Source organism: Ostrea edulis, chromosome 6 (genome assembly GCF_947568905.1).
Source record: "Ostrea edulis chromosome 6, xbOstEdul1.1, whole genome shotgun sequence".
NCBI lineage: Eukaryota > Metazoa > Mollusca > Bivalvia > Ostreida > Ostreidae > Ostrea > Ostrea edulis.
The window spans coordinates 67626455-67698543 of NC_079169.1; the positions used below are offsets into that span (position 1 = coordinate 67626455).

Sequence of the window (72089 nt, forward strand, 5' to 3'; positions counted from 1 at the left end):
AATCTTCTCGAGAACAATAGGACCATGATAAGTTTGTAATCATCCTTAGGTAGTGCAGATGGTTTGAATTACCGGTATGGTCTCTGGAGGTAAGATGGGATCAATAGGAGATCAAAATTTTACACGGGAATAGATATTTTAAAAAAGCCATTATCAATGAGCAAGCATTACGATGCAGCGTAGATTCATATCTGATTAAACCACGCCCCCTGGAGTTAGGATGGGGCTAAAACGGCCCCTGGGGTTAGGATGGGGCTAAAACGGCCCCTGGGGCTAGGATGGGGCTAAAATTATACACGATAACAACCTTAGTTATACATGTAAGTAAGCTTTTATTTACCACCCAAAAGGAAATTTACGAATTTTATTCGAAGCTATAACTCGATGGCAAATGAATAGATTCATTATATGGCAGCCGACACTCACGCGACGTAATTTGTGATCATGTGCCTCTTGGTTTAGGGCGGTTTACGCTTCACCTTATTAAAATGAGTAGAAATTGCTTTCATAAAATAACATTACAATCTTATAATTACATGTCCTAAACATTTAAATCATATCAATAGATCATGTTGTACAAAATATATCAGATTTAAAAAAAAAATGAATTTACCGATCTTTGGTCTTCATTCCAGATATTTTATTTGACCGACTGTGCTTAATCAAATCATCGAGTACAATGGAACATCCCGTAGGAATATCATTGACAGTCGGTTGATTTAGAAAGCATTGCGAACTACATGTATCTGTACCAAAGTTTACTCAAATCATAACTGTCTGAGGCTTCACCATTTATCTTTTGATACAATCGGAAAAAACGAACAAATACTTTTCTTTATTCAAGGGGTTGATTTTGTGACTCGGAGAAAAAAATGCCAATAACCTTATATAAATACTCTATAAAAAGACGTCCATCGCGAGCAGCGAATCATGTGCTTTTGTTTGAAATAAAATGTTTTGAACGCAAACTTTAAAGCATTACTTGAATTTACTTGTGGTAATGGAAAGCATACGTGTTATCCTCATTTCAATCAAATTTATATGTATCATGTGGAATGCCAAAATTATAGGTAAGCTTTATTGTTCGCTCATCGTATTACGACGGTCGTTTCAGTAAATGTCGAAAATGACGGAATTTCAACTCTTTCGTCGTCAAAAACGTTTGTAATTTCTATGCAGGTAAACAATTTTGACAACTATTGATTGAAATTACATTAGAAAACGTTGAATTAAAAGGGTTGTCGTTAATTTTTTTTTTGGTCTATACTGATGATACTGTATTATTTGCTGAAAGTAGAATCGCTTTACAGAACATGTTGGATAAAATATCCGAATATAACAACAAATAGAACATACATTAATTTCTAGTGTAGAAAAAACGAAAGTTGTAGTGTTTGGAAAGAATTTTAAATTAAGCACACATGATCAAGGTACCTATATTGATGTGTTGTTGATTAGGAGTTAATCTTTTTCATAATGGAAAATTCACTAGAACTCAAAACATCTTAACATTACAGGGAAGGAAAACCATGTTTCATATGATAAAAGCACATTAGATATAGAAAGTAAATAAATTATTACATGTATTTGATACATATGTAAATAACGTTTCGAATAACTGCTGTGAAGTCTGTGGTTTTTTGTACTGCCAAAGATATAGAAAAGGTACATTTAGAAGTTTGTAAAAGAATTACGCATATTAAAAAAAGTATACCCCAAATTTTATTGTATTATCAGAATTGGGAAGGCTACCTTTTAAGTATATATTGTCAGAAAAGAAAGCATTTTGAAATAATGAGTTAAACTTTTAGATACAGACAATCATTGTATAACCATAGGTTAGAAAATATTGATTTTACATCACCCCTGTTTAAGGTGGAATGATACACCTGGTGATTTTTCCTGAACCAATTCCTCATATATTTATAGAAACTTCTGTAATAATACCAGATCACAAATATTTGTCGTTTATTTTTCACAATTTTTTATTCATTTTTTTTTTTTAAAGAAAATTGAAATAAGTGTTGAAAAAGAACCTCAACTAAATTTACCTTCATGAAAAGAAGAGTTCTATTTGCGGCTTCCTACGCTATTTGTTACACGGGTAAATAAGTTTTTACTGGAAGACAATGGAGTTTCACCGGAATTACCGCCATTATGACGATGGCTAATTCCCCCTTAGCTGATATCAGGGACATGCTGCAGAATTTAGGACCTGGAATATTTGGAATAACTACTACGTTGAAAAAAAATCATCATTTCTTTATAGATGTAATCAATTGTTAAACGATTCATTTATACAAGAGATGCAATTTTTGACAGGTCGCTAAAATGAAAGATAATCCATAAAACCACCTACCGATAGTTTTCTATTTCAGTACTATGAAAAGATGGAATTTACAAACAGTGCTCAATCTCATAACTCTTCATACAAAAATTAAGAATAGGACAAACCCCTGGACATACCAGAGTTAGGATTAGGTGCCTAGGAGGAGGAAACATCCCATGTCGATCGGTCACACTTACCGTGAGCCTTATTTTCCTATTCCCGATCTGGTAAACTGAGTAATCTGCAGTCAAACTCAGTGTGTAATTGGTATGAAACATGCTAGACAGCATTTGATCCAATGACATGTTGTATTGGTAAACTACATCGTAATAACGACCATAAAAATTGTGAAAAGCTGACTTTAATCGAGGCCGCTGAAACTCTTGTAACGTCAACTTGTTTGTCAGCGTGCTTCGATTTAAAAACTGTCCATACGTAGAACAAACTCTTGTGTATCGAATCATTTGATTTGAGAGACGTTAACACCATATGCAGGTGATAATGGAATATTGCTACATAAATATGAGAAGTTAACGATGGAGAAGTCATCCCTTTTGTCAAAATATAGAGTTGATAGTTTTCCGTTAACACTTATGTTCAATACAATATTTAAGTATGAAGCAGAAGTGGACGACTCTGTGGTGTCTTATATTTCGAGTTCACTCGGATATATCGAATCGACATATGAATGAAAATGATAATTGTTAATCGTTAATGGATAAAACGTCGTCGATATATTTAAATGTTGAGTTGAAAGTCACAGCAAGAGATTTTTTCTTCTCATGTAGAAGCTACCTCGTAACAATATAAAACAGATCACCTAATAATGGAGTACAATTTGTGCCCGTGGGAATTCTAACAGACTATTGGAAGACCCGATCACCAAAGACTATGAAGATAATGCTAATGAGGAACTCCAGCATGTTTTTGAAATTAACTTAGAGTACTTGTGCGTAAAGCGGTGTTTAACAAAGTAATTTTTTGAACGACTGATCATAAGATATGAATATTTCCTTTTCCATTTTCATTGAAGAAGCAACTTTGTATGCTGTCAAAAAGTGTAGCCTGTAATCTATTGTTAGGAATTGTCTTGTACATGTGAATTGTTGAAAAGTCGTACGTTTTAATGTTGTTGATTTGAGAAAGGTTTTATTACCTCAAATTTACTAAAAGTTCTTTAGATTTTTTTAGAATCCACATTTGATTTACACCACTACCAAAATCATAATAAACAAAACACCAAATCATTTTCTTTTTCTATAAGAAAAAAGTGAGCAAGTTTACATACCACAAGTTCAAACATTGCTTGAAAATGCCTCACATAATGAATGGTAATGCTATCCATTACTGCAAAAAACAAAACGAGCATAACTCCCAGGAAAATTATTAAATCAGAATTTCCTGGGAACATGCACACCTGCACTGCGTGTCCTACACTGTGTGTCCTTATTAACTACGAAATTTCACGAAATTGTGTCGAGCGGTCACAGAGGAGTTGCACTGACAAGAACAGGACAGACGGGCTCGAAATTCTTAAGTTCAAAAGAGGCATACCTCCCTGCAAAATTATTGAATCAGCATTTCCTGAGGGTATGCACATCTACACAGTGTGTCCTTATTTTAAAACTACAAAGTGTCACAAAATTCTGTTGAGCGGTCTCAGAGGAGTTACGCTGACAAGAGAGGGACTGACGAACTGACAGACTGACGGGCGGGTCATAAACATTATACCCTCCCAACTTATCCTATTTTAGCTAAATATGGTTGATATACTTGAGTGTCAATCATGTAAACTTATAAGGTACCAATTTTGATGCACCAGATGCGCATTTCGACAAATAATGACTCTTCAGTGATGCTCAATCGAAATGTTTGAAATCCGAAATAACAATTAAGTTTTAGAGTTATCATAGGGGAAAACAGTGTGCCAAAAAAAAAAAAAAAAATGGAGTCAAATTCGTGTAAGGATAAGGGCTATGCGTGAGGAAGATAATCCTTAATTTTGAAATGAATCATTATTCACAGATTCACATCTAAAATTTTGAGGAAATACATTTTTAATTAATACCTATTATAATTCAACTGAACAGACAAGGAATCTTCTATCGTTTCGGCCTTGGGTGTTGACCTTGATATTTTGAATTGTGGTAAATCTAATTCACCGCACGACTTATCTTATCGGGCTCATGACAGGTGTGACCGGTCGACAGGTTATGCTAACTCCTCCTAGGCACCTGATCCCACCTCTGGGATATCCAGAGGCCCGTGTTTGCTCAACTTTTTATTTTGTATTCCTTAAAGGAGTCATGAGATTGATCATTGTTCGGTATCTTCACCTTTCATTAAAGAGACACTACAGCTCATTTTCCACATTTTAATAAAGTGCTTTTAAAAACATGTATTAATAAAATGATAAAAATCATATCGATACTGACAATTTTGAACAATTGAATGCATCAATTTGCTCTAAACTGCGCTTTGAAGATCATCCGGAATTCAAAGGTTTCTTCATGCTGACTCGGACTTTTGAATGGTTATTTACATCACGTGGTTTTGAATGACATCGAAGATGTTGTGTAAGAAATTATTTAAATTCCCCTTCAAAGGGGTCCACACTCACCTTTCAAGTATAAAATTATTCCCTCCTCATTATAACAAGTAAATAATTATATAAATCATTATCCTCCCATGTTCCTATTGACCGATGTTTTTACAACTAGTTAACACGTGTCGTGTTCAGATAAAAATAACACTTACTTTTAAAGCAGTGTCTTCGCGGCTAGTCCCAGTGGCAGATTTAGGGGGACCAGAATCCCCCTCCCTTTTTTCGCCACAAATTGTGAGTGAAACTCCAAATTTTGCACCCAAAATGGCCGATTATTTTGGCTGATATTGGACTTTCACATCCCCCTTCAGAAATCCTAGATCCGCCACTGAGTTACAATCGTTTCTCCTAACTCTTTGTTTTCCAACGGTCATACTGATCCCAAGGTCAATTTTATTTCACGTATGAGTTTTATCTCATTTTATTTTTACCTCTTTTCTCACAGAATCTTTCAAAATTCTGGATCTATCCACTACACTTTCTCTCACTGGACGACATGCTGCATTGTTTACTGTCTATGCGCATGCGTCTGAAGACCGAAGGAGGAGACTCGATATTTTTTGTATAGGCCATCAAAAAGTATTAATTTTTATGTTAAAACAAGAATTTTTAACTTTAGATAATGTTATTTTCGCAAAGTTCATACATTCAACAATGCAACAAAAATTGAGAAAGCCCTGAGAAAAATGTCATTTCATGATTTTGCGCAAAATGAGCTGTAGTGTCTCTTTAAAGAACTAGCTTCCTTTTCTAAAACAATTCTTGTTCAGATACGCCTCACAAACACGCGGGAGTAGCAGCCCTCATTGTAAAATTGTGAAAAATAGTTCATTTATTGTGTAAGAATTAAAAGTTGATATGCTAAAAATGATTCAGTACTTTCAAATTGTTGATTTCTAAATTTCTTGGAAAGGTAAAGTTGTTAACCAGATAAAGTAAGGTCTCTGGTAGTAGTTGTAGATGGTCATCACACACTCCTGCTTACTGAGATACATTGCTACATTTTTCTGTTGTAGATGGCCAGTGTGCAGTCTCCGATACTGTTGGCAAAAACCCGAATGTTGACAAAATAGAAAGCACATTAACTGGTAGGTCCAAATTAATGTGAATTCATAAACTAGATGGTATTTTATTCATACATTAAAATGTTCATGATTGTAATGTGCATTGTGATTTTTCGACAACTACATATCCATAAAATTTGTGGATATGTTCAAATACCTCTGGTTCAATGAATTCATATTTGATTAATTTGCTTCTGTTGTGCTCGAATGTGCGATCAATATTACTATTCTCTCTCTCTCTCTCTCTCTCTCTCTCTCTCTCTCTCTCTCTCTCTCTCTCTCTCTCTGTGTGTGTGTGTGTGTGTGTTAGAGATAACAAATAAATTTATGCTGCGTTTAAACAAACGCATATATAATATATGATTATATGATAAATCCAAAATGTGAAATACATTGACTCGGTGACCCTGATTCTTTATTTGATTCTTTATTTCCGTGAGCCCCAGGCTCATTGGATATCACATACATAAATACAATTATACAAACAAACACAAACGTGGAGAGTGAGTAAACAACAATGTTATAAAGATGTACAATTTAGATTAAACAAATGCTATCACACCATATGAAAGTTTCGTAGCTTAGTAGCATACTGTAAATTTTTTCCAAAATTAATAAGTTCTTTGGTATTTTTAACACTGAATAGTTTGATCGGTTTGAAAACACTGGGTTTTGTATAATATAATTTCTTGAACTATTTTTTTTTTATTCAAGTCATCATATAGAGTGCATTTTGAAATAAAGTGGAGCTCATCCTCTACATCATTTAACTCACAAACAGTACATAACCGTCGTTCTCTGACTATATTATTATGTCTTCAAACTTCAACATTCAGTTTCTGAGATGAATTTGTAAAGCGAGCAATAAAAGATTTGTGCACAGAGTTAATGGAATGTTGTTGTTTTTTTCAAGCTAAATTGTAAACAAAAGCTATCAATCAAATGCTGATATAAACAAGAGGCCCAACGGCCACATCGCTCACCTGAGTCACTTGGCTCATATCTAAAGATTTTCCCTATATATTTGTAAGCAAAACTTTGATCCCCTCCTTGTGACCCCATCCTACCCCCTGGGGGCCATGATTTTAACAAACTGAAATCCGAAATATGTCAGAAAGCTTTCATGTAAATATCAATTTTTCTGGCTCAGTGGTTCTTGAGAAGAAGATATTTATGGATTTTCCTTATATATTTGTATGTAAAACTTTGATCCCCTATTATGGCCCCATCCAACTCCCTGGGGCCATGATTTGAACAAACTTGAATCTGCATTATGTCAGGAAGCTTTCATGTAAATCTCATCTTTTCTGGCTTAGTGGTTCTTGAGAAGAAGATTTTTAAAGATTTATCATATATATTTGTATGTAAAACTTTGATCCCCTATTATGGCGCCATCCAACCCCCGGGGGCCATGATTTGATCGAACTTGAATCTGCATTATGTCAGGAAGTTTCATGTAAATTTCAGATTTTCTGGCCCAGAAGTTCTAAAGAAGAAGATTTTTAAATGACCCCACCCTATTTTTGCATTTTTGTGATTATCTCCTCTTTGAAAAGGACATGGCCCTTCACTTGAACAAACTTGAAAGCCCTTCACCCAAGGATGCTTTGTGGGAAGTGTGATTGGCATTGGCCCAGCGGTTCTTGAGAAGTCGAAAATGTGAAAAGTTTACGACGACGACAGACTGACAAGGGACACATTTTGATCAGAAAAGCTCACTTGAACCTTTGGCTAAAATGAGCTTAAAATCCTTTTGGTGAATTTGAAATGTCTTGTAAAATTGCTTTTTTGTAAACGTCAATCACAATGTCAGATCAATAAGTAAAAAAAATTAAATAAGATATGACAACATGTAAAACGTAAACGCTTTCATTTTTAAAGTCTTAATTACTTAATTTTTAAATCTTAATTATTAAGACTGTGTGTATCGTTGCAGGGGCGACATTCCTTCTTCAAACCACAGCCGAGGACTATAAAATCTCCTGCTGTGGTGTTGTGACACAGTGGGATATCGATATTGCTACCAATGGAACTCTATATGCAGAAGTATGGCGAAACGTGTCAGGAAATTGGACTTTGGTCGGTGTAAATACGATAACTATTCAAGGTAGGCCATATGATTCACGAAGCCATCTTACGACTAAGACGTGTCTTAGGTATGTCTTAAGACACTCTTAGTCTTAGGTCAGTTTCGCGAAGCTTTTTTCAACTTAGTTCTTCCTAACTTAGGGTAGCACAACCCTTTTCCTAAGACCATCCTATGTTTGTATAAACTGGAGTTAGTCATGGTATTGAAGCGAAGAGAAACTGAATAGATAATTAGAAACATTAACATCTCACTACATTACATAAAGTATTACTTGAATTATCGTAAAAAGAATTTCGCGGTTTTCATAGCTTTCGGTGCTATTGGGATGCCTTCTTCTTAATGTCACTAATACAGGAAGACCACCCAAAGCTGACATAAAATACAGTTTTATTTTATGAAGATATTCATATCTAGTGATTAGTAATTTTAAAAAAAAAACTTAGTTAACCACCACTGTGATTCCACGAACGAGTACTCTGAAGTTGAACTAAGAAATATGCTGCAGTTCCTCACTGACAATATCTTCGTAGTTTTGGTGATCAAGTCTTCAAATAGTCTGTTGAAATTTCCATTGGTACGAATTGTACTTCTTTGTTAGCTGACCTATTTTTATATTCCTATGAAGCAGAATTTATTCGAAAACTTCTACCTGAGAAGAAAAAATATCTTGTTGTGGCCTTCAATACGACAGTTCGTTATATACGGTTGAGCATCACTGAAGAGACATTATTTGTCGAAATGCGCATCTGGTGCATCAAAATTGGTACCGTATAAGTTTTACATTGACGACGTATTATATATTAAAAATAATAATTGTCATTCATATGTCGATTCGATATATCACAGTGAACTGGAAATAAAAGACACCACACAGTCGTCTACTTTTGCTTCATACTTAGATATTTTATTGAAAGTAGACATTAACGGCAAAAAACTCAACTTTAAGACAAACGGGATGATTTCAACCTCTCCATCGTCAACTTTCCATATTCATGTAGCAATATTCCATTATCACCAGCATATGGTGATTATATCTCGCAACTGATTAGATACGCGTATAGTCAGTTTTTAAATCGAGGCAAGCTACTGACGAACAAGTTGATGGTACAGGGGTTTCAACAGTCTCGATTGAAGTCAGCATTTCGCAAATTCTATGGTCGTTATAGCGATCTAGTTCGTCAATACAACCTATCATTGGGTCAAATGCTGTCTGATGTGTTTCATACCGATTGTTAGACCGTTCCTGGCAGACTGATTTTGACTACGAATAACTCCGTTTACCTGATCAGTATATAGGGTCACGGCGGATGTGACCGGTCGACAGGGGATGATTACTCCCTTTAGGCACCTAATCCCACCTCTGACGTGTCAAGGGCTTCATGTTTGCCCAACTATCTATTTTGTATTGCTTATAGGAGTTGTGAGATTGATCACTTCGTTATATTCGCCTTTCATTGAAAATTATCTTATGTATCACGGGAGACAGTGTGAAGATAACAACTGTGAAAATATCAAATTTTTTTCAATAGAAAAATTTCAATATTTAACTGTTGAAAACATAATATCTGTAGTGTTAACAACCAAGTACTTAAATGTCTTTATCTTTAAAGCCGGGGATGTGAACACTGTCAAAACAGAACCTATTGCAGTGGCACAACAAATAGCTGTACTAGACGGAGATTTTATAGGATTGTGAGTATATCATTGTATAAGATTATTATAGAGACACAACACATAGCTGTACAGGTCGGCGATTATATAGGATTGCGAGTATATCATGGTATCAGATTATTATAGAGACACAACAGAAAGCTGTACAGGATGGAAGTTATATAGGATATTGTACAGGGCGGAGGTTATCTAGGACTGTGAGTACGAAACAGTATTTCCTGTCAGATGTTTCTTGGCAGGTCATCATCTTCTCATACCTCGGAATAGACTGCCATTCATTACATTTACAATTTCAAAATATTTTTCTTTGCCTTCTTATGAGAGGTATATCTTTTTATGCAATACGTGTATGTTCATAGTGATACTGCAATAAATAAACACATTAAACACTGGGGATCTGATGACGAGTTCAGAGATGAATACAAATATTTCCTTGAGTGGTTGATGTATTTAGAAAATATTAGAATTTGCTTTCGTCAGTTTGTTGTCGTCTGCGTTTTTGTTGCCTGAAGAAGCCCGGATAAGATCCATTCAACCCGGAAATATTTCCGTTGTATAAGACAAAAACATCTTCAACATTTACACACACTGGAAATATCAATGAATTACCAGTATCTTCTGATAATTTTAAAGTCAACTGAGAATAAGAATATCATGGATAAACGAACACAGGTTAGTGTGAATATACCATTTGACAGGACTTTTCAATCTTAGTGCTTTTTTCTTATCCATTTTATAATTACATTCATCGAGAATGTATTTCAATGGATGAATGGGACATCAACCAGAGTCAGGGAAAAATGATAATAGTTTTTAGTTGTGTTCATATCATTTCTCAAAGTTTATCTATTTTCTTTTTACACATTGTCATCAAAATTCACTAGTTTGTTATCAGAATTGCAGATAAAGGGACGTAATTATGACAAGACATACAAGAAATGTTATGATTGAATTTGCAGTGCCTTGATGGAAGATTCCATTCTTTGAAGGCTTTTGTTAACAGCATTTAAAACATTTTTGTTACGCAATCCTTTGTCTTCTAAAGCTTATATATGGAAGGAAGTCCACTTGTAGTTATGAGGTTACCTGTGGGTGTCCAATAAATTGACAATTCCTGTCCATTATTTTTAATAAAGGGCAGATAATGTCCGTTCTTAAAAGTAATGGACAGTAATTGTCAACTTATTGAACAGTGCCAGGTAAACCCAATAACTTATTAAACTTCTACAGGTAGGTTGAAAATAAGAGAAAGACAATACATTTGTCAAAGAGATACAAATTTAATTTTAAATTCCCTAGAAGTAAAAATCAATACAGATATCGGAAAAACCAATGAAACACTTAAAACGATATTTCCCCTTAGTAGAATTCTCTGCTCCAACTTCACAATTTTAAAAAAAAATTCCATTGGCCATTATTATATCGAATCAAAACTTAAATTTGAAAGACATATTGCCATGCTGTATTTGAATTTCGCTGGATCCAGAGGCACATTCCGAAACTTCTTCACAACGCTTTTTTATGATTTCTTTATAAGCATATCTTTATTCTGAATTAATATTTTCGTTGTCATTAAATAATTTCATTTTATTTCACGAGATGGGCGTATTGGGTTCTTTTGGTTGGCGTTAATTAATTCCTCATCCAATATATTCGAAAACCCAATGCTTTTCAGATCAAAATTGGCTCCTTAACTTTATCACCCTCCATATCCAGAATATGACACTCACTAAATAGTATTCGTAGTACGTTCATTAAAATCCTTAAATTTTGATTGTGTAATGAAAATGCTCTCCCCAGCAGACGACGACATGTTGATAAGGCTTAGTACTATAGAGTGAGTGAATATAAAAGCTGCAGTACTAGATACCCCTTATTACTTGCATGACACTGTCCAATAAGTGAACAAAAGAAACATACTTCTACACAAGACTGGTTATATTGTCAGACTGTCTAAAATAGTTTTATTCATAGATATCATTGTCATTGTCAATGGGTTAACCTAAGTCTGACCATTCTTAGAACAAAAGATGTAATGTTTTAAGTAGGATATAAGCCTCAAACTGTTCATCTTGTGAGAGAAAAAATTGATCTCGGCCCTACGGGCCTCGATCAGTTCTTTCTCTCTCAGAATGGACAGTTTTTGGCTTATATCTTTACTTCTGACTAAATGCCTTGCCTATCTACCGCATACTGTTGCCTTGAAACTTAAGTCCTTAGATGGAGTTTGTGTCATCAACTTATCGCTTCACAGAACAATCAAAGCTACATTCTTAAATGTACAGATTACAGTGACATGGTTGTGTATATTCCATTATCCACAACAGCAAATTGCTAATACCTGGTACACTAATGGGTTAGGGATGAGAAAGGAATAAATATTTTGGTGCTTACTCCCACGTTTGTCAAATAGGACTTCTGCTCCATCTCTCCCTTTCCTTGGAGGTTCCCGACTCCACCGTTCCGCGAGAATATTGCATTTGTAAATACGTGTGCATTTACATTTAACACACAGTTTGCAAGACTAAATCTCCTGTACGGATTTTCTTTTGTAGCAAATCTTCCGAGAATACCATAGTTGCATATTATAAAACAAATAATGGAGGAGGGAGTAATGCAAAGCAAGTACAGTTTTCTACAACATCCGCGCATACGGTATCTACTACGTCAACGTTTGCTACCTACACCACAGAAAAGAAAATCGAATTTGGTCTCCAAGCGACTCTAGGCCCAGGTAGGTACTGAAATATATTGAGAACAAACACTTTGGGATTGGTATAATTCATAAATATGGTGACATAATCTTAATTTATTATTTATTTAGGAATAAGCATATATGCAAGAAAATATCACAGAAAGACTTTCATGTAAAACGAGAAATCTGGTAAAATACATAGGGTACAAAAGGAAAACTCTTTATTAACTATTTGATATAAAAATGTATTGGGTATAATGTATACGCCACATGGTTTATTTCCAATGGAGTCCTTCTAACCTTATAAAATGACATACATAATATATTATAATAACACCAACAACAAATTGATTATTGAGAAGACGAAAAAAAGGATGAAAGACAATGAAATTGAAACACCTAATAATATTTTGTATCCTACCTTGAATAAAAGAGTACTGATTAATGATAGTTTCTTCACTCCAGAATCAAACATAATAACTATAAACGTACACGGCAAAATACTGAAGAAATTGATACAAAACGTCTCCATCTGCCGTTTTCTTAATTTCATTGAGTAAATGTTTTTTAACTTCTGATTTGATTGCTGATACATTTGAATTGATCAGGAAGAGAGTTACAATCTTTGATGCCGTTATACTAGAAAGTTTTAGATTCCAGTTTCTTAACCTTTGGTACAAAGTAATTAACTTGATCTTATTGATGAAAGGCGAAGATAATACAAAATAGAGAGTTGGGCAAACACGGACCCCTGGACACACCAGGGGTGGGATCAGGCGCCTAGGAGGAGTAAGCATCGTCTGTCGACCGGTCACACCCGCCGTGAGCCCTATATTCTGATCAAGTAAACGAAGTTATTCGTAGTCAAAATCAGTCTGCCAAGAACGGCCTAACAATCGGTATGAAACACGTCAGACAGCATTTGACCCAATGATAGGTTGTTGTTGACGAACTAGATCGTTATATCGACCATATAATTTGCCAAATGCTGACTTCAATCGAGACTGTTGAAACCCCTTTACCATCAACTTGTTTGTCAATAGCTTGCCTCGATTTAAAAACTGACCATACGCAGAACAAGGTCTTGCGTATCGAATCAGTTGAGATATACAAACACCATATGCAGCTGATGATGGAACATTCCTACATATGGAATATATGTACCATTTGTCCTTCATGTATGTGTTTAATGCTATATAGTCGTTTTTTTTAAGCTCATGTTACTTGTTTATTGTAAATAGTTCCGACTTTAAATAAAATTACTTACTCTCAAGTATTTGACATATGATTTACATTCTATTTTGATATCCTTGCATTCTATGGAAAATGAACTGTTATCAAAAGATTTCCAAACAAAATATTTAGAAATACAAACATTTCAAACATTTCGGTTGAACATCACTGAAGAGACATTATTTGTCGAAATGTGCATCTGGTGCATCAAAATTGGTACCGTATACGATAGTATGAAGAAAACAATCCCTGTTTTAATAATGTACAAATAGTAAACAAAAATTATCAGATCGATTAATAATTTGACAATACTTTTTCATATTAATAATGATGTTTTGTAAAATATTCGTTTGATGACATTTTTATCCAATTTTTATAAATTACATAATATAAAAGTCGGAAATACTTAAGGTTTTATAACATTAAAATACCGCTTTACCCAGTCATTAAATAGATTTTAAATGGATTAAGATCTATCGACGACGTCTTATCCATTAACAATAATAATTTTCATTCATATGCCGATTCGATATATCCCAGTGTACTCGAAATAAAAGACGCCACAGAGTCGTCCACTTCTGCATCATACTTAGATATTTTATTGAAAGTAGATATTAACGGCAAGCTAACAACTCAACTTTATGATAAACGGGATGATTTCAGCTTCTCCATCGTCAACTTCACACATTTATGTAGCAATATTCCATTATCACCTCCATATGGTGTTTATATCTCGCAACTGATTCGATACGCAAGAGCTTGTTCAGCTTATAGTCAGTTTTTGAATCGAAGCAGGCTACTGACAAACAAGTTGATGGTGCAGGGGTTCCAACATTTTCGTTTAAAATCAGCATTTTGCAATGCTGTGGTCTTTATAACCATCTAATTTGCCAATACAACCTATCATTGGGTCAAATGCTGTCTGACGTGTTTCATACTGATTGTTAGGCTGTTCTTGGCATACTGATTTTGTCTACGGATGGCTCCGTTTACCTAATCAAGATATAGGGCTCACGGCGGGTGTGACCGGTCGACAGAGGATGCTTACTTTTCCTGGGCACCTGATCCCACCTCTGGTATAGCCAGGGGTCCGCGTTTGCCCAACTCTCTATTTTGTATTTTTATAGGAGTTATGAGATTGATCACTGTTCGTTATCTTCAGCTTTCATTTTGTTGACAAGTATCTTTTTATATCCTTTGAAATTTTAAATTAAATTTTGTCTGTTGTTTAAAGGATAAACTCAACCAAATGTGCGTCAGAAAGGTATTGCAAGAAACTACACAAAACTTGAGTTTGTCAGTTTAACACAAATAGCTTCAAGCCAATATTTTGACAACATTTTAAAATACCTCTTCATAATTGAAAAATATAACCCTTCTGGTGCTTTTGTCGACTGCCTGCATATACTAATGGAATATAAAGACTTCCTTCATGTTTCAACTTGCTAATATATCCAAATACAACACGCTAATTACTTCTTATGATTGTTCTTTTTTATGGTACAACATTCGTAATCGTTACAAAGTTACAACATGACATGGCATATTATGGGACATCGGTTTTATAAAGTATAACCCAAAACACTTGTGATTTTCACCTGTAATGCAGAGCGTGTATAAGGGAATAACCACTCTTACTTTAACAACTCAAATATGTAGCAACACTAAACATACTTCATAGTCACTGTTCAATTTACCAGCCTGATTTATTTTTTCATAATATTATCTTATGTTTATTTTTCTCGCCTTAAATAAAACAACTTTCGAAAACATTACAATGGATATATGGTAATGACTTTCAAGATAGTTCTGTATGTATTTTTTCTATGCCTAAAACAATTTGAATACTATAGTAAAATTCACATTGGGAAATTGTCTTAAAATTTCATGAAGGCTTTTTTTGAAAAATTATAAATTAATGTCGATCGGGATCGTTTTATCACATAAGATTTAAGGTTCGGCTCATTTGAACATTTTTATTAAACGCTTGAGTGTTTTTCTCAGTATAGATTTTGAGTAGATTATTAGCAATTTGGAATAATCGAAACCACAAAATATGATTTCAACAGTTTTAGGTACTCAATAAAATTAAATATATTTTAAGAGAACAGACTCTTCGTTATCTTCACCTTTCATTATTATTACCAGGATCCTTCAAATAAAAGAGAACACATGTAAATCAAACTAGGCAACTATAAAAGAACATTTTATTTTGGATTCAATAGACTAAAATGATCTCTAGAAATATATGTATTTTGATAAGGTATGGAATCATACTATCAAATCAACAATTAGACATGTTACAAATATTCATAGGGTCAATTCCAACTTTTGCTGCGGGCCTGGCCACCAACAGCACGATGACTGACGACACGGCTGTAGGAACCACGCTCCTCACAGTGGTGGCCACTGATCCGGGAGATACTCTGAATCTCACACTCCAGTCTACCACCCCTGCGTCTACCGCCATCAACTTTGATCCTGCAACAGGTTGTATGTCTGTCCGGCCGTATGTATTAGTATAAAAATGTAATGCAACATTGACAACTTGCTGGAGTAAATCAAGCTGCGTGGTATATAGGTCGTTCTCGACACACTGATTTTGATTTTGAATTACTCGATATATCCCTGTGCGCTCGAAATAAAAGACACCACAGAGTCGTCCACTTCTGCTTCATACTTAGATATTTTATTGAAAGTAAACATTAACGGCAAACTGACAACTCAACTTTATGATTTCAGCTTCTCCATCGTCAACTTCCCATATTTATGTAGCAATATTCCATTATCACGTGTTTATATGTGGCAACTGATTCAATACGCAAGAGCTTGTTCTGTGTATGGTCAGTTTTTAAATCGAGACAAGCTACTGACAAACAAGTTGATGGTAGAGGGGTTTCAACAGTCTGGATTGAAGACAGCATTTCGCAAATTCTATGGTCGTTATAACGATTTAGTTCGTCAATACAACTTATCATTGGGTCAAATGCTGTCTGACATGTATCATACCGATTGTTAAGCCGTTCTTGGCACACTGATTTTGACTACGGATAACTCCATTTACCTGATCAGGATACAGGGCTCACAGCGGGTGTGACCGGTCGAAAAGGGATGCTTACCCCTCCTAGGCACCTGATCCCACCTCTGGTGTGTCCAGGGGTCCGTGTTTGCCCAACTATCTATTTTGTATTGCTTGTAAGAGTTATGAGATTTATCACTGTTCGTTATCTTCACCTTTCATGATAGAGAAGATTGAAATCTTGTGCACTGTATAATCTAAAAACAAATCCATATTAGTAAGGTAAAACACGAACCATTTTTATTCAAAGTCAAAAATTTGTTGTGTCATAGTTTTCAAAGAGTACAATTTCCCACATCATGAATGTGGCATAGACACAATTTCATAATAAAAAGGCAAAGATAACGAACAGTGATCAATCTTGTAACTCCTATAAAGAATACAGAATTAAGAGTAAGTCAAACACGGAGTCCTGGACATACCAGAGGTGGGATCAAATTAATATGATGTGGGATGATAAAAAAGTATTTCATGATGCGAGGAAGTCAGGTACACACTGTGATGTGATCATTATTGCTACATTTTTTCTCGAAATAATGTTGATGCTCAGGATGAAAAAGAATTCAAATTTGATGGATCAGAGTGTTTAATAGGCATGTCGAGTATATTCAGAATACCATATAACGGGTATTTTCTGCGGTTGAAAAGTTTGCAAATTGAACCGTAAGTGATTGTTCTATTGTTCTGCATTTCCAATTTCTGATGTTGCATTATATATGTACCTATATGTACCCACATGCATGTATATATATATTGTGTTTGTAACATTTCCGGATTTCTCCTATCCGCAAATTTCTGCAAAAAATGGACAAACGCAGAAAATACCCGTTATACGGAATGTAAAAAGCAATATCAACCAAACTATTACTTTTTTGTTGTTGCCTAAGCATGATTTTTACTACGGATTACTCCATTTATCTGATCAATATAGGGTTCTCGGCAGGTGTTACCGCTCGACAGGGGAGGCTTACTCCTAGGCACCTGATCCCACCGTTGGTATATCCAAGGGTCCGTGTTCGCCTAGCCAACTCTTAATTTTGTATTGCTTATAGGAATTTTGAGATTGATCACTGTTCGTTATCTTCACCTTTTCAAGATGTAATTGGTAGCGGTTAAACTTATGGTTAGCAATACATTTGAATTGCAGAATACCCTCCAATTAAAGTTCGATGGACGTCAGTCGGGGGTCAAATTGATTTGTAGTAATGTTTGTGGATCGGTTTGCTTCATTTCCGTGTTTTTGTTACAGGTGTCCTTTCAACTGTATCCCAGATACCGATAGGAAACACAGTGTTTGTTTTTAGAGCTACAGATTTGTGTGGAAACTTTGTCGAACACACCTTTACTCTCACTGTCATCAATTACGTACGTATACATACGCATTTCTTGTGTATTATGCTAAATATGATTATTGTCCGGGATGAAAATAATTCTACTTTTGATCTTCCAATTATTTCTGACTCAGTAAGTGTTTCTAATCTATTCAATTACTATGACGTATGTTCTATAACTCGTTGACTTCATAATGATGGAGAAAAATGATGACATTTTGGTAGTCAGATACATGTGTCTGATGGAAATAATTTTTATTCAGTCTTAATACAGTAGAAATTTTAAAACAGATAGTTATTTGACACTGCATTACTGCACAAGCGTCATGTGAAAACCAATCCGTTTCTTTATCAATTACAACCAAATAATACACTCGCTAGTTTTGTGTTGAAAGTTTTTCACATCACTGAAATATTTGAATTATTCTTCAATTTCATTTATTTGTTTTATTTCATGATTTCGAAATTTGCTTAAAGATCGTTGACGGTCGAATGTTTTGAATGATAAATGAACTTACAAAGCACGCACGGTTGATTGTGGGTTGTTGATACTAAGTCTCAGCGAATATTTCATTTGAATTGCGAAATGACTTACTTCGCCATGTAATATAGACTATGATATATGAAGTTGTATACCTCGCTCATACCTGTATCTAACGTCACACGTGGTGTTGGATATCAACATCTTATCCGAAATACGCCACACATCTTTCAAGAGATAGCGATGCTTTACATATGTCTCTACGAAAACGTGAATGCAAGGTGAAGATAACGAACAGTGATCAATCTCATAGATCCTATAAAGATTATGTAATGAATAGCAGGGCATCCAGGGACACCTGGACACGTCAAAGGTTGGATCAGGTACCTAGAAGGCATATACATTCCCTGCTGACCGGTCACACCAGCCTTAAGTCCTGCATTTTGATCAGGTAAACGGAGCAATTCATACAAAATCAGCATGTAGAGATGACCTAAGAATTGGTTATGAAACACGTTAGACAACATTTGATCAATGACAGGATGTACATGTATATGCAAATTAGAGCATCACAAGAACCGTAGAATGTACAATATGCTGGCATTAAACGAGACTGTTGAAACCCTTGTAGCATCATCTTATTTGTCAGTTTCTGTACCCAAACTTTTAATAATTTGACTTGTAAATCTTCTAACGTTATCTATGCTATTGAGTGTAACCTATGTGGCTTAATTTATGTGGGAGAAACTAAGGGTTCACTTAATAAAACAATATCGGGGAACATATTTCAAATAAATAATGGTGGTCACCTACTTCTTTACAAGCATTTTAATTCACCGGACCACTACATCTTGTCCATGAGGGTATGGATTTTGGAGAAAAAAATTACCATCACACAAACAACCCAACATTAAGTACCCCTTTTCGTAGACAACGAGAAGATCACTGGATCAGGACCCTAGGCACCGCATTTCCATATAGATGCAATGATAATGTATATGATGTGGGAAATTTGACTAGTCCACAAGAAAATAACGTGAATGTAATGGGACTCTTTTCCAGTGCTTAACGGCGGAAGCGCAGTCATGGACATCGTTCATATAAAAGACCAAGTATAAATGATGTCGCATTTGATTCACTTTTGCCTTAGTCAACAGACAATTAGGTCCACATCATATTTGTACAAAACTTTACTCTGTTCCATTGAGAGGTTTACATACATGTACGTTATTTCAAGAAGCCACATCTAGTCTATACATACTTGGATTTTTCAACACCTGAATATAGACTGAACTCTATGATTATGAATGTTGCCAATCACAGGCTCTTTAAACCACCACTGGTCATGGATGATATTCCTTCCAAATCATGCCGCCAACTTATCATAATTCAAACTTTCTATCCAGAAATACATCACACCTAACACACAAAGTGTTTGACTGTATAGTTATAAAAATTGGCATTGCGATTAGAATGATGGAATTTTCATATTCAATGTTTACGAATTTCTTGGTAAAAATAGATATAAAATTCGCGATTGTTATGTCATTTCATAAGAAGGGCATGTAGCAACACAAAATGTAATAAGAACGCAAAATGTAATAAACTATTATTATCTTCAATTACTTCAGTTTATGCTAATTTTGTGCTCAATAGATCTTCTGTATCTATGGCATTGTGCGTTATTACAATCTGCGTTGAACTCGACGCAAATTGTACAATATAAGGTGAAAGGTGAAGATAACGAACAATGATCAATCTCATAACTTCTACAACCAATACAAAATAGATAGTTGGGCAAACACGGACCTCTGGACACACCAGAGGTGGGATCAGGTGCCTAGGAGGAGTAAGCATCCCCTGTCGACCGGTCACACCCGCCGTAAGCCCTATATACTAATTTAAAAAAATGTAATAATTGAGTTGATCATATTCTGCGTCATTATCAAGCACATATAATCAAAGGTAGGGGACAAGGGGACCTTTCCTCCACTTTTATTGACAATGACCATTATTTGTTATTTTGTAATGCAAATAAAAGCTTTATTGGGTGACCCCCACTTGGCCCCAGCTTGAAAGTTTTGATGTAATAGTAAATTAAACGCCCACCACCAATTAAGAAAATAAAGATTTGGTAAAAAAATATGAGGTACTCATAGTATAGAACTCTAACCACCCCCCTTCGACCCTCCAACGATTAAGGAAAATGAAATATGTTGAGATTATTGAGGCATCCAAAGTAAAAGGGTATTTCACTCATGCCCTCCCCTCCCACGAATTAGGACTTTGAACAGAGGACGGAACATCTTGGTTTGTTTGGGTTTTTTGTTTTATTGTTGTTCATCTTTTTTTTTTTTTAAATTATTATTATCATTTTGCATGGCAAGTAAGTATGAAAAATCCAATTTCCCACTTTTTTCTACCAGATGCCCCCTCCCCCCGACCCCCCCCCCTTGAAAAATGACGCAAAATGCCCGGTTATTACATTTTGCGTTGCTACACGTGTATAATGATTATATGGCAAGCGCGTAGCAAGTAAGAAAATGAAGTCTACACAAAGTATGACAAAGGGTCTGGTGACCGCCTTGAGGTCCTGGAAGCTCCTGTGTTTTATAAATGAAATCACCTTTTTTGTCTCCTTTATTTGAAGGGTAGTGTATAGTTGATGATTTCAAATTAAAAAACGACTAAATTTGATTGGATGGGCATTATAATGTTGATTAAATCATAAATCGGAACTATATAACGTAAAGTTATTTTGAGGCACAAATATTTTAACTACACGTCTGTATGGCGTAGACTCACACCTTTTACCAAGTAATCCTTCATTAACGCAGTATAAGGAATGGTGTAAACCAAATCTCAAAACTAAATGCAAAAAGACCCAGATTATTTTAAGCGTAGGAACTTCATCCACGAATATATATAAATCTATGTATTCAGAAAAATTTAACGTTTATGTAACATGTCATAATGATTATTGTCAGGCTTGAGTATAATTTATTCATAAATATTTTCATTTCGTACATCTGGTTTAATGGATGTAAAACTTATACGGTACCAATTTTGATGCACCAGATGGGCATTTTGATAAATAATTTTTCTTCAGTGATGCTCAAGCCAAAATTTTGGAAAATCGAAGAAACAATAAACTTGTAGGAGCTAAAAGGAAAACTAGAGTGCCAAAAAACTAGAGCCAAATTCGTCCAAGGATAAGAGCTATGCATGGGGGAGATAATCCTTAATTTTGAAATGAATTTCTAAATTTTATCGCAGCAATTAAATGTACCTCCGTATTTTCAAGCTAGTAACGAAGTACTTAACTACTGGGGTGTAGAGACCCTCGGGGAATAACAGTCCACCGGCAGAGGCCTCGACCCAGGGGTCATAATGTAAAACTTATACGGTACCAATTCTGATGCACCAGATGTGCATTTCGACAAATAAAATCTCTTCAGTGATGCTCAAGCCGTGGAAAATTGAAGTTACAATAAACTTGTAGGAGCTAAAAGGCAAACCAGAGTGTTAAAAAACTAGAGCCAAATTCGTCCAAGGATAAGAGCTATGCATGAGGGAGATAATCCTTAATTTTGAATTGAATTTCTAAATTTTATCGCAGCAATTAAATGTACCTCCGTATTTTCAAGCTAGTAACGAAGTACTTAGCTACTGGGCTGTAGAGACCCTCGGGGACTAACAGTCCACCAGCAGATATATACTGAAAATAAGAATACCAATGTACGTCGGTGTATTCGATAAGATATAAGTATTCATCAATCAGTAAACTTCGTGTTGAGGTTTTACTTGATATAATATAATGTCAGTATACTATAATGCATAAAGCAAGGGTATACAGATTTTCCTTTTTTCATTAGTGGTATCAATATATATATGGTCACGAAAAACATTACATAATTCATATCCAGATTCATATATTAATTTAGATATCAATAAAAACAAAGCTGCATAGTTCTGGTTTTTCCCCTAATGAGTCCAGGATGAAAGTAAAAGGAAAATAAACCGCATTTGCATTCAATTCAGTTATAATAACCTATACAACTACTATACCTTTCCAATATATTGTCAATCACATTTAAAATAGCTGAACTTTTTAATGCTTGCAAGCTTACACGTGCATCAGTGATGAATTTTCTTTTCTTCTGCGAAATGATATTGAACATCGAAGGACTCTCTCTCTCTCTCTCTCTCTCTCTCTCTCTCTCGTTCAGTCAATGACCTACATGCAAAGTGACTGTACTTATGTGATTCTCAAAGAGACAACGAATTTTGGAAGTTGTACTTTATTTTCGTCTATATATTCCCTTATACTGTACATATATATTTGTGTAATCAACTGTTTATTTTGGATTGCTAATGTAATTCACGTATTTTCACCGAGAAGTATATTTCTGATCATAATTCCTTTATTTATGTATCTACGTTTGTATATAATTATCGGTAAATTTTGAATTGTGCACGCAATATATCCAGCCAGATGTTCAGTGTACAGTTTATGTACGTGCATAATCAGATTTCTGATTTCTATAAACTGCAAAACCCCTAATCAGTCAAGCATTCAATACAGGAAAAAACTTCGACTCTGATATCTCCCCTGATTGAAGACCCCCAGATTAGCACGGGTAAAGTGTGTCGCAGTGACAATGTGTTGTATAGTTCTGAGGAGATATAAATTGAATTTATCATTTGTTGAGCGTGGATTTATCAGAATAAAGAGAATCTAACATTTTTGGTAAGTGCACATCTCTGGTACCAGTTGAATAGAAGTCCGCATTTAATGCATTTTGTTGGCGAGTATTGCATGTGCATTACATATCATACACATGCACCTGTATTTTGCAAAATATATATTTCATGTTCTTTGTTCATTCCATTGTATAAGTATGTAATTGGCAAATGATTTGTTTGCATTTATTTCATAATAATCTGCAAATACTTGCATGCACTTGCAAGTATGCAAGAAAAGCTTTTTTGGGGGCATTTTTTTCTACATTATCTAACTTTTCAGAATGTTTCACTAATATACAAAATATAGTTTGTAATTTTAAGCAATGTCTGGTGTTTTCGTAGATGATTTTACTCATTTCTCATTCCCTATACATTACTATTGGAGATGTGCACTGGCAGAGTCCAGCTAGAAAATCACTAAGATGTGACAATCACATTTAGGGTATATGTAAAACTTATACGGTACCAATTTTGATGCACAAGATGCGCATTTCGACAAATAATGTCTCTTCAGTAATGCTCAACCGAAATATTTGAAATCCGAAATAACAATGAAGTTTTAGAACTATTATAGGGAAAAACAGTGTGCCAAAAATGGATATGGATAGATTGAATTAGGCTACCTGAAAGAAATATGGCGGATAAGATGAGAATTGTGTACGTATGTATTAATTCATGTCAGCTTTAAGCTCAAATTTACAAACAAAGGAATACATGTCGTCAACATAAGCAACATTCTTCGTCATAAAAGGGTTCAGTTGTGTATTCCAACTTATTTCAAGTGTAAGTCTACACTCTGTATTTCCTACAAATATACGTCTACTGTTGCATCCAAACTTTTTAATTATAAACAAAATTTCCAGTGCCTAGATATAGACCATCTTATACTTAATCCACCTACTTGTTCTTGTTCTTCATCTTCTTTCAACTATAGTCCAGCTGGACATGTCATTACTGGTGATGTTGATATAGTTGAAAATAAGAACCTCAAATTACTTATTCTAAAAGGTCCTAAATACAGAGAACCTCGGTCTTTCAATTGGTGACAGAACTTCATATATAATATAAATTCTATCGAAGATTATTTCAGACGATGGGCTAAATATGAAAAAGAAGAACTTGATACATTGTCAGAATGGGTTAAAAGCATGAGAAGAATATCAAAATCCCGCATTAGACATATTAAAACCAAAGTACCTACCATCTATCCTTCTGCATTTAGTTAACCAAAAGTGATAAAAGAATTAGATAGGTTAGATGAGGAATATGTTTTGGTTCTAGCTGACAAAGCTTGTAACGACATTGTCTTTGTTTGTAAGGCTTATTATTACAATTGTATTTTAAACGAACTTGGCATTAATTCCACTTTTGGTAATCGTACTTATACTCCAACTCCAAAAGATAAAATTCTTCAAAACCATGCTTCAGTTTTAGACACATTTAATATCCCAGTCAATGGGTCGAATGAATATGAGTTACCGTACCTATACTGGGTTCCTAAACTACATCAAAACCCTTACAAAGGAAGATACATTGCTGGATCCAGCTAGTGCTCTACCAAGCTTTTATCTTTGCTCCTCACGAAAATATTAACAGCTGTGAAGGAGAAACTTCAAACTTACTATGCGACTACATATGCCAGAAGTGGTCTTAATCAAATGTGGATTCTAAAAAATTCTAAAGTACTTTTAGTAACCTTGAAATCACAAAACTTTTCCAAATCAATAACATCAAAACGTATGACTTTTCAACACTTTACACGACCATTCCTTACGATAATTTAAATACTAGACGTTTTGGCATCATAGACAGTTGCTTCTTCAACACAAATGGAAAACGCAAATATTCATATCTAGTGACCAGTCATCCAAAAAATTACTTTGTTAAACACCACTCTGATAAGTGCAAGTACTCTGAAGTTGAAATACAATTTGGTGATCAGGTCTTCCAACAGTCTATTTGAATTCCATGGGCACGAATTGTGCTCCTTTGTTACCTGACCTGTTTTTATATTCATAAGAAGCAGAATTTATTCAAAAAGTTCTACGTGAGAAGCAAAAATCTCTTGCTGTGGCCTTCAGTTCGACGTTTAGATATATCGACGACGTTTTGTCTATTAACAATAATAAATTTTATTCATATGTCAATTCGATATATCCCCGTGAGCTCAAAATAAAAGACACCACAGAGTCTTCCACTTCTGTTTCATACTTAGATATTTTATTGAAAGTAGACATTAACGGAAAACTGACAACTCAGCTGTATGACAAACGGGATTATTTCAACTTCTTCATCGTCAACTTCCCATATTCATGTAGCAATATTCCCTTATCACCTGTATATAGAGTTTATATCTCTTAACTGATTCGATACGCAATAGCTTGTTCTGCGTATGGTCAGTTTTTAAATCGAGGTAAGCTACCGACAAACAAGTTGATGGTACAGGGACTTCAACAGTCTCGATTAAAGTCAGTATTTCGCAAATTATATGGTTGTTATAACGATCTAGTTTGCAAATACAACCTATCATTGGGTCAAATGCTGTCTGACGTGTTTTATACCGATTGTTAAACCGTGCTTGGCACACTGAGTTTGACTACGGACAACTCCGTATACGTGATCAGGATATAGGGCTCACGGTGGGTGTGACCGGTCGACAGGGATGTTTACTCCTCCTAGGCACCTGATCCCACCTCTGGTGTGTCCAGGACTCTTTGTCCAATTACCTATTTTGTATATATATTTCGTAATGCTTATAGGAGATATGAGATTGATCACTGTTCGTTATCTTCACCTTTCAGTGGACTGTCTTAATTCAAAAATTCATCACACACAGCATTTGTTTAATGCATCGAATCAGTGGAAGGTTACAAACAACATGTGTCTGTGATAATGAAATATTGCTACATAAATATGGAAAGTTGATGATGGAGAATCTAAAGTCATCGCATTTGTCATAATGTTGAGAATTAGTTTGCCGTTTATGTGTCCAGTTAGTTTTCGTAAATGGACATAGACAGTATATGACTTGTCTTTTCAGCCTCCAGTGATAAACAACCTACCAGCCTCAGTAGAAGTCAGCGAGGATGTGAGCGTGGAGACACAGCTAATTGTCCTCAATGTTACTGATGCGTCATTGGACGACACGGTCACGTGTACCATTTCCAGTGTCACGCCTACCCTGACAGCGTTATATATAAGATACGCAGCAGGAACATCGAGTAAACATTTTGTATATCAACTAAAACAATGTAATCTAATCTTTGATACAGAAGATATAATGTGTGAAATACCTATTTTAGTCAGTGCTATATGGATTTGTTTGTATGGTCCATTCTCTATATCGAAATACGATGCATTGTGTGTGTTAAATGTCTGTTCAGATTACGCCATCAGTTTACGGGCGGGCGCTGGACTGGACTACGATACCGACAAAACGTATACTGCCAATGTAAATTGTACTGACACCAAGGAGACGACCAATGGGAACTTCACCATTTATGTTCTCCGCAACCAGCCACCTGTCATCACAAACCTGCCATCAAGTACGTTATATATCAATTAATGTATTCTTAAGAAATATTAAAGAAAAGGAACATGTTTGTCTTTTATGTCACCTTTTACGAAACGAAAGTAGCTCGATGCATTTTCTAAGTAGAAGTCACATGTTCTGATGTCTTGAAGAAATTTTCGAAAGTAGTGATTTGTTGACTAAAAACGGAAAATGAATATGGAAATGGATCTCCAGAGAGGATATGTACATACACATTGGTTGAAAATGAATTTATACCCGAAATCCTAAAATTTTAGCATGTCAATGTTTGTAATTCATTTCAATGCTATTATAGCGGCCAATTCTGTAGACATAACATCCTCGGGAACCTCCATTGGTACAATAGTGTTTACTGTGACGTCAACAGATCAGGAAAACGACCAGCTGTTCTACAACATGACGTGTACTCCTGCCACGTGTCCATTCAAGATCTATGATTGTGATTACTTTTCATTTACTTCAACTAATGTACTTTAAACATACATTTAATTCATTAATGTGATGCGTATTTTATAGGATATACGGAGGCATAGGAGCCGTAACTACTTCTTCTATTTTTGTAGCCGGAGCCATTCTGGTGGACAAAGCCCTGGCAGGACTCAATGACACAGCGTACGACATGTACATCTACGTTTATGATGGGCATACATTGGTAGGACCACGAAGCTTGACCGTCAAAATCACAGGTATCAATGCACATACAACATGTATTTCGTTTGTTTTAATTCAATCGTCAAATGTAATCCAGCTTGCAATATTGATAAAACATTTTATTCAAGTAATTCTGTTGTTTTGTAATTATTTAATCTGCTAAATCATTCCTCAACAACGAAATCAAGATTTCACGTAGTCATAAATGCGGGGTTTTTTTCCAGATTCAGTTTGAGACCCAAGTTAGACTTTATTACCACAAACTTGCAGATTTCGACATATTTATGATATGCCTTTTTAACTATTGGAACATAGATTATCCTTGCTTATTATATACTTTTTTTCAGCCTTTGCTGTCTATTACTTTATTGTACATTATACATATGGTTTTAGACATTAAGACCGTTTGACAAAATATTTTTTTCAATGATTGATACTTATATGTAATAACCTTGAAAACAATCGTGTTTTTTTTCTCTAGAAACTTAAGAGTATATTGCAACCAGTTGTGCTTTACATAACATTCTGTTGTGAAAAGCATCAACATCATAACCTCCTAGTATTTTTGAAAATTAAAAAACAACATTTCTACATTATTATTAATGAAGCATTTGAACTATAAAAGAATTAGATATGATAAGGGAGGGCTTGATTTGTCCAATAAAATCATTTTTCCGACTTTTATTTCAAACTTAATTGTATATTGTGCAAGAATATTGTGCATTTGAATTTCTCAATTCGATCAAAATGTCGTAGAAACATGACCATCTTGCAGACATGAAATTGCAATTTTCTCGCAATATTTCTTTGAACATTGAGCATGTTTGGACAAGCTTCGTATCTATATCATAGCTTTATCTTTCTTTGAAACAGATAAAGTAGATTGTCCCAAGCTGTGCTCTACGGTTTTTGAGTCGGTTCGCAAAGCGAGATGCTCCTTGCTGTCAACGGTGTGCGGATTTATCGCGGCTCACAAACTTTCTGTTTATTCTTACACGGACAGCAAATAAATCCCGCGCACAAAGATCTTCAAAAAAATTTTCATTTGCTTTTTTCAACAGCTTCATTAGGTTTTGAAGACATATCATACATGTATGTTGACATTCTTATAACAATGTAATTTAAATGAGTCCCCTCAATACGTTTAAAGAAACTAAACATAGTGCGCATGAATACATGATGTAAGCAAATTAAGTCAATAAGTGTCACAGACAATTGTACATTAAACATGCGACGTACGTGTGTATAAATATATCAACTACAAAAATAGATTCATAAACATGAAACAAATAACTTGTAAGTAAATATTTTATAGTAAAGAAAGTAATATCTCGCTTTCTTAGGTTGGAAAAGTATAGTAACTATTTAAAAATGGAATTGGTCTATTACGACCGATCATACTCCCCGTCGAGGCCTCTTCGAAAGTGTGTCAAAGCCTAAACCAGGTGACTACTGAACTTTTTCGAGAAGGGCTGACTTTTACAGTCAACGGCTGACTTTGACACAAGCATAAAATACGGAAACCTTTTCGTGACATATCTGTACATGCGCATCTGGTGCATCAAAATTGGTACCGTATAAGTTTTACATACATGAATAAGTAAAGAACCTATGCATTGTACAGAAATGTTAGTTGTCCAAAGAGTACCGAGTTGTCCCGGTTCATTTCCATACTCGAACTGTTTTTGGAACAGTAAAGTCTATGTGACCTAATATCGCCACATATTCCTCCTGCACCCCCGCTCCCGTGGGGATCCGGGTTAGACTCCGTACATGGACACATGGTCCCAGAGATACTCTATCTCAAGCAGGTCTCCCACCAAACATCAGTCACTACCCTGCCACAATTTTGTAACGTGCAGTGGTTTGAAAACGTCCGCCTTTGCTTTTGCGTGATCAAGAGAAACCCCCCCCCCCCCAATCTAGCTCAATAGCGAGGCAGTAGAAGTTCCCTGTATAAATGTTAACAAGTCGATATTACATAAATTTAACGATATTGTGCTTTCATACCATACGCAGATTTAAATGTCCAAGTCAGCCGTTGACTGTGAAAGTCAGTCGTTCTCGCAAAAGTCCATTTCTGTGGGAATCTAGCGGGGTGGGACGAGGAACGCACGTTCAGTTTGTTATGTTTTCGATTTCAGACTACAATCAGATATAGATATTATCACATTTACCGTATTTTGCCGAATATATTTAATACGCATCCCCTTTTGAGGCCTGTAAATTGTGGAAATACCATTGTTCGTGTGTACAATCGCATTTAACACTGTTTGACTTCACGAGAAATCTTTGTGGAAATAATGCAGGTTCTCAAAAAAGCATGCACTAGAATTTGTATATATAGTGTAGCTTTGTTTTTGAAGAAAACTGCAATCTTGTCCTTATACACACTACATAGCAGTATTTTTGGGAAAATAATGTTAATTTCAGCAAAGCACGAGAGTTTGTAGCAATAAAGTTTAACAGACTCGATATTTTCTTTGTTTAAAGTTCATATCAATTAAATAGCCGATGCGAGCGTACAATGTTTTGTAATCAAAACATCACCCCAGCTTCGAAAAATGACGTATCAAGGTGTGATATAACGACCCCCTCTGTAATTATAAACACATCAATAATCCATGCCAGTAATTTGATTGGTACTAAGTGAAGAATTCAAACATAACCCTCTAAAATTTCGTCGCATTTACATGGGTAAGTACATCAATCGTTTACTGCAAAAGAAAAGTTAAAACTCAAAAGTAATCGCATATTCCCAGACCCATGAAAAACGTGCAATTTTGCAGAAATCTGACAAAATCAAGTGACAAAGGACGACAAAACATGTGCTAGTCACGGTATCATAATATCATGGCAGTTTTAAAAATTGTACGATGATAAAAAATTTAATTCGCTATTTCATAATAATTAGTTACAGGGTGTAAGATAATTTTTAAAACAATTTTACGCTTTTAGATAGGTAAACAACGCGGCAAAAAATTAAGTGCACATTGCATTGACTAAAACAAAATGAGTCAAAAACCTTTAGTGGTATGTGTCCCTTCTCATAAAAAAAATAAAAAAGTGTGTATTATATTTGGCTAAATACGAGTATAAATTAATAAGCATAATGCATTATTTCGATTGTAATTTTATTGAATATGGAAGCCCATTTATGTCATTGTAATAGTATTTACGTTTTTTCCTAAGTACGGAAACCCATTTCAGCCATATATCTAAATTCATGTGACTGTATATGAGATTCTGTAAACAATTATTTACATGTATGCCCCCTTTCAAAGAAGAAAAAAGGGGGGTGGGGGCTTGCTTTGCATTTGTCGGTCGGCAGACCACAGGTTCGCTCAATATCTTGGGAACCATTCACTCGTTATGATATTTCAAATATTGGTTGGTTATGAGTAGAAGAGGATCCCTATTGATATTTAGGTCAAAAGGTGAAGAGTCAGTCCACTCTGGACATATACTATCCGTTCAATATCTTGAGGACCCTTTGTTTGACAGACATCAAACTTGGTACACTGGTACATTCTAAGAAGTAGATGACCCCTGATAATTCTAAGGTCACATGGTTAAAAGTCAAGGGTCAAAATGGACATAGGAATATACTATCCACTCAATATCTCGAGAACCCTTTGGTTGACGGACATCAAACTTGGAACACTGGTACATCTTAAAAAGTAAATGACCTATATTGATTTTTAGGTCACATGGTTAAAGATCAAGGGTCAAACTGGACATAGTAATATATTGTCTCCGATATTTCAAGAATCAGTAGCTTGATTGAAACCAAACTTGGTACACTGGTACATCCTATGGAGTAGATGACTCCTATTTATTTTAGGGCACATGCTCAAAGGCCAAGGGTCAGTCCATTCTGGACATAGGAATATATTGTCCACTCAACATAATGACTTGAATTGGTTTGGTACTAGTATCAATTAAATGATGCATGTGTATAACCCTTTTCAATTCTGCACCACGTTGGGGGTGGGTGGTGGTGGTGGGGGTGGGGGGTGGTGGTGGTGGTATCGTATGTTTGTATTGTTTGACAAACATTTCTTGTTTTCTTTATTGTTTTGATAGTAGCATTTTATGACTATTCGCTGAATAAACTCTCAAAATATGCACGGAGAGTCAGTACAGTAAAAACAGCGATGTTTCTTACATATGTCAACTGCATAGTAATTGTAACATTGACTAAAGTTTAAGCTCAAATAATTGATTCGCTAAACTTTTTTGTTGGATGATATCTTCTTACAACCACTGTAGTGCTTATTTGAGGGCTTTCTGTTGTAATATTAAGTACTATATGACTACATAATGATTTTCGTCCAATTCTTAGTATTTGTACATCATGGACTGTTTAGCACAATCATCAGTTAGCATTGACTCTATATATGTACATGTAATTTAGATAGCAGTGGTCATGACTTAGTCAAATTTAGTCACTTTACACAGGCATGATACATTAAAGTATAAATCCTGCTAAAAGAAACGTGCATATGCGAACTCACACACACAATGTTCGTCATCCTTGATTACTACTATCTTGCTCCTTCAAGACCACCTATTCCTGTTGACAATGAAGTGCGAGTCGACTCCCAGGCCCTTCAGGCCTTTAATTTAAAGAAATGTGTACAAAAATTAATTTATGAACTAAATTAATTAAAATCAAAAACTGTGTCACTGTGGATGTTGTGATCTCCAAATGATTATAAGTTTCAAAGTCAAATTATCCGACTCTTTATTTATGAAATATAAAATTGATTTAGTCTTACTTTCAAGGTTTAAGATTTTGAGTATCCTAGGACTTAGAAAGGCTGCCATCATATAGTCCTTTGTATGAGGATTTTCATTTAATATAGTTTATAGCTACTTCACTTATCAAGATGGAATAATTGCGGTTTAACATCCTTGTGAGAACGTTTCGCACATTAACATGACATAGTATGGTTGTAGTGTGAAAATAGTACCAACTCACATGACATGCCATTTCATCGTGTCACTAAGTTGTTCTCAGTAATTCAAATTCAGTTCGTGATAAAATTATCCGTCTTTTAAATAGTTATTACATGTAATTCACATGACCCCTAACTACCCATTCTCAGGTCTTACAATGCAAACTTCTATGTTTATGTTTACATGCCCCCTGTAGTTTCTCAATCAAATGCTTAAGAAATCTGGAGTTAGTTACATTTCATCTCTGATATTAAAGATATCAATACCCCGCCGGTGGTGACCAACCTGCCAACAACAGTGCATGTTCCTGAGAATACAGCAGCCTCTACCACAATTTTCACGGTGACCAAATCTGACGCCAATGCTCTTGACACGCACACATGGACGTCCACCTCCTCTCCGACCAGTGGAGATCTTTACTTTACCATCGACCCCAACAGTAAGCCATCCTCTAATACAAGATATTCCTTTCAACCAATTTCCATAATAATTGGTAATGTCATTCGTTTTCTTTTGTCGAATTCACTACTATTGAAGGCAGTATGTAGTAAAACATATTTGCTATATGTTAATAAGAAATTACAAGGGAAAACTTATTGAATTATTCTGTTTTCAAAAGCTGGTGCCATTAAAACATCGTCCATAAACATTGACTTCGAAACAATAGGAACAACGACATTTCTGTTGATCGCCTATGTATCTGATGGTCAAGCTTTAGACAGTGGAACCGTTACAATATCCATCATAAATCAAAACGAGACTCCTATGTTTTTACTTTCCACCTACACCATCACAGGAAATGAAAGCACAGTACGTCTTGTTCAACTTGATTTTACCAGTTTAAACCCTACATAAGTATTGATTTTACCAGTTTAAACCCTACATAAGTATTGATGTTACCAGTTTAAACCCTACATAAGTATTGATTTTACCAGTTTAAACCCTACATAAGTATTGATTTTACCAGTTTAAACCCTACATAAGTATTGATTTTACCAGTTTAAACCCTACATAAGTATTGATTTTACCAGTTTAAGCCCTACATAAGTATTGATGTTACCAGTTTAAACCCTACATAAGTATTGATTTTACCAGTTTAAGCCCTACATAAGTATTGATTTTACCAGTTTAAGCCCTACATAAGTATTGATGTTACCAGTTTAAACCCTACATAAGTATTGATTTTACCAGTTTAAGCCCTACATAAGTATTGATTTTACCAGTTTAAACCCTACATAAGTATTGATTTTACTAGTTTAAACCCAACATAAGTATTGATTTTACAAGTTTAAGCCCTACATAAGTATTGATTTTACCAGTTTAAACCCTACATAAGTATTGATTTTACCAGTTTAAACCCTACATAAGTATTGATTTTACCAGTTTAAACCCTACATAAGTATTGATTTTTCTTCCCTTATGTTTTACATTTTCCCGAGAAAAACGCATCTAAGACTTCATATTTCATAATAAACTATGTGACTTTATGTCATAGGCAGGATCTTCTATTGGTACTCCGCCATTCTCTGTGATTGACCCCGATGCAGGGGCTACCCAGACGTACTCTCAAAATTGCCCACAGCTCACTATGGATCCTACAACGAAACTGGTGACATTAAGCACCGACTATGATGTCGACACCGGAAACCCTACGTCATTAACGTGCACAGTGACGGTATCTGATGGTGAACTGACAGACACGGCTATCCTAAACGTCAACATCGACAACATTAACGATAACACTCCCACATTTACCGCTAGTTCCTACTCGTTCTATGCCTTCTCCACAGCTGACGTGGGTACGATCATCGCTAGTCTTCCCGCCACGGATGGGGACATTGACACTTTTGGTATGTCGTAAAATAAACAAATTGTATCTTGCAGTTAAACGACTGAACCGTAAGATTTACACCTAATGTGGAAAGTTTTTCTTGGTTGTCATTTTTCATATTTATAACAGAAACATGGGGAATAACATGTATACCAATATAATTTTACGACAATGCAATTCGTTAGAAACATTTATTGAATTTATATGTATTTGGTTTAAACTATATTTATTAAATGAAGCATTACATGAAACATACAAACAGATGCAAAATTAACAGGATTCGGAAACAAGTGTTAGCACTTATATAAATCCGTCTCCTATTTTACATTAATAAATCAGAATCGGGTTATGGTTATGGCAATAACATACATATGCGATTCGTCATTTACATGTACATACAAAATAATGTATTTGATGTGGACATTATCTAATTACTCCCCGAAGAGCATTTCGAAAAGGTATGTAAGCCAGCACTAAATGGCTGTAAAATTTTCAACAGAAAAACGTTACAATAACTTTCAAAAAGTGAAGTTCAAGTTTTATCAAAATGAGTACCAGTGTTCCTCAGTCATTCTATTTCTTTTTACAAATCACACCTAAATAGTTTTCTTACTCAAATTTATAGAAACATGCATGGGATATTAGTAGGGTTCTAGATAATATTATAAAAAACTGGACTGCATATCAATGATACCGTGTACAATGTGCATGTAACGATATTATGTATATTACAGGTGACATTACCTACACAATAAACCAGACATCAACAGGCGGTAACTACTTTGGGATTTCTAACACCGGTGACCTTTTAGTAACCTCCAGTCTGGGGGGATTCTCATTAGGAACGACTTTGACGGTCACCATTACTGCCACAGATGGTGGTGGTCTCACAGATTCAGCCACAATAACACTGGTGATTCCAGCTGCCACAACTACCACCGTGTCTACCACCACTGACCGCTATATGACCTTCTTTGAGGACACGCGAAACGTGGCCTGGTTTGTGACGTGTATGGCGGTTTTGCTTGGCCTGTTGATTTTGATAACCTATATTATTGCCAGATATACAAACTTCCAGAATATCAAAAGGTCTTGTCAAAGGATGTGTCGAAGGACGAGGAAATGGAAACCGTACGATTTGTTTTGTTACTGCACTTCATAACAGTTGGTGATTCTTTCAAAATGCAAATAAAATACTACATAAGGTGTGTATTTTTAAAACAATAGATGACATAGAAAGCCTTCCTTTTGTTTCAGGAAAAGAAAAGTTATTTCCAGAGAATCAACTGCTGTGTCATGTAAGTATTCTGATGTGCGACCTTTTTCAATCATTATCGAGTCTCTTGCCTTGTTATCTTCAAATTTGTTCTCTGATATTTTACAGCATTTTCAAATTCAGTTGCTGTTCACACATGGAATGCATGGAAAATAACAGACAGTTTTACTCCTAATTAAACCCTTACAGATTGAAATTATACTAATAAGAAAGTGTTGCGCCCATTGTTCCCGAAAAAAAAACATTTATAAAAGTGTCGACGTCTTCGTTGCCAAACGTTGTTTTAACAGGATGAAGAAGATGGGATCGCTTATTGATGTAATATCACGAAATACCATGACAGAGTATTGGGTTGTGTCATTGTGCGTTCCAAGATCATTTGTGCAGAGATTTCTACTTTTTCTAAAATTATATTAGTAAAGTTTACAAATAAGTCAAATTACGAGTGTGGGGCATCTTTGTAAGATGTGATTTCAAAGTGCTAGCATCAACAGTGTTGGATTAGAACGGTAATGATCTTGATTAATGTACTAATTTTAACTTGAAAATGAAATCACAATTTACGCGATATTAGTAGTATTTTGCTTTAGCTTTGTTGAAATGCATGTGAATTATGTCACCCCCACCCCCACCCCCCATCCCCCCACTCTTTCAGGAGGAGACATATTGTTTTTATATTTTCTGTCCGTCCGTTCGTCCGTCTGTCTGTCAAAAAATCTTGTGAACGCTTCTCATCCTATATGGCTGATCGGAAAGACTTGACACTTTGTACAATGCTTCATTGCCATTTGTAGATGTGCATATTGTCGAGACAGGAGGATCCAATTTTTTCTTAAAAGTTGTAGTGAATCTACGAGGGTTGGAGGATGTAAAATAGCTTGTGAACAGTTCTCCTATATGGTTTATAAGATAGATTTGAAACTTTTTACATTGCTTTATTGCCATTTGTAAATGTAAATATTGACGGGACAGGAGGATCCAATTTTCCTCAAAGTTATAGTTGATCTAAGAGGGGTGGAGGATACTGAAATTGCTTATGAACGCTTCTTCTATCTGGCTTATCCGAGAGACTTTCAATTTTGTACAATACTTGAATGCCATTTGCAGATGTACATATTGCAGGGACAGTGGGATCCGATTGTTGTCCTTAAAGTTACAGTGTATCTGAGGGGTGGAGGTTGTAAAATAGTTTGTGAACACTTCTCCTTAGTGTGGCTTATTGGAGTTCATAATGTCTACATTTCTGCTCATGTTTTCTCCTCCATACCATGCAGTATATGAAGGGGAGGAGGTTTCATTTGGAGCACTTCCAATTTGGGGAGCTGGGGAGACATTTATTTTTCATAAAACAATCTCTAGATTCATTATATGAATGATAAACTGTTATACTTTTGTTTTTGTTTTGTCTGTTTGTCAAAGAATGACACTAAAATGTGTGTTTGGACATACATAAGAAAGAAGAAAGCTACATGATAATCTAACAATCCTATGAAAGTAACGGATATTAGTTAGTTGGATCCGCTAAAGTTCAGTCAATGTTCCATGTTTGTGGTACATAATAAACCCGTGTAAGATATCCTTGAAAATTCAGAAGTAATTAGCTTTTGTTCCATATACAATAGACTTCGCGTTCTACAATGCAGCATAAACTCTTTATGGACAGTTAGTACTTCTTACTAGATATATATGTATATTAAAAATTATTTTACACGAGAAGCATGTCTATTTTTATTGATGGTGTGATACAAACTTATCATGACAGTTCGGTCGAAATATCTTACTCTATGCAAATCCCCAACCATATGAATAATCAATGATTTCTTCCAATACATAAACAGCAGACCAGAATATTGAAAATAAATTCAAGAAATGTACAACAAGCAATTTAAACAAGACAGTCCACAAAATTAGCTGGAATGTCGCAGAAACGGACGAGATCATGTCATTTGTTGTGGCACTTAAACTTCACAACCTCCTCATTTCTTGAAATGAGATTATGAGTATTCAATAGAAATATCAGAAATATATCTTGATGGTCTAATGTACCGGATTGCTTACATTGTTGCAATTTATTGCTTGTATATCAATTTGAAGCAAATCTGAAACGACTGGTATCATATATTACTTAAGAAATAATGATCGCGTTTTCATATATGTTGCAGGATAACCTCTGAGGTCGAGGAACGTTGTTTTGAAATATAAAAGTCGAGGCGTTAGTCAAGACCTTTATCCTTCAAACAATATTTCGAGACCAAGAAGGTTATCCTGCAACACACACGAAAACAAGAACTTTATTACTGTTCTACTACGGCTCAGAAATAATACACCCGATCGATTTCCTATATAGGAACGAATTGGTTCACTGTGTGACCTCATGGTAGTTTCCGAAATGGCCTTTATTGTTTTTGGAAGAAAAAGGTAAGATTGTAGGGGTATTCTAAATCTATTTTTTTTATAAATATTTCAAGTATTAGTTTGATGACGGCTTTAAATACAGTTCAAGAAAAACTTGTCTCTGCATCGCCATGTTTACATGTGTATCGCTCTCGGAGTGCAGACGACTGGTTTATACTGAATGGCAAAATTATAACATTTATGAAGTTGATTTAACATATATTGTATGATTTAAATATAAACTTGAATTACCAGTCATCGACGCTATTGTTTCATTAGCAAAACTCGAAGTGCAAGCGAAATATGTATCGAACATTCATACTATTAATGTTGTTTTCCATTGATAGATTATTCAACAAAGAAAATCTCACATTTAAATCTTTATCATAAGCAAATAAGAGAAAAAAGAATATAAGACTTAACGTAATTCCATCCTAAGGTTGTAAAAAAGCAGTAAAACTTAAGGCTTTGCCGCGTATTTTACTCCTTTTTTTCAACCCCAAGGGTGAAATTTGTAACGTGTCGGACCTTAGCGGTCAGTAGGTCCGTGCTCAGATTACTGAGTTTACTGAAGGTTTGATTATGCAAAATATACAGATAGTGCGACACCTGCCTGGTGTCTTTCAATCAAGTGACCTAAGTGCTTTAATGATGGCACCTGCCTGGTGCCATATGGCAATTACCCAGTGACAACTGTCTATATACAGTCAGCCGGTGCCTGCCTGGCATCTGTTAACAATAAGCATTCAATAATAGCAACACCTGCCTGGTGTCTTACTGTTAGCCAGTTACCTTTCAACCAGTTGCCTATGCGACACTTGCCTGGCGTCTTACTGTTAGCCAGTTGCCTTTCAACCAGTTGCCTATCTTTTGCAACTGTACCCTTACCAAGTGGCTATACTACCACAGTATATTACCTAGATATACTTAAACAGTCTACTTCCAGAATCTAACGTGACGATTCCATTAGACTTCAAAAGGAGGCACAGATTTTTCAGTCAAAGACTATACGTCACTTATATCTCTACACTTTGGTATATACGCCGTTTTCTTCAATATAGTAAAGTTTCCAACTATTGTATTCTAGTAAATCGTGGCTATCTAGCTAAACTCACCACTTGGTCTGTGAATACAGCAAGGTAAGTTCCTCGATGTAGAAGACAGCGAGTCAATAGCTTGAGTCAATTTTTCCCAAGGGCAGCGGCGTATTAGGAACTGGTCCGTGGAACACGTCTGCTCTGGTAGGGAAATCACAATCAACTGGGGTTCCAGTAATTCACTTCCGGTAAGGTCTTGATCACACATCCGGGTAATATAGTATAGACAGCTTAATCCAAGTTAAATCGCCTAGAAATACTACACTCCTCCCTCTCCCATTGTGAAGGCTGAACCCCATTAATCAAAATTAAAAGGTATATACATTAACATGTTAAAATTATCAATCAGGACGAAGGTACCTAATAGATATCTTCGATCCACCCCTAAGAACAATAAACAAAATCTGGTGAAGGTACCCAAATAGTATCTTCACAGATAGATAAAAGCACAGTTGAAGACACCAGGTTGATATCTTCATATAGATAAAATACAGTTGAAGACGCCAGAGTAACATCTTCCTATATACACAGTATCTGCTCACTCAGAGCACACTTAGACACGGTACAATCTCCGGCTGTTGTTTAAGGTTAGCTGTAGCAAATCAGGCGGTCTCATATCCAAATGGACTGCCACAAAAGCTGCAGTCTCCCCGAGGTAGGCTGGTGTGCTGACTAAAGAGGTTCCCAAGGGAAAATACGGAGCATCTGTCTCCAATAACAGTTTACTTTTTGGAATGGCTTTTAGCCCGGTAAGCTGGTCGTTGTTGAAATATCTAATGGCAGCCGTAATGCCAAAATATACATTTGGAAACTTCTTTAGCCAAAACTCCACTATATCTGCCGTTCCCATGAAGCAATGGACATGTATGCGCTGATCTCTGCTACAATGCTTCTCCATCAACATCATGCAACGACAGTGAACGTCTGAACCATATACATCCCCTGCTGGCCCTCGCAAATGTAAAACAAGTGGTTGGGTGGGCTTAGCAAGTCTCAGCATCTTGATGAAAACTTCCTCCTGCTGAAGCCATTTAGTAGGTGATATGGTCCGGTCCAACCCACACTCTCTTAGCGCCACAACCTGTGGGTGATCCAGTAACTGCTGGAGCTTCATCGCTTTTTCCAATGTAAGGGTATGATAGTGTTTCGGATGCACGCCTACAGCGACTCTCCAAGGTCCTTGCAAATTGAAGGCATTGTCAGGATACGTCCTGGGTTCGCTGTAGACGATTATCCCTCCCACTACTCTTACTGGAAACGCTGGTTTATATGCGACTTGCTCCGACACACTAAACTCAATAAGATCTTCTACCGTGTGTCCCTCATCGTGTCCCCAGATCACCCGACACGTACGGTCCAAGTGGAAATGACTGTCAAACACAGCTGGTACACAACTATGTCCGGTCGCTTCTCTCTCGTCCGTGCTAGTCTCGTTCACCATCACGGCCTCTTCCATGACCAACTCCTCAACGATGGTCTGATTTTCTGGATACACAGCAGTACTTGCGACCACAACTGGCCTGTCAAGGGTAGTCTCCTGGTCTCTAGGCTGCAAGTATGGTACTTCACTAGTGAACTTTGCACACCTCTCCTGTGAGGATAGGCTGCAATTGTCCAAAAGTGCCAGGATACATCTCCAGAACATCAATACCGCAGGTGAGTTTACTGGGTGTAATGAAAACTGTGTTGGTGCTGGAATTTTCATTAGGCCACAAACCTGAGTAAATAGATCATGATGGAGGGGATTCAACTTGGCCGACAGAGTAATCTTTCCGGATGCGTTTACTACCTGCACTGTACATGTATCTTCCAAGGTGGCTCCTTCTCCTAAGGCTGTTGTTATCAACCACCGCAGGGCTAAAATTCACTTAACCAGAACGGTAACATCGGCAGAAACTATTCGGAATATTTCCAGCATATATCGTTGGACAGCGTGCCTCCGAACTCTTCTATCTAAAGAGCTGCACGTAGCCAATGGGCAATATTCCACCGATGTTGCCGACTGTCTAGACTTTTGCACAGGTGACTCACCATGTACTGTGACGGACAGGGTTCTCTTATTACTCTGTAATTTCCTGTCTGGTGGGCACCGGGAATATCCAGTCTGGTTCCGGTCAATTCGCTCTGGCCTGTGTTGCCTACCACGAGACTTCCTCTCTTCTGGTTCCCTTGGATACCGTGATCTTCCTTCGTCTGTCCGTGACCTCTCTTTACGCCTAGAACTCCTTCCTCTAGATCTTGTGGAAGGTCGTGATCTTCTCTCATCCGTCCTGATCTCGTTTCTGGTCTTGAATTCCTATCCTCTGATCTTCTACGAGGCTGAGAATCTACAGATGAGGTAGAGAGTCGAGGTTCTGCTAACATACATGGTTCCGTTTCCGGACCCATGTTCTCTCGGACCACTTGGATGGTAGGATCCTCCTTTAGCCGAATGTCACGCGATAACTCGGTCACATACAGCTTTGACGATTTTTGTTTCGTATGGAGCTTCTTACCATCCAACGAAGGAAGATTTTGGTCAATCCAATCATCCGGCAGATCACACTGACAGCTTTTACGGAAGTTGCCAATCCACCGGTTTTTGCCTAATTTCCGAGCAAATTCGTACTGGAGGATGGCAGCACGTTTGAAGTCCTGGTTAGGTAACTGCATGAGGGCGAGATAAAGGCTCTTGTACTCTACCAAAACTTGATTTTGGCTTAGTTGCAGAATACAATTAAATACACCCTCATCCTGATGCTGAGGTCTTCAAACTTGTTACTCCTCGTCACAGCATTCTTCCAGGAACGTGTCTGGGGGCTCTCAGACATTATCTAAAATAGAAGAGCATGTTAAACACAGTCAGGGCAAAGATAAACATCAATTGCCTCAGCCTGATCTTTGGTTACACTGACACACGAACCATGATACCATTCCTTGCATTCCTCACACTGAATCATAAATTCACCATTGTCGGGGCTACGACACAAACAAAATAAACTATCTGTTTTTGATGAGCATCCGACAATCTTACCTTCTTGCAAGGCTTTCTTTTCACTGATCACCCATGCTGGCAGTTCTCTGTCATTACAAGGCTTCATTCTGTCATGGTTGATTGTTTCTAACTTCTTTCTAATTTTTACTTTATACAAATAATCCGTGATCTTACGAACAATCAACCCTGGCCCCTTCCATTTTGGTCTTAATTTAGCACACTTACCCCTTGGCGTGGCTGTATCCAGGATGTACACAGAATCACCTACCGCATATGAGTGAGTTAAAACCTTAAGGTCATAGTCACATTTGGCTATAGTTTGATTGGTTTTCAGCTTCTCTCTGGCTAACTCGTGTGTTTCTTGAATTTGAGTTATTACGTCTGACACATGCCTATCATAGTCTGTGTCCTCTTGTTGAGGCCCGGGAAAAGTTAAGTCAACAGGAGCATCAACATATTGGGCGTATAACCAGTTGCTCTATTTACTGACGAACGAATAGCACTTGCCAACTGGGGCAGGTACTCGTCCCACTATGTAGGTGTTCGACTTGCAAAACACCTTACTGCATCCATGAGTGTTCTATTGAAACGCTCAACTTGTCCGTTTGCAGATGTTCTAAATGATGTGGTTCGTGCTTTATGAATTCTGAGTCTCTCGCAGAGCTGCTTAAACAGATTACTCTCGAAATTGGTGCCCCGATCGGTAAATATTTGGAACGGAAAACCAAACCGAGAGAAAAACTGGTTTATTGCGGCTCGGGCAGTATTCTCTGCACTCTGATTTGGAAGTGGTATACATTCCACCCATTTAGTGAACTGATCCACCATTACCAGTACATAAACATTGTGATTTTTCGTTACTGGTAGGGGCCCTAAGAAATCAAGATGTACTCGTTCCATTGGTGTACCCACATGGTATGGTGTCAACAGCTATTTTGCTTTGCGATTCGGCTTCTTGTTCCTATTACAAATAGAACAAGATGGAACGAATTGCTTAACATCTCTGGTTATGTTGTACCAATAGAACCGTTGTTTACATCTATATAAAGTTCGATATTGACCTTGATGACCTGTGGATGGTAGATCATGAGAAAGACTCAGGATCTCAGATTGACTAACCATTGGAACAACTAACAGCTTTTTCACAGAACCCTCCATATCCCGTCTCCACAGAACCTCATTTTCACAGACAGAAAATAACTCTTTGTTAATCCAGTGATGTTTGGTTGCTGCACTACTAAGAAACAGTTCTTCTTCCGAGGGTTCATTATGACCCTCCAACCACTCAAATATGATTTTTAAATCTGGATCTTTTTTCTGGAGGTCACTTATTTCCTTCCATGAGTAACCAATTACCAATGAAGCTAGAGCGGGAGCTGTCATCTGTACTTGGTAAGCTTTATGGACGAGATGCACTGCGTCATCCACATCCTCAATAAACGTACTCCGTTCGTTATGTTTTTTCCTGCAGTAGTTACATCCTTCACATGGTAATTGATCTAAATTTACTCCATGTAAAAACTCTTGACACTTTTGTTCTTCGGTCAAGCGGGACATAAAATCAACATTTACATGCTTACTACTTGCTCTGTAATGTATCACCATCCAGTACTGACTCAATTCTTCTAACCACCTGGCCAATTGACCACTAGGATTCTTAAAATTCATTAACCTTTGTAGACTGCTATGGTCAGTACGGATGTGAAACTGGCGACCTAGAAGATAGTGTCTAAAGTGCCTAGTAAATCTTACTACTGCAAGAAGTTCTTTTCTCGTAGTACAGTACCTGCGTTGTTCCGGTGTTAATGAAAAACTACAGTAAGATATACACCGTTCTTTACCATCTTGTACCTGTAGTAATTCCGCACCTACCGCAAATTCTGAGGCGTCAGTGTCTAATATGAACTCATCTTCCTTGGTAGGTATGGCAAGCACAGGAGCACTACAGAGAGCAGTTTTTAGCTTCTCGAAGGCATCCTGTTGTCTCTCTTCCCATACAAATTTCTTTTTACCCGTGATTTCATACAATGGTGCCGAAATCCGGGCAAAATCTTTAATGAAACTCCTATGGTAGTTGGCAAAACCGTAGAGCCGCTCAACATCTTTCGTACTCTTTGGCACTTGCCAACTTTCCATAGTATTTTGGAAATGTTTACTGATCTTCATACCATTTCTTCCTACCGTTCTACCAAGGTATTCGACTTCTGTACTAAAGAGTTCGCATTTTCTCGCTTTCAGTTTGATACCGTACTTCCTGAACCTCTGGAATACTTCTGTCAAGTTTTCCACATGGCTCTGAAAATCTTGTCCCAGATGATACATCTCAGGATGTTTCACATCAATCTATTGATGTTATTGAGCAAAGGTTACATGATGATCTTTTAAACTCTATGAAATGGATGGAAAGTAATAAACTTACGATGAATTTAGCGAAAACAATGTATGTTGATTGGCACTGCACAAAAACTCTCAAAGTGTAGAAAAATGTGTATCAAAGTAGGAGATATTGTTTTAGATACTGTTAAAACGGCCAAACTTCTTGGTGTACAAATAGATGAATGTCTAACCTGGTCTGTACACATTGATTCTTTATGCAAGAAACTTTCACAGAAAATAGGCATTTTACGTCGTCTGCAAACTTTTATGTCAAATGCAGCATTATTGAAAATTTATAACACTGTTATATTTCCTCATTTTAACTATTGTTGCACAGTTTGGTGCTCAGCCAAAAACAGGGGTTTTATTGACAGACTTTTTAAGTTACAGAAAAGGGCAGTCAGAATTATATTGAAGGTGAAAGTAACTCAGACTTCTACAGCTGATATTTTTAGTGTTCTTAAATGGATGCCTGTTCATGATTATTTTGTATATAGAAAACTAGTGCTTGCTTTTAAGGTTCTTAATAACATGACACCAGAATATATGAACGTTTTTAGTTTTGTCAGCCAAGTTAGTTCCAGAACAACAAGAAGTAACGATAGTGGCATTTTATATTTACCAAAAGTTCGAACTGAATATTATAAACGGTCTTTTAAGGTATCCTCCACAATTTTATGGAATCAGTTCCCCGAGTCTCTCAGAAGCTGTGGTTCTATTACATTTTTTAAATCAGCATATTTGCAGCATTATTTCTCAAATAAGTGATATATAGATATGATGTATATGATTATTTTCCCCCCAGTGATATCGTGTGTGTATTTTATGTATATATTTTATATTATGTTATCTATTTTTCTGTTCTCTCATTTATCTGTCTGTGAATATGTTTTATACAGGACCACAATGTAGTCATTTGTACTAATTGTGTTATCCTGTCTAAATAAAAGAATTTATTATTATTATTATTATTATTATAGTACCAACACATCATCGAGAAAAGCCAACACTATATTCCAATGCAGACCCCTCAAAACCAAATTCATCACTCGTGGAAACGTGCTTGGAGCGTTGGTCATCCCAAATGTCATACGTTTAAATTGGAACAATCCATAACGAGTGGTGAATGCGGTTTTGCCTTTGTCTTCCTCTTTGATCTTAATCTGCCAGTAACCCCATGTGGCATCCAATTTTGAAAACCACATGTTTCCAGCCAGAGAATCTATGCAATCCTCCACCAGTGGTAACGGAAATACATCTTTCTTAGAGACCTTATTCAAAGCTCTATAATCTACGCACCATCTTACAGACCCATCTTTTTCGCACTAACACTGGCGAAGATGCCCATTCAGATACGGACGGCTCGATAACATCTGCCTTCAACATTTTTTGAATGTGCTTCTCCTCCTCACCCTCAAAGGATGCAGGTGTGCGTCTGAATTTTTGTTTAATAGGTGTACTATCTCCTGTGTCTATAGCATGTTCGATTGCTGTGAAATTACCTAAATCGAACTCATGTGCTGAAAAAACATCAGCATAGTCAATGAGCAATTGCTTAAGACTAGAGTGGTGTTTTTGATCAAATTCGACACAGGACCTATCAAACAATTCTACTACATGTTCTGGGACTGTCTCTTTCTCTATCGAATCTCTTACCAGTTTGGTCTGATACACATTATTAGTACCCATCTGTTCATTAGGAAGGACTTCTTCTACATTATGTATACTTCCTACTTTCTGATTCTTGAACAGTGTTACCTTTGCATCTGATATATTGACAAATACCATTACTGGATCAACTGCACCCACAGAACATACCCGAGGAGCAATTACAGATTTGATATCTGGTTCAATAAGGTAACATCCGGGATCTAATTTGGCGTCAGTATAACATGAGATTCTTACCACTGATCTAGGAGGTATAGGTGTTCTATTCCTGACCCTCACCTGGTTCACATCGACAGCTTGCGCAGAGGAGCCAGTGTTTTCCAGAAAAGACATTTGCCGGTTTTCTACACAAAATAAATTTTGTTTCAAATATACTTTAACCTTATGTTTTGACATAAAATCTAATCCAATGAGCATGGCATCCTCTAAGGGAGCTACATACACATTTTCATAGAAATCAAGTCCACAAATTTCTAAATGAGTTTTTTCTAGCAAATATCCCTTCATAGACATATTCCTGCCAGCTGTATTCAAGGTAATTTCTTTTCTAACTGTTGGTTTAGTTTTGAATGATTTATAAAGGTTATCAGAAACTATAGCTACCTCTGATGCTGTATCTACAATTCCTTCAACCTTGCTACCTTGAATACATACTGGAATCTTAATAGTCGACGTAGATTTTAACTGTCGAATGATCAAGGGCTTCTCTGCCATGTATGGACCAGGCTTAGGCCTGATCCCTTCTCGTTTAAATCTGAGAAGGATACTTGTTTGGCCACTGCCGACCTATTTTCTGTTTTCTTCTTGGGACATTCCCTAGCAAAGTGCCCTATGCCCTCACAATGAAAATAACGGCCACTACTTGGAGAAGCTGACCTACTCCTTACAGGACTCCTTGAAGGATTCCTTGGAGTTTGTACCTGCCATTTCTCCAATTGTGCCACTAATGTCATCATTGTGTCATGAATATCCCCCATTTTCTGGGTTAATTCTAACAAGTTTGACTTCCGTTTTGTTTTTTGAGAGGCCTTTCGTACCTTGTGATGGGAGGCTTCCTCATCACTGGAGGTTTGGTCACTTTCTTGGGACACTTTTATTTCTCTTACCTCCTTCCGACCTCTATCATAAATCGACTGGTGGTTGAATTGATAGCTTTTAATTTTGTCGATAGTCAATTCGACTGATTCTAAGTTCATGTTCACCACGAACTGACCTACTTCCCTATCAACACAACCATGACAAATTCTCTTTATGGCTTGTCTGTACATATACTCCTCTGGTAATTCAGGGAATGCACGAACAGACAACTGTAGAACTTTGTCTGCCCAATCCTCGATCGATTCATCTGGCCTCTACTTAGAGTTGGCCAGTTGAACCTGGGCGGTGTCCGGAAGTGGAACACCCCCCCCCCCAAACCTTTTCTCTAACTTATTCAGTATTTCCACGAAATCAATTCCTTGATCCCGTGCAACTACTGTTACATAAAACTCACTTGCTTTACCTTCGAGGCACCAGCACAGGAAGTCTTTGGCTTCATTTGGTGTCCACTGCCTCACCTGGTAATAACGAATAAATTTATGCTTGAACCCTAACCAGTTCTCTTTCCCCTCGAATCTTAAACCTTTTGGTAAATCAGCATCACGCCGAACTGGCCCTGGGTTATCTCGCATATCTCTTACGTGACGCATGATACGGCGCGGCTGCTCGAATGGCTGCGGTTGTTCTCGTCCGAGTAGCCGATGCGCATCAAATTCGCGTTCTTGGGGAGGTTCTCTAATTCTTACCTCATCCGTACGCCAACGTCTTATTAGATTGTCCGTTGTTTCATCTGCGTGCGGATGTACCGGAGTTATTTCCCCCTAGGTCTTACTGGTTGCCTTGGTCTTACCTCATCATCTGGTCTTGTCTGAATTGCTGGCCCTTGATGCCCAGCCATCACTTGTGATGGTGCCTGGTTACCATATACTGGTGGCCAGTTACCTACCTGTTGTGGCCAAGGTGATGGATTACCAGGTACTTGACTTACCTGTGGATGGTATTGATAATATTGGGGCACCGAATACGGCATCCCATATGGCATCCAAGGGTAGCCTGGTTGCATGCCTGGGTAACAAGGCATGAATTGGGATGGGGACATACCTGACATTGGCATGACGGGTGTTTGCATACCCATTGGCCCCGACATTTGTCCCCACACTGGTTGACTATTAGTAGGGTAATCATGTGGTGGTTGTTGGTTTACCACAGATCTGCCCTCTAACCCTACACCTTGACCTGCCATCAACAAGTCTCTTTCACCTGTTTGTTCTCTTTTCACCCTAGTATCCTCTAATTGGGATGCTAGGAATGACTCATGGGTACTATGTGTCAGTGAATGCGAATCGGCTGTTTGCTTAGCTAACAACCTTGTATTTGATTTTTCCTTCACTAACTCACCTACCCTCTCTATTAATTCTTTTGTTTGTTCATAACTTGTAGGGTTTTGTTCATCCTCAGCTTCATGAAGTGACCATTTACGTGACCTTTGACCCTCTGACTCTGGGGTTTTAAGTTCTAATTCTTCATTTGGCTCAAAGTCCACAAGTGCTAGGAATTCTGAACTAACTCTTATGAACTGGATCACTGCCAATTTGTCAGGTGTTATGTTACCATACTTTTGTCTATATTTGATAATGTTATCAGTTGTCACTTCTCCCACTGATGGTAATTTCCTAAACCATACGACCTCTGCATAGTTGATTTTAACCTTTTCTTGTCCACTATTAATTGGCAAATCCTCACTTTCGCTCTTGACATTTTTGTAGACAATAGGTATTGTTTACCTTTAAATCTCGTGAAAAAAATTTGGCGGGAAAAATTCACGTGCAAAAATTGCCGGCGGAAGTGAAAGGAATTTTTCTCAAAAATGCACAAAAATGATTGCAGAGCTGACATGGAATTGTCCAATAGTCCTGTAACCAGTATGCATTTAATATCTGGACATGCACTCTTCCTGCAAGTTTTTACGTGCTGCTTACACGTTGTCACACCAAAAATGCACACAAATGATTGCAGTACTTCAAAGGAATTTTCCTAGAGCACTGTAACCAAAATGCATATACTAATATGACATGTACATGAGTTATCTGCAAATTTTACGTGCTGCGAGCACAACAATTGTCAACTATTGACACGGGTTTTATGAACTAACACACAAAACAAGTGGTTATTCCAATTTACCGGCGATGCCAATATAGTAAATCGTGGCTATCTAGCTAAACTCACCACTTGGTCTGTGAATACAGCAAGGTACGTTCCTCGATGTAGAAGACAGCGAGTCAATAGCTTGAGTCAATTTATCCCAAGGGCAGTGGCGTATTAGGAACTGGTTCGTGGAACACGTCTGCTCTGGTAGGGAAATCACAATCAACTGGGGTTCCAGTAATTCACTTTCGGTAAGGTCTTGATCACACATCCGGGTAATATAGTATAGACAGCTTAACCCAAGTTAAGTCGCCTAGAATTACTACAGTATGATAAAATTACGACAAACTGGCCCTCTTTAGACAAGAAAATGCTTATCATGTAAAACTTATACGGTACCAATTTTGATGCACCAGATGCGCATTTCGACAAATAATGTCTCTTCAGTGATGCTCAACCGAAATGTTTGAAATCCGAGATAACTATGAAGTTTTAGAGCTAAATATAGCCAAAAACAGCGTGCCAAAAAAGTGGAGCCAAATTCGTCCAAGGATAAGAGCTATCATCTAACTTGATATCATTTATTAATATTACTTGCTAATTTCAATTGTCAATTGATCAATTAATTACAATATTTACAATTAAGTATTAATACATAAACAAGTAACGGGATGTAACTCCTCTAACCATTTCAAATTATTTTAATTTCATGGCTACTCATAACATGGTATTTTTTGTTTTCCTTGTGTCCAGCGACGCCATATTGAGAATTTTCAAATTGATATATTAGACTTTCACTGTACATTGAAAATGACCACAGAACTGGATTCTACGACCTTAATTTTAGCAACTCCATCAACCGATTAATGATCGAGTGAATATCATTAGAGTTATTCCTCTTTGAATGAAAACTACATGCCTGCACCAATACAAATTAGTGCTTGTAATTTTGCTGTTTTATTTATCATACGATTTACATTTAAACATTTAGCTATAAACCTTACATCAAATACTTAATAGTTTATAGAAAACTGACACAAAATCTTCATTTTAGCAAAAACAGCAGGAAGTTCAATTCCACTTGGATTAAAGAAAATCCTTGGCTGCGGTACAGTGTCTCTTGTGATGGGGTGTTCTGTGTGTATTGCGTACTGTTTGATGTGAAACGGTCGGAAGCAAAAGATTATAAGACTCTCTTATGAGTAGCCATGAAATATAAGGTGATTCCACCCGAGGGTTGCAAAAAAGCTGTGAAACCCGAGGCTTTGCCGAGGGTTTTACCGCTTTTTTGCAACCCCGAGGGTGGAATCACCTTATTATTTCATGGCAACTCATAAGAGAGTATTTTTCTCTCATATTTCTAGAGTTTTCCGTTTTCCTTGTGCCTAGCGACGCCATTTTGAGAATTTTCCAATTAATTAATATTTCGCTGTACATTAAAAATAACACCAGAATCGAATTCTACGACCTTCATTTTGGCAACTGCGTTGCCTACAAAAAATCGGCGACGAGTGTATAAGTGAATTGTGTTAGAGTTATTCCTCTTTGAATAAATCAATAATCAGGTTGATGCGTGACGTAACTCAACAGTCCATCAGCGCGAAACATTTTGACAGACCTCATCAGAATATGAATCCACAACTGCACGTTTTTGTTCTTAGAGGAGCATTGGTATTGATATTAATTGAGCAGTTATTTAATGACGAGTGTGTGAAGAGAGATTCCAAGTGGTTTTTGTTGGTGGATATGGGCATGGCTAGAATTTGGTTTTTCACGCGTGGCGTGCAAGTACTCGAGTCTCATGGACATTGAAGGCATTTATTTCACCTGAGACACGGACAGTAGACGTTGACAGAGTGAATGTAGAGGTAGGCCTAGAAGTAATAGACCGTGTGGGCTGGGTTTCTGTGAACTGGCATAATGCACCGGATGACAGGTGTATGAGGAATTTGTGATTGTTGTTGAGTGTGCGGTAATTGTTCAAGGAATGTGTACATTGTGTCCGGTCACATACACCTGGAGATTATCAGGGACATTACAATCTGTCATTTTTTGTACAAGAGCTCTGCAGACGCTAGTGTTCGTCAATCGAGGCGAGGTAAGTTACAAGCTAGTTGTGTATTGATTATGACGTCACGGGATATGTAAGATAAACGTCACGTAATATGAAAGATATAGAACGAGTCTAAAGGCAGCTCCCTGCACACCATGTGACCATAATTGTGACGTCACACACAAAGTGAAAGTAGGCCTAGAATCAAGTAAGAAAACGGTCAAATCCCGTATCAGTCGTCTCTTTTGCGTGTTAGTTTAATGTTATGATATTTAATGTGTTACTCAAGGTAACAAAGGTATTAACTTGCACCCAATGTATAAGTGGTTTAAGATACCTTGACAAATTAAGCACAGTGGTATTTAACACCCCCTCCCCCGCTTGCAGAGTAGGTCTACACCGAAATTTAGATAAGAAAAATATGTTAAGTGCCTGTGATATTTTGGTAAATTAAGACATACATGTATATAAACACAATAATGGCCACATATGTATTTTAATGAAGTGGATAAAATTAGTTTTGTGTTGGACCCATGTGAGAATGAAAAGTTCTAAAATATAGGTGGAAAAGAAATATTCTACACACATATGTAAATACATACGACAGTGGACATATTGTAGTAAGGGTTATCACCACAATAATGTTAATATGGTAAATAGGAATTACAAAATAAGAATATTATAAGTAGTTCAACAGTTTAATACATGTAGTAACTGAAAGCTATAGGTCAGTAAGTACACATGAATTGGAAGTAGATGTACATGGTTTATTAACACTTTCTTTCCTCTTTGTTATTTGAATGATTCAAATAAAAAAAAATCACTATTTTAACGAACATTGTGATGATTAATAACCAATATTTAATTCAAATGATTGAGTTGGGCTTCCCCCCTCCAGCTACATCATAACTTTTCCCACCCCAACTGCAACACCCACATCATATTGAATATTTTAATGAATCTTCTTCTCAGTTAATGCTTTCATTCACTCACTGATAATGAGTATTGTAGTAGAGAGAAGTTTTTTTAAAAGGTGCATCTATACACCAAATCTGATGTGCCTCTTTGGCTTCTTAATGCTTGTTTTGAAATAAGAAATATACTTTTGAAAATGCTGATATTTAAATGTTCTCTTTGGGCCTCATCAGTCAGGTAAGAGAACAGATTTATTCCTGAGACCTTCCTGGTGCAAAATAATTTATAATACATGGTTATAACTTTTCTTAGAAAAAAGCATATTTTTAAAAAAAAAATAATGAAAGTCTTATAAAATGAAGTTTAAAGGCAAAGCACCAAGAAGGTTTTGGCCCTCATAAATAAAAGCATGAACAGTGTTTTCATAATTTTATCATCAGAAGTCTATGGTTTGGAAGATTATCAAGTAAAATATACACAACATTAAGTTTAATATACAATACATTCAATACATCAAACAAGAGAAGTTTTCATGTAAATTAACATTCCAACACGAAGTGATTTAGCTTTTAAAATAACATTGTCTTGAACAGTGTTGAAGGAATAGTTATAATTTTATACTGTATGTGTTTTTCCTATTAATTCACCTAATTTAAAACACACATTTAAACATCCACAGGTATTTTATACAGTAGTTTACATTTTAATCAAAACAAAATATAGATATGCAAAAAAGGGCCTATCTAAGGTTTCAGGTAAGAAAGCATGCAATAAATAACCAAATTAAGAATACATAGTGTCAACATTTAGAAAAAATTACACTAAAACCTTTGGAAAAAAAATTGTCAAAAAAGGGCCCATCAAAGGTTTCAGGTAAGAAAGCATGCAATAAATAACCAAATTAAGAATTATTTGCATATCAATTTGACCAAACTATGTTATGTGTTAATAAACCCGATGCCTATAAATTAATTGCAATAAAAATGTAACTTAAATCTTTTATTATTATTATGTGGATCCTGTGTTACCATTTAGGCTGAATCAACTTATGACATCAATATAAATTTATTGATCGATATTGGACATGTTCAAGTACAGGTACATGTATCTAACTGTGTATCATACTGATACATCAACTCATAACAGGTACCATTCAAGCAGTTTCTTGCTAAGCATTGCATTATAAAAATCCATACCGTATTGTTTTCCAAATGTTTTGTTCAACACATGGCCTGATTTAACATGGGTATATACCAGAAATGTGAATTTTCCAATAGGGTCTTCATGGAAAATCTAGGCAGTAAATTGACGCATTAATCAAATACTTTCCGTCTCGTAAATGCTCGTTTTATTGCCGCAAACTACAGAGCATTAGGCAATCAAAATGCATTTTACAAAACAGTTGCATTAGAATGTGTGTCTGGTTTTTTTTTAGGTAAACTCAACCTTACCACTGAATAACAGTAACACAAACACTAACACAAAACTTCTAAAGCTAATGACTTAAAATACAGAAAAATGAAGCAGATTGATCTTTTAAGATCATCATCCTATCCAGAGATGTCATAGAAGGACTAATACCCACCATGGGGCTTTTTATTGGATCAAAACTAAGCACAAAATGTTGTGACCTTAACCTCAGTCAATTACCTTATGATAGGGTATTGACACACCCTCAGGTCAGGAGCAACTTAAGTGTTAAGTATGAGTTATAATGTTTATTCTTGAAACAAGAGGTGTATGTGCCACAAAGCTCACCTGAGTACTTGAGCCCTGCTGTTCTTAAGATTTTTAAAAGAATTTTCTCCTTTATATTCCCATGAAAATTTGAGACTCCATTCTTATGACCCTACCATAACTCTAGGGGGTCTCTGAATCCACACTACATAGGAATGCTTTAATATCAATATGACAAACATGGCCTTACAGTTATGGAGAAGATTCCTTTTTTTGTATACAAGTATTACTTAAAATTCAATCCTGATTTTAGCCAACTCTAACCCAGGGTCCATAATTTAAAATACAAAATAATTTAGTCAACACAACTTTGATTTGCAGATCAATAGTGCTTTTGGGGAAGATTTGATTTTTTTCTAAAATAGTCCAATTAAGACATTGATCCCCTATTGTGTCCCAATTAACCCTGCCAAGGGGTCATTATTTGAACAATTTAGAGTATACATAATGTCAAGAAGCTTTCACATAAGATTTACCATTTTTTGGTCCAGTTGCTTTTGGGAAGGGGATTCATTGTTTAAGATTTGTTCCAATATATTCCAATGTAAAACTTTGATTCCCTATTGTAGCCCCACCCTACTCCTGGGGTGATGCTTTCAATTATTCAGAATCAACATTATATCAGGAAGCTTTCACAAAAGTTTCACCTTTTCTGCCACGATGGTTCTTGAAAAGAAATTTTTTTAATGACCCCACTATATATTTTGCCTTTTCTTGATTATCTCCCCTTTGAAAGGAACTGGTCCTTTATATGAACAATTAAGAAATGAATACAGCACAAAGAAGATCTTTTCAAACAGTGTACAAAATCTATATTATAAAAATACTGCAATGAATATGCTTAAAGGCCGGGAGTAACCTAGAAAATTTTACACCCCTACAGCAATTAAGCATATATGGCAAGAGGGCAGGGCTTAGCAGTGTTATCAGAATAAGCAGCAATCTGATGCTTGACTCTACACGTGCTCTGTAGCAGACGATATTTTGAACAGGGAGACTGGCATGATTTATCAAAATAAACTAAAAAGTTTTCCCGCATTTTTCTACCACTCTGCTCGATCTGTGAGGCACTGAAAGGCTATGTTTTTACTTTAACAAAACTTCACCCTAGGAACTACAAAATGAATTCATCATTGTTTTATCCATGTCTTTTAAAACATGTAGTTTTTTTTTATAATATACACAAATATTGGTATATATGATATACTAATACTTATGATTTTCCTCTTGGTACCTTTCAATTATGAGAAGAATTTGGGGGGAAATTGTAGCTGTGCAATGGAGGACATGTGCATTGAAGGGTTATTAAGAAACATTTTTTCCATTATGATATTTGGAGACCTACTATCTGTGATTGTCTCTTTTGACATTGTAATGTTTACATGTAAGAGTCCAGATTGAGAGTAATTTTAGAGTGATGGTTGATCAATTGGACATTTGTCATCATTGGTGAGAGACAATTAATGGGAGTTACACAACTGGCCTAGGAGATTGTTGCTTAATCAGACAAACATCATGCTTGACATTATTCGAGAAAAGGTACCCGCAATCCTGCAAAACTCTGAAACAGTGATCAGACTGAACAGTCCTAATGAGTTCTTTTCATAAAGTTAACCAATTTTTTTAATGGAATGTGATTATATATAATTAAAAAATAAAATTTGGATTTACCAATGATATATGAGTAAGTACTTTTTTTCACGTTATACAGTGATTTGATTACATGTTGCCTTTGGTGCAATCCCTCTTATCTAGAACTAGACAAGCATGCTCCTGCAATATGTGAGTCAACATCCGGTGTAAACAATAACAAAAGACAATCACACCCACAAACTGCCAATCTCTAGTTTGAAATACAAATTTAGCCCTGCTTCAGATTTTTGAGGCCAAAATTAAAACTTCATGAGAATTTATATCTAAAATAGATATGGCCAATATATGCACAGTTATGAGGGGAACAAGCATACCTATTTTAAAATTTCAGTACAACAGCTTAATCTTTATTTTTGCAAAATAAGTGCTGCAATCTGAATGTGACCAGAAAATTCATATATTCCACCATTTTCACCGATTGGCTGCTTTTATACCCAATTGCCGGCCTTTAAAATAGAAATATTCTTATATTCTTTTTGTTTTCATTAAATTCAAGAAAGTAAATACGATTACAACGGTACTATAAAATAAATCATCATTACTTCATTACTAAAACTATAAAATAAATTCTTTTAATAGAGAAAAACAACAATGTAACAGTGAGGTTAAATTAAGCCATGCAGTGTGTTATAATTTATTACTGTAATTAAGCTATAAGTCATACAAATATGTATTCAACTCTGGTAGTGATGGGAATTGAACCCATGTCTTAGACTGTCCGTACACTACCTATAATGGTGTTAGATTGGTGCAGTAGAAGTGTTAGAAAAGTAGTAAAGATTTCAGCAAGCAGAGAGAAAGAGCTTCAATTGTGTTATAAAGATCTTTATATACACGAAATTGGGGAAAAATTAGGTTTTTTTCATACTAAATTATATATAACTCACCATCCATACATAATATTTTAAATATATCATGAGAAATATAAAGGAAAATGTGCATAAAAAATAAAAATATGTGCACAGCAAACTAAATATATATTTATCAAAGGCATGTTTAAGGGACTGATTCACGATTTTCCTCCAAATTTTGTTTTTCACTTTAAATGATCAAAATCTACTTTCTAATAAGTTTAGAAGGTTTCACAAAAAAATTAAGGTTATTCATCATGACAGAAGCTCATTATAGAGAATTTATTATTTGTTTTGGAAACAAAGATTGAGGTTTGTTATTGTTTACGTGGTTTTCAAAATAAATGGATATTGATCCAAGTTTATTATATATATCACATTTCAAGCATACTTTAGGTAAAATGTGTCATTTAAAAGTTAAGATTTGTTATTGTACAAAATGAAGATGCTTTAAATTACCAAATTAACGTTTCACTGGTTTGTTTGTTTACATAAAAAGACTCGAGTCTTTGTTTACATAACACAGAATCAAAGATAAATATTGTTCTTATCCTTGCATTCAGGCGGTCCAAAGTTTGGTTGTCAACATCAAATGAGCTATATTTTTAATTCTTAACATCAAAAAAGAAAAACATTTCTTCGAAAAACGTGAGCCAGTCCCTTTAATGTATATATAAACTGCTATTCTGAGAATCAAACCCACGTCCCCTTCTTCATAAACCTGAAATAAATTAAAACATCTTCACCTAAAATCGGTATTTCAATCATCGATATAATTAAAATCAGACTTCTTAAATTCATGCCGTATACTCTGCGTAAGCGATTGTGAGCGTATCTTAGGGTCTGATTTTAATTAGATTGTTCAATCATCTGTCACAAAAATGCAACAATAGTTCAATGTCTTGCAATTGCTGCAATCATAAAATGTCAAAATAAGACTAACTAGAGCTGTCTCAAGGATTAAGGACTGATGACCCTGCAAGGTAAACAGAAAAGGTTCACTTTAAAATAGCTTAAAGAACTCTGCTATTTTGTCCAAATTCTAATGGAAATGTTATAAGGAATGAATGCATGTTGAGAGCAAAAATTGCAGTGAGTATCAAAATCTATCAACAGTTCAAGCATCAAATTGTCATGGACCAAAAACATTTAAATTCTCAGTTCTACGACCGTGACTTTATGTTCCTCTTCCAATCCAAGGTTTTGTCCTTTCAAATTTTAAATTTCTAAGATATATCTTGAACTCTGAGACCTTGACTTTTGTATTAATGACATTTCTTTCTAACCTTGTTAAAACAAGCATAGTGCAGGGTTGTTACACCTCTCAAAATCACAAGTATCATTCATGTCTTGTATAATCTTCTGAAGGTTTTTTTTTCACAACAAAGTTATGGATATGGCAAGAATTTTATTCATATAAAACTGGTGACCTTGACCTTATCTGAATTACTCTGGGTTAGGGTCAGGACATACCTTTAAGTCTAAAGTACCCTATATCTAAAGTATAAGCTTTGATTTTTTTTTTCATTTCAAAGTATATGGCTAAAACCATATTTTAATACGTTACTTACATGTAGTACCCTGTGACCTTGTCAAAAATGACCTTCATACTGGGTCAAGGCATATTTCTGATAGGAGGTTCCCTGTGGAAGCGATTTAAATTAAAAACATTGACATTTACAAAATGTTTTCTCTTATCGGTGACTTTTTTTCCTATGATTTTTTTCCTAATTTCCTTCTACCACAGGTGTGCCCTTTGAAGTAGAAAAGGTGTGAAAGAAGAACCCTAAATACCACTGATGTATATACCCTATAAGCTTGCACTATACACACCCCTATCTTGTACAGCTATTTACAGAGCACTGAATGATAATTATAACTATTGATCTGAATAATGATTATAATTATTAATCTTTTAGCAGCAAAGTTAACATTATTGATAAAAATCCATTATCTATGATAATTTCTACTATCAAAGAATTTTTTCCAAAAAGAAATGACTTTTATAAATAATTTGCACTGCAAAGTGTCTCATGTATTAGAATGATAGAATATATATAATTGCATCTTAAATATGATTGCACCTTGATGAAATTACAGAACTCCATTCCATAGGTAGATAATGTGATAAAAGGTAAATTAAGACACTTTGTGATTGTTTTTGGTGTTTGCAAATCCATCTTAGTATTCTGTAAATATCTTCTATAATTTTTAATGGACAGTTTTTGATTGTTTGGTTTGTTTTTATATATTTATATTTTTGGTATCAGTTCCTCATCTTTCCTTTGATCTTATTATATACAAACACTTGGCCTTAGTAACTCTCTATATTTCTTGTATGGTGTATTGTAGGGATTTTCTGCTTTAATACCATGCTCCCTTCTGTACCCATTGTACCCTAGGTTATGTAGAGCCACCTCATGTAATTCTTACTTTCAATTTCCATGATTTGTGTTGTACCCTTTCTGTAACTTTTGTATAAAGGAATATAGAGCATGTAACTTTGGGTACAAAAGATGCACTTAAAAACATAGTCCTTATTCCTTGCCATATATGTGATTATTTGGCAAATAGATATTGTTTAAATTGAACCTGATCAAAGCATGAACATTACAAAATTTAATCTGTACATACATGAAGCTGCGCTCGCTCAAACGGTAGCACCGTCAACATATTAATTTAACAAATGATTAAAAAAGAACATACCACACAGAAAATAGCTAGCGCAATCATGACTGAATTTGTTTACCGTTCAGGATTCAAAGCGAAAGAAAAAGTTACAATGCGCATGCGCAACTCTGTAGCAGGGAGCTGCCGAAAGTTGAATTTAAAGATATATAGAATATCACACTCTAATGTTGATCTCGGACCTGGGATTGGCCCCGAGAGTTGATCTCGGCCCTAGGTATATGATATAGAAATTTCTCACATTATCACCAGTGTGAGATAGACTTTACCCATGTGAGACAACCATGTGAGATTTTCTATATCATATACCTAGTAGTGTATCAGCCCTGATACACCTATCTTGGCTAGGGTGAGACAGCTGCAAGTAGGTAGGGCTGTCTCGCCCTAAGGGCCGAGATATCTCTGTCTCGGCCCGTTGTCAAGGGGCTGTCTCGCCCTCAAATTTCAAATGGCTATTTCTTCTTTAATCTTTTGAAATCTAACATAACTACATGAAAAAATGATGTTAGACACATTTTTTTTCAAATATAATACTTTCTTCCACGACGAAATTTAATTTAAGCAGAAAAATTAAATAAAAACGTTTTCAAAAACAGCGCTAAATTGTAGCGAGTTATCTAAGCAAAGGGGGGTAACCCAAGTAGCAATTGTTTATTTAGAACAATAACACGTTTAAGTTCATTTAAAAACAATCAACGTTCTAGGCGACAGAAAACAGTAGGAGGATTATGGAGGGTGATACTAAAGCATTATTAGAAATTCCCGGTCCTAATGGAGATCAAAATGTTAATTTACGGTAATTTTGATGTAGAAAACTTCTGAAATCTAAAATCCCGAGGACTTGGCAATAAAACGAGAAAAGCAGAACCAATATCTTCCGACGTTTTTCAACGACTTATAGATGCTAAACAGATGGGAAACGGTAAAAAAAAAAAACTTACTTCAGTATATGGTAACATATTCCCTAAGCAAATAAATAGCACCATCAGATCTGTAAACATTCCCGGTCATACGATGACGCCACGTAAACAAAGTTCTACAACTCTTATAAATGATATGAAATAATGAAAACGGGTGAGTTTGGTAAAAAAAGAAATAAAAATAATTCACTTATTTCCAATTTTAGTATTCATTAGCAAGCCCCTAGGAGCTGTTTAATAGTATATACATGTACATGAACAGCACAGCGATAGATATGACGAGTTTCTCAGCCAAGCAGTTCAGTTAATTGAAACGTCCAGATTCTAGACCACATGAGGGGATGTCCATGATTAATCATCCAATTATTGTGACCAGCAGTGGAATAAAGCTACAAAACCCAGATCTTTAGCATGTTTCACAATGCCAATAGTACTGGAAACATAACCATTAAAGTAAACTCACTGAAGGAATAAAATAGTCAAATATCGTTGTACAGTATACCATGTATTTATGTTTGGGTCAATCCCCCCCAATTTTTAAAAAAATGTTTGTCAACTTGTTGTGTTTTAGGTATATGATATAAACAATATCACACTCTAATGGGGCCAATCCCAGGTCCGAGATCAACATTAGAGTGTGATATTCTATATGTCTCACACTGCTGCGACGTCATTTGATTGTGACGTCATATATTTTCTATGATTTACGTTACACGGTGAAGATTTACGTTACACGGTGAAGCAAAAATATTTTGTATTGTTATCTTTAAATTTTAATGTATATAGCTTTCCGTTGGACAACCTTGGGTTTTTTAGTTTACACTTAAGTGTAAACCATTTTCGGGTATGCTCTTTCTGCCTATCTAATTAGTTTTTGCATCGAAGTTCAAATGAGGATTTTGATAATTTAGAATTTTCTCAAAGCTCCTAAATTTATGCACTAAACTGTAGGTAAAATGTGAGAAAAATAATCCTTCATTATTTACTCGTGTGGGATAGGGAAATTCCATCTCTGGAACAAGATTCGCTGTCTTGGACTCGGCAAAGCCTCGTCCTAGACTGCGAATCTTGTCCCCTCGGTGGAATTTCCCTATCCCACACTCGTACTAATGAAGGATTCTATTAATCTTACATACCTTTCTTTCATAGAATATATGTATCTTACATACGTAGATATGAGAGAAAAATCCTTTATCTCAACGCCTGTTCGAGATTGGTCTAATTTTTCGAAGTATGTTTCAAGACACCTTGCCCCGTCTTCAAAACACTACGGGTGCGTTAATGCTGCTGAGCATTTTCTGTCCACGTTACAAAATCCAGGAAAGGATCCTGAGGGTCTTATTCTTAGTAAAAACGATGGCATTGTTGAAAAAATTAGGCACATCCTCAAAACAATTATTGATGTCATTTTATTGTGTGCTCGTCAAAATATTCCACTGCGTGGACATACAGAAGAGGATAGCAATGTCATTGCCATTCTACGTCATACTGCACTAACAGACAAACTCTTGAGCAATCATTTACAGACAGCAGATCCTAGAGCAAAGTATACGTCCCCAGACATTCAAAATGAACTGATATCATTGTGCAGTAAACAGATTACTGACTCTATTGTTCGCGATGCCAATAATTCCCCATACTTTGGGTTTATTGCAGATGAAGCAACTGATGCTTCTACAATGGAACGGATGGCTAGGGTTTTGAGATTTTTTGACAAAGAGAAGGGGTGTGTGAGGGAGGAATTTGTTGGTTTCTCCAAGATGAACAGGACAACGGGCGAGGAATTGGCTAATGCCTTTTTGGAAAATCTTAGGAATCTTGGGGTAACTATAGATAACATGAGAGGTCAAGGCCACGATGGTGCTGCCAACATGTCGGGGTTAAAAAAAAAAGGAGTACAAGCCAGAATACGTGGACTCATTCCGGGGACAGTATACACACATTGCAAGGCACACTGTTTGAATTTAGTTTTAACACATAGCTGTAAGCTGCCCATTATCAGAAACATGATGGACGTTGTCCAGCAAATTGCTTTTGCATTTCATTTTTTTGCCAAACGAACAGATGTATTTAAGGAGGAGCTGAAGGAAAATGACGAAGCAAAGGCTTCAATGGAGAAAAGACAGAAACTGCAGACACTGTGTGAAACACGATGGGCTTCTCGAGCAAATGCTTTATTTACATTTAAAGTATCACTCGAAGTCATAGATGATGCTCTTCATCGATTAACTAATATGTCTGACACGAAAGTGCGAGTCTATGCATGTTCAGTTGAAAGGTTTAATTTCATTCTCCCTCTTATTGTTTGCGAACATGTTTTACAAATTCTGGCACCTCTCTCGGAAATGCTCCAATCTAAAGCCTCCGATCTTATCGAGGCAATGAAGGAAACAAGGGCAGTCTATGCCGTTATTCAAAATGAGCGTAACTATGGCACGGCGTGGGACGCATTGTATGAATCGGCTGCCCAGTTAGCTGCCACAATAGGCGTAGAACCATCATCTCCAAGATTACATCGCAACAATATTCCTGCAGACTCAACAAAAATATACTGGAAAAGGTCCGTCTTCTGTCCTTTCTATGATCATGTACTTCAGGAACTTAATGATCGTCTTCTTGTGTGCAGCGACAGATTCATGGCTCAACACCTTATACCCTCAAATCTTGGAAATCTCACTGATGATATGGTCATGCAAATTTATCAGACTTTCAGTGCTGACATCCCAGCCCAAGCTGCCGTATTTCATACAGAAATAAAAAGGTGGATCGCAAGATGGTCATTGGAAGATCCAGGCAGTTTGCCTTCGACACTTCAGAGTACATTACATGGCATTAATCCAAATCTCTACCCGAACATTTTCAATGTACTGTCTGTTTTGATATCAATGTCAATGTCCACTGCATCAGCTGAACGATCTTTCAGCGTCATGAGGCGAGTGAAGAGCTACCTGAGGTCAACAATGACCACCGAACGTCTGTCGGGGCTGGCCATGCTTCACGCACATAAAGATATATAATATATACATAGATAGATAGATATAGATATAACTTATATCTTATTAAGTATATATATATATATATATATATATATATATATATATATTCGGTGTTGGTTCTCTTTTAATGTTATCTTGTTGTATTGTGACTCTCTCTTCACTTTCTCTCTCTTTACATATATGTTAAGTAAGTAATGTAGACAAGAGCTCCGCAATTATTGATTTTGAAGAATACACTGAAAATTAATGCACTCCCAGTGGCATGAACAGTAGATAATTACGACAGAAATATGGGGCTGTACAACCTTTGAATTGGTATACAATAGACAAAGTAGAACATATTCTAACAAACAGCAGACAAAATAGATCATATTTGAACTGAATGACAAAAAGCCTTTAAATCTTACAAACCTATAACAAACAATCCCAACATGACCCAGTGAGGGATGTACAATGTATTCCTACGTAACACTGTTTTCATTATACAAAATTATTTATTGGTTCAATATCAGATTTTCCCATTGCGATACCCCTGCGACATTGGAACCGGAATAAAAAGGAAGTTGACCTCTACTAAGGCACACAATTCACGGTGATAAGCAGTTAACAAGTCGGCGTGAATTAGAGAGCGAATAAAAGAAGAGAATACTGTCGATGGTAGCTGATTTATTTACTTAAGAAACTGGTGATTTTTTTCCTTTATAGAATTGGTATGGAATATTTTGGAGCAATACACAAACGGTAATGGAGCTAATAATTGTTTGTGTTGCAGTGAACAGTAGTTTAGTTTTAAATGCCTGAATACAAAGAGAAAATTTTGAAAGCCCATTTGATCCGTAGAAAGTAACACGCATCGACAAGCCGCAGAAAGTTCAATTAATCCGGCGAGAGAACGTTTCAGCGATAGATTAGAAAACAAACTTGGACATATTTATACTTGATTTACAGTATATAATATAGCCTCCACTTGACTGAACAGAATGGTTCTGCAGGTCCTTGAACAATTAGGTATTACAACCATCTTTATATTCCGCAATTTTGAAATAGAAAAACCCGTATGCGAACAATAGTAGCTCAGTTTTTGTGATTGGATAATCATTGAAATGTCTAACGAAAAACACAACATTTTAAGTGACCATGTCATTTATTATCATGATCAAACAAATGACGTAATTAAACAATATTCCAAAAGATTTTATGTTTCGATCAATATGAGAGAAGTTCATATGTTATGATCAGACGGGTTTGATCGCCGGTGGCCAATTAGCTCAGTTGGTAGAGCACCTGACTAGAGATTCAGGGGGCCCGGGTTTGAATCCCGGTCTGGTCCATTGCATTTTCTCTGTTCCTGTTACATTTGGTGCTGTAGACAAGGCTCTGGAACTGACAGGTGAAAATGCCTGCTGGGGAATAAAGATCCTGGGTTGATGTCTGCGATGACACGATTTTAGCCGAAAATTTTCAATTTTTAATGTTTAGAATGCTTAAAAGGTAGTACTCTACATCGTCATAAGCTGACTTCCTTCCAAAAACATTGATGAAAAAATCGATATCAGCAATATTTGACTATTCCCTATTGTGGCCCCGTACTACCCCTGGGGACCATGATTTGAACAAATTTGAATCTGCACTATGTCAGGAAGCTTTCAGGTAAATTTGAACTTTTCTGGTCCAGTGGTTCTTGAGAAGAATTTAAATATTTCCATATATACTCGCATGAAAAACTTTGATCCCCTATTGCGTCTCCATCCTACCCGGGGACCATAATTTGAACAAAATTAAATATGCACTATGTCAGGAAGCTTTCATGTAAATTTCAACTTTTCTGGTTTAGCGGTTCTTGATAAAAAGATTTATAAAGAGTGTACCCATTATATTTGCATGTGAAAAATTTGATCCCCTGTTGTGACCGTATCCTACCCCCGGGGACTATGAATTACACAAACTTGGAACTACTTTCTGTTAGGAAGCTTTCAGATGAATCAGAACTTTTCTAGCCCAGTGGTTTTTGAGAAAAATTTTAAATGACCCCACCCTATCTTTACATTCTTTTTTTGATTACCTTCCCTTTGAAGGGGGCGTGGCCCTTGATTTGAACAAAGTTGAAAGCCATTTGCCCATAGGTGCTGTGTGCTATGATAGAAATTGGAGTTATGAGACAGATCACTGTTCGTTATCTTCACCTTTCATTGGCCCAGTGGTTCTGAAGAAGATGAAAAGTAAAAAGTTTACAGACAGACGACGGACAATGGGTGATCAGAATAGCTCATTTGCGCTTTCAGCTTAGGTCAGCTAAAATGTTGAATTAACACTTTAGGCATATTCCATTTTTTTAATCACAAAACTTGCAAATCGTGATTATTTCAAGTTTTGTTACTGATAAATGAATATCACTTGTAATATATTCAAAATGCCACTATTTAGTCATATTGTTCGATGGAATTTGCAAATATTACTTAAAAAAAACATCATTAAAATTTTCTACCATTTTGTGTAATGCCTAGTGGAAAATGTCCATGACGGGACATAATTGGGAAGTCTGTCAACTACTGGGATAAACGGCAGGATTTATGTAAAGAATCCCGCAAGGGTAAAGAAGATTATCATCATAAATGAGTTCTAAAGACCTTGCCAGTTCATAAAACTCATGCAGACAAATCAGGAGATGATTTAGACACGGAGATTCCCACGCCCAACGAATTGGCAACAATCCCTCAAAGTGAAGACACTGTAATAAAACATGGTGAACTAGTGCGTGCAACGACACAGCACAATCGCTTGGACACCTGAATGTACGGTAGATAGGTACTTACTCATATAACACGAACATTCTCACGTGTCAATGAATTTGACACTGAAGATGCATCAGAGACCATCATTTATTTTTCTTATTTAAATAAAGAATCGTCAACAATGGAGGGTTACTCCTCCTAGACAACTGATCCCATCTATATTGTGTTTAGACAACTGATCCCACCTCTATTGTGTCTAGACAACTGATCCCACCTCTATTGTGTCTAGACAACTTATCCCACCTCTATTGTGTCTAGACAACTGATCCCATCTCTAGTGTGTCTAGACAACTTATCCCACCTCTATTGTGTCTAGACAACTGATCCCATCTCTAGTGTGTCTAGATAACTGATCCCACCTCTATTGTGTCTAGACAACTGACCCCACCTCTATATTGTCTAGACAACTGATTCCACCTCTATTGTGTCTAGACAGCTGATCCCACCTCTATATTGTCTAGACAACTGATCCCACCTCTATTGTGTCTAGACAACTTATCCCACCTCTACTGTGTCTAGACAACTGATCCCACCTTTATTGTGTCTAGACAACTGATCCCACCTCTATTGTGTCTAGACAACTGATCCCACCTCTATTGTGTCTAGACAACTGATCTCACCTCTATATTGTCTAGACAACTGATCCCACCTCGATTGTGTCTAGAGGTCTGTGTTTGCCCTTCTCACTTATTCATATCCGTATGATCAGTTTTTTGTGATTCTCTAATGGTATAGTCCGTCAGCTCGACAAGTCATCAATACGGGTATACCTGATGGTTACGTGACTTTCTAGACTGCTAATCCTCTTTCATGAGTTGATCCACATTGTTAACTTTCCTTTGTCTATTTGATGCTGTTTTTCAAATGTATTCGGGTACATTGTAAGGATTCTCACTGGGTGCGATATGTGATTGTCAGTATTAACTTTTCCTTATGACACCACACATTCTGGATCAGCTCAGTGGACGATTAGGTCGTATACTGCTTCGATTTTAAGGCCTAAAACAATTAATTACTTGTTTCTTAGCCCCTCCCGCATCTGTTTTAATAATGCATTTACGATTTCTATCTTTAAATGAATGAAATCATTTTTCTTCTATGCGCTCCTCCGATGCAAAATGGAACCCCCGACCTCATACAAGACGCTCCTAACAGTATACTTGGCTAAACCTTTGTTATTCCCAAGTTCGCGTAAACAGTTGAAATTCTATCTATACAAATGCGGAAAGACACATCAGTTATTCTGTCACTGTACAATGTGAAAGGGTTTTTTTTCCCGATGCTTGCAGTATTTTGGAACTGTTTAAAAGTCACGAATTTTAATTTTTTTTTAAAAAATCTTTCGTCTGCGTTTTTATTAGACCAAAGGAAAAAAGTTCTCTCGCCCTTCTATCTTGACAAAATTGGCCTGAGAACCACGTAAACTTTATTCAACAGATGAAAAGTGAAGATAACGAACAGTGATCAATCACATAACTCCTATAAGCAATACAAAATAGAGAGTTGGACAACCACAATCGAAAAGGAAGCCCAAAACGATAACAGGTAATTTGTCGTGTAAATATGTTTATAAGTTTAGTGCTAGCCTTATAGAACAAGATTTACTATATTTAGCCATCTTATGTAACACATATAAACTTGTCTTGGGGAAGCGACAGGTCGTCTCGAAAATTGTTCGTGTCCTTGTTGGTCATATTGCAACCACGCAAAGTCTAAATAATTAACTGGACATTTTCTTAAAGCTATTGTGTCTTGAGGTTAAATGCTTGGCTTAGATTTTCCCCGCCATCTACATGTAGTCGTAAACGTTCAACCTGTTATTCCCTAGATTTTTAACTATATTTGGTATTCCTATGCCATTGTCATCCTCAATTTCACACCTGTCACAGTTCTGTTTGTGTGTAATAAGAATTCCTGAACTTAATCTATGAACCGCCGCGGTGGTGTAGAGGTTAGAGGGTTCGCCCTGCATGCGAAAGGTCGGGGTTCGAATCCCGGCAGCGACAGACCTAAGTCGTTATTTTAAACAGGCAGTGACAGTTCCATCGCCAAACGCTCGACATCAGGTGTGAATGTCACGGGTCCTCGGAGATGACCTTAAAAACGGATGTCCCGTGTCCCAGTAGGTGTAGCACACTAAAGAACCCTCACTGCTCAATGCTTAGCTCCGAGCATAGGCTTAATTTGAAGCCCTTCACTGGTATTGGTGACGTCTCCATATGAGTGACAAATTCTCGAGAAGGACGTTAAACAATATACAATCAATCAATCTCTGTGAAACTATCTTTCGTGTTTAATTTGATGAGTGGTATGCCACACACAGAACCTATGTTAAGCAGTGTGCTTTCCAAACATAATTGTTTCCCTATCTTGATTTTTGTCTCTTTTCAAAAAGAAATCGTCACGTCCATACAGGTACCCGTGACAATTTTCTAGCACAGGTACATTGTTTATGTTATCACACATCAAAAAGTCATTGTATATACATGTACTAGTCCTTGCATCAAAGTATCCTTCTAGTAATATTCTACAGTCATCATACTGAGGATCACTTTCAATTTTCAAAAGATTCTCCTCTACAAAGTCTATCTCTATGTCCGTATCTTTATTTTGATAATGCATTGAACCATATAGGGGATATACAAAAATACAAAATTTATGTGTCCTTCCTTTGGATAAACACTGTGGACAAGAAAACAAACCTTGTCTTTCACATCAATAATCTTGGACACATTTCTATAACAGATCTTTTAACATTAATAGTAACCCCTCCTGAGGGGTTATTTCCCTTCCTATTTGTACGGATAGAAGAAAACAATCATCTGACAAATCAAAGTCATTATCGAATTATTTGTTCACTTTGAAAAGATTCTTAAAAACCAATGATCTCGTATAATTGATTCAAGGTATTAATGTATTAAAGAAAATTCAGACAGACAATTTTGTATACCTTATTTAGTTTAGGCACAATCATAAGATGGGTTACTAATTAAAATATTTCTGTTGTATCAAACACACCCTATTTGCAAATGTTGGACTGCTCCATTGTTTCTGTACAATGGAATTTCCAACTTCAGCAAAAGTTTTCATCACCATCCTTTAATATGGTGATATACATTCCCTTTATCCTGACAGGGCAGGCCTTCAGAGCATGGGAACTTGTCACTTTTGCAATGAATATTGAAACTTAATTATGAAATCAAGAAAGAAATATTTATAATACATTATATCTGTTTTAATCAACATTGTTAATTCTACGTAAAGTATAGATAAATGAAGACTAAAATACAAATCTAAAATCCTTAGATCATTGGCTATTATCATTATGCTAGCAAACACTTTACTGTGTTTATTTTGATTTTTTTAAAATGTCATTTATCATGCATTGGAAATTAAACAAGTAACACTAAATGCGTGGTATCTGCACATTGAAAACATTAAGACCACAAGCTCTGTTCTGAATGTGCGCTGCTCATTATAATGACAACACAATTGTAACACTTTCATAATATGTAAATTGATATCAAATTGAATTCTATTGAATACAAAATATATCAATAAATCAATCATTTTATCAGTATACTTGTTGGTGTACTAGTACATAAGTTAGGAAGGGAAAAGCAAATGATTTTGTCAATAAACTAACCAATAGATAATCAATCAGATTGGTAGTATTTCATGTTTATTCTAATGTACATATATCATTTTATTTCTACAACTTTGAAAAACTAAAACCAATAATAAATCAATGAAATTAATCATAATTCTGAAACAAAATCAATATGCCATTGTTTCATTAGTTGTGCAATCGGTTTTGTTGTGTACTAGTGCATACAAATATGAAGGGAAAAGAAAATGATTTATTCAATACACTGATCAATATATAATCAATCAGATTGGTGGTAGTTCATGATTATTTCAAAGTGCACATTTACAAAACAACAGAAACGTATCATTTATGTGCTATGACTTTGAAAAACTAAAACCAATCAATCAAATTAATCAAAATTTTGAATAAATTTTTTTTGTTTTTTTGGTTGAGGCCAAAAATTGTTTAGAGGCCAAATTTGAGGCCAGGCCAACTTTTGAGGCCAGGCCAAAATTTGGAATGGAGCATAATTAGAGGCCAAAATTGGGACCAGGCCAATTTTGAGGCCATGCCAGGCCAGGTCTTATAGTATGCCATGAATAAACGTGAAAACGTCTGCATTTTTACGTTAAAGATAAACCACTGCTTATGGTACACATTTCTTTGAACTGATATTTATCAAATTGAAATTACTGGCATGTGATTGTTGTTGTTCATGACCCTTCTTTTATTTGGTGAAATTGTGCTGCACGTGCCGTGAAACAATGTACCGACGAGTGGTAGGAATAACACAGGTGTTTGTATACAGGATGTCGAGAATTTGGGCGTTTCATAAAAGGGTGTGAACGTCTGAAGGGAAGTCTACATAGTACATACGGATATGTACCGAAAACACCAACGTATCATTAAACAACAATTACAAGAATTGAATGATTGATAGCTAATTTCTAAATAATTAATGGGTGGGGGCATGCATGCTGGCCAAGCGAAAATGTTTTATGGGTGAATCATTTCGAAAATTATTTCTTTGTTTTATCACACGGAGGTACACGGTGGCATCCACGGAGGTACAGGTGACATCCACGGAGATGCACGGTGGCATCCACGGAGATCCTCCGTGGACTTCAATGTCTAGCTCGCGCGGAAAAAATAGGACTTCAAAGGTGCCGACAATTTTAAAGGTCCACCGTGTTTGGGAACACGCATAAAACTCGTGTCGTGTACTGTATTTCCGTAACAACAAATGAACCTCGTATATGGATCGACGCCATCAGAGTCTATTGCCATGTGTACACAAATGTAACTATGACGTCACAGTCGTACGTTACAATATGAAACGCGAGCTTTCAAATGCATCTAAGATATCATACTATATCATATACCTAGTAGTGTATCAGCCCTGATACACCTATCTTGGCTAGGGTGAGACAGCTGCAAGTAGGTAGGGCTGTCTCGCCCTAAGAGCCGAGATATCTCTGTCTCGGCCCGTTGTCAAGGGGCTGTCTCGCCCTCAAATTTCAAATGGCTATTTCTTCTTTAATCTTTTGAAATCTAACATAACTACATGAAAAAATGATGTTAGACACAATTTTTTTCAAATATAATACTTTCTTCCACGACAAAATTTAAATTTAAGCAGAAAAATTAAATAAAAACGTTTTCAAAAACGGCGCTAAATTGTAGCGAGTATCTAAAGCAAAGGGGGGTAACCCAAGTAACAATTGTTTATTTAGAACAATAACACGGAGATAAAATGTTAATTTACGGCAATTTTGATGTAGAAAACTGCTTTAAAGTTTAAAACGATTTCTGAAATCTAAAATCCCGAGGACTTGGCAATAAAACGAGAGAAGCAGAACCATTATCTTCTGACGTATTTCAACGACTTATAGATGCTAAACAGATGGGAAACGGTAAAAAAAAAAACTTACTTCAGTATAAGGTAACATTCCCTAAGCAAAGAAATAGCAGCATCAGATCTGTAAACATCCCGTTCATACGATGACGCCACGTAAACAAAGTTCTACAACTCTTACAAATTACATGAAATATTGAAAACGGGCGAGTTTGGTAAATCCGAAAAAATAAATTAAAATAATTCACTTATTTCCAATTTTAGTATCAATTAACAAGCCCCTAAGAGCTGCTTAAAAGAATATACATGTACATAAACAACACAGCGATAGATATGACGAGTTTCTCAGCCAAGCAGTTCAGTTAATTCTAGACCACATGAGGGGATGTCCATAATTAATCATCCAATTATCGTGACCAGCAATGGAATAAAGCTACAAAACCCAGACTTTAGCATGTTTCACAATGCCAATAGTACTGGAAACATAACCATTAAAGTAAACTCACTGAAGGAATGAAATAGTCAAATATCGTTGTACAGTATACCATGTATTTATGTTTGGGCCAATAACCAACCCCCACCCCAATTTTTTTAAAAATGTTTATCAACTTGTTGTGTTTTAGGTATATGATATAAACAATATCACACTCTAATGTTGATCTCGGACCTGGGATTGCCCCTCGAGTGATCTCGGCCCTCGCCCTACGGGCTCGGGCCGAGATCAACTCTCGGGGCCAATCCCAGGTCCGAGA

General features: G+C 36.1%; 2 protein-coding genes across 2 annotated transcripts; both read left to right on the top strand.

Moving 5' to 3' along the window:
- The first annotated feature begins 1008 nt into the window (after window positions 1-1008).
- LOC125645771 (serine-rich adhesin for platelets-like) lies at window positions 1009-37299 on the top strand. The gene is made up of 17 exons (XM_048871589.2): window positions 1009-1070; window positions 5951-6022; window positions 7935-8105; window positions 9698-9779; window positions 12314-12492; window positions 16003-16176; window positions 18015-18130; window positions 26364-26544; window positions 26707-26868; window positions 27172-27315; window positions 27440-27562; window positions 32746-32928; window positions 33109-33299; window positions 33985-34339; window positions 35055-35451; window positions 35578-35618; window positions 35705-37299. Exons 1-17 carry the CDS (start codon window positions 1049-1051, stop codon window positions 35773-35775), a joined length of 2664 nt encoding a protein of 887 aa, XP_048727546.1. The 5' UTR covers window positions 1009-1048; the 3' UTR covers window positions 35776-37299.
- A 23981-nt stretch (window positions 37300-61280) lies between these two features.
- LOC125647326 (52 kDa repressor of the inhibitor of the protein kinase-like) lies at window positions 61281-63122 on the top strand. The gene has a single exon (XM_048874006.2). It carries the CDS (start codon window positions 61281-61283, stop codon window positions 63120-63122), a length of 1842 nt encoding a protein of 613 aa, XP_048729963.2.
- Window positions 63123-72089: the final 8967 nt, after the last annotated feature.

Coding starts and splice junctions, on each gene's coding strand:
- LOC125647326 (XM_048874006.2), top strand. CDS start 61,281: ATGAGAGAAAAATCCTTTATCTCAACGCCTGTTCGAGATTGGTCTAAT.
- LOC125645771 (XM_048871589.2), top strand. CDS start 1,049: ATGTGGAATGCCAAAATTATAG. Junction 16,177..18,014: donor CAACTTTGATCCTGCAACAG/GTTGTATGTCTG, acceptor TTTTTGTTACAG/GTGTCCTTTCAACTGTATCC. Junction 26,545..26,706: donor ATACGCAGCAGGAACATCGA/GTAAACATTTTG, acceptor ATGTCTGTTCAG/ATTACGCCATCAGTTTACGG.